At 37.6% G+C, this 72,089-nt stretch overlaps 2 protein-coding genes and 1 pseudogene across 2 annotated transcripts; all 3 read left to right on the plus strand.

Moving 5' to 3' along the window:
* Positions 1 to 1,421: 1,421 nt before the first annotated feature.
* On the plus strand, positions 1,422 to 4,305 carry LOC100665382 (putative gustatory receptor clone PTE03; annotated as a pseudogene).
* A 28,801-nt stretch (positions 4,306 to 33,106) lies between these two features.
* LOC135230501 (putative gustatory receptor clone PTE03) lies at positions 33,107 to 34,610 on the plus strand. The gene has a single exon (XM_064279856.1). The coding sequence runs from the start codon at positions 33,672 to 33,674 to the stop codon at positions 34,608 to 34,610; it is 939 nt and encodes a 312-aa protein (XP_064135926.1). The 5' UTR covers positions 33,107 to 33,671.
* Positions 34,611 to 55,003: 20,393 nt separating this feature from the next.
* Positions 55,004 to 57,398, plus strand: LOC100672410 (putative gustatory receptor clone PTE03). The gene has a single exon (XM_023542571.2). The coding sequence runs from the start codon at positions 56,460 to 56,462 to the stop codon at positions 57,396 to 57,398; it is 939 nt and encodes a 312-aa protein (XP_023398339.1). The 5' UTR covers positions 55,004 to 56,459.
* Positions 57,399 to 72,089: the final 14,691 nt, after the last annotated feature.

Genomic DNA, 72,089 nt, shown 5'->3' on the forward strand with positions numbered 1-72,089 from the left:
CAATGAGTATATACCATTTATGAGAATAATGTTTCCATCTTCAAACATATGGAAGAAAAGAGTCTCATTGACATAATAGGATAACAGCTTGAGATTTCAGGTAGCACATTCTGTCTTGACTTCAGTTCCTGAGTGTGGGTCCTGTCTTGATGCTGTCACTACCTATGTGGTCAGAGTTTAGATAACCCTGAATACCAGGGAAAGCACTTGGGTTTTAATTCAGTTGGAACTTTTCAAAAGGCAAGTGATGGAATCTGTTGACCCTTCAGGATGCCTGGTCATCCCCTACTCAGAGGTTGTATCATGTGGTGGTATGATGTATGCTCCAAGATCTCACAGCCTGAGTTCAAATCCTGTTACTACTGTTTTGCAGAGTGCCATGTACTTTGTATCTGTAAATTCACCACACTTTTCCTTTACCTTCACTTGAGGTCATGGATATAATGTAGGAAAATAGAAGTTCCTAATTCACATCTCTGTTGTGAGAATAAATACAGCAAATCCTGAAAATTTCCTGAAATAGTCAGGACTCAGTAAGTGTTAGCAGTGGTAATGGCAACAGTTTTTGACAATTATGATATTATTACTATACATTCTAATAATACTGCTATTAATTAGAACAATAATAACAAGGATTAAGAACTTAAATGGTGGGACTTTAAATGGAAATACAAAATTGAAAGGTATAATTTTGAGGAACACCAGAAAATGATTGAGTCGAGGGCTTGAACTCCTCCCCAAGTCCCTCTGCAGAGCCTGGTGAGCCAGGTCCCCATCTCCTCATGAAATGCACCACATCTGTTCCTCCCTGCAGATGAGCTGATTGTACATGGGCCATAATGGTTGATGTTCTAGAAGAGTGGACCTCAAAGGGTGGTCCCAGGCCATCAGCAATAGCATTTGAGAATTTGTTAGAAAGAACAAATTTAGAGCCTTAGACTCCAAATTCTGAAGCCAATACTCTGTGGGGGCTCAAAAAGGCCTTCAGATAATTCTGATGAAAATCAGTTTGAGAACCATTGCTGTAAAACGCGGATGTAGAATTTGTTTTTCTGCTAGTTTGAAGCCTTTGGAAAATTCCAAAGGTAAAAACCATGTATTTTTTTTTATTTCCTTCCTATTACTGGGCACAATGTTGATAAACAGTATTTAATAAACACATAGATACTACCTATGTGGTCAGAGACTTGAAGACTTTTAAAGCAAAGAGCCCTGGTAGCATAGTGTTTAAGAGCTTGGCTGCTAACTAAAAGGTCAGCAGTTGAAATCTACCAGCTCCTTCTTGAAAAACCCTAGGGGCCAGTTCTACTCTGTCCTGTAGGGCTGTTATTAGTCTGATATCACTCAAGGCACACAACAAGAACAAAATCAAGGAGACCACTTGGGTCTTTATTCAGATGGAAATGTTTTTGGTGATATGATAACAGATGTGATAGAAAACAGAAGGAGGGAGGAAGGTAGAGAGGATGGAACAGAGACAGATGAAGGGAAAGAGTGGGAGAGGGAAGGAGACAGAAAAAATATTTGTAGTATTCACTTCATTTCACAATACAAATGTGAGAATTTCTCTAAATAAGCAATCTTTATAGATCTCTTTCCTATCACTTCCATCATCAGACTCATCAACAACATGACATCAGAAAACCAAACTGGTATAGCAGCATTCTTCCTCCTGGGGCTCTCAGAGGATTCAGAACTGCAGCCCTTCCTCTTTGGACTATTCCTGACCACGTACCTCGTCACAGTGTTGGGGAACCTGCTCATCATCCTGGCCATCAGCTCAGACTCCCACCTCCACACCCCCATGTACTTTTTCCTCTCCAACCTGTCCTTCACTGACATCTGTTTCAGCACCACCACGGTCCCCAAGATGCTGATGAACATCCAGACACAGAGCAAATCCATCAGTTACACAGGCTGCCTCACCCAGGTGTGTGCTTTGTCATGATATTTGCAGGCATGGAAAATTTTCTCCTTGCAGCAATGGCCTATGACCGCTATGTGGCCATCTGCCAACCACTGAGGTACACAGTCATCATGAACTCTCACCTCTGTGGCCTGCTGATTCTCCTCTCCTTGTTCATTAGTTTGGTGGATGCCCTGCTCCACAGTCTGATGATACTAAGTCTATCCTTCTGCACAGACAGGGAAATCCCTCACTTCTTCTGCGAACTTGCTCAGGTCATCAAACTTGCCTGCTCCAATACTTTTCTCAATAACATCCTGACATATTTACTAACTAGCGTACTGGGTAGTGTTCCTCTCCTTGGGATTATTTTTTCTTACTTTAAAATTGTTTCTTCCATTCTGAGAATACCATCAGCTGGTGGAATGTATAAGGCTTTCTCCACCTGTGGGTCTCACCTGTCAGTGGTTTTCTTATTCTATGGGACAGCTTTTGGGGTGTACATTAGTTCTGCAGTTACTCGTTCTTTCAAGAAGACAGCAGTAGCCTCAGTGATGTACACTGTGGTCCCTCCAATGATGAACCCATTTGTCTACAGCCTGAGGAACAGGGACATGAAGGAAGCCTTGAAGAAACTCCTGTGGAGAACATCTTCTTTTTCATGATTGTATTATCTGCCTTAGCCTTGGGCTTCTAGATGAGTCATAGTGAAATAGTACTGGGGGAATCAGAATGTTACATTCTTGTAGTAACAAGAGTCTTTTTTTTTTTACATTTTGATGATAAAAAGCTTTATATGTTTATCAATTCAAATGCATTTTTACTTATGAGTATATTTATTTACTTACACATGCTTCTGTCTTGTGACAATTTTTACCGTATTAGCAAGGCATGTTAAAGCATTTATTTATTTATGTTTATTTTGGTAACTATGTATGTAATGAAACATTTGTCGTTTCAACATTTTTTACATGTGCCACTTAGTGGCATTAATTACTTTCTTCATGTTGATCAATCATCACCACTATTCATGTTCAAATTTTTCCCTCACTCTTAGCCAATGTCCCTAAGCAATGAGTCTCCCTTTCTTTTTTCTTACTCACTGACCCTGATAAGCAGTAATAAACTTTGGTCTCTATACACTCACTTATTCTAGGTATCTCATTTATGTGGGATCATACAGTATTTGTCCTTTCGTAACTGACATTTCATTCAGCATAATGTTTTCAAGGTTCATCTATGTTGTAGGATGTATCAGGACTATTTCTCTTTATGGCAAGTAGTACTCCATTGCATTATGACACATTGCTTACCCATTCATCTGTTGACGGGCATTTAGCCCGTTTCTGCCTTATGGCTATTGTGAATATGCTGCAATGAACACTGGTGTACGATTATCTGTGTTCTTGCCTTCAATTCTTTTGCTACAATGGCTATATACCATAGTGACTAACAGTAGTGCAAAATAAGTATGGAAACTGACTTTGCTCCTCTCTAGTTTTGTGATATTTGATTGATTGTGTGCTAGGACAGGTTTCCCTCCAGGTTACCAGATGGCTGCATCCATTACAGGCATTGTATAACAGAAAGCTGACTATGCCTTTTTTTCTTTTCTTTTTCTTTAATAAAGAGGTTACTTTTCCAATGACTCTTTCAGAAGACATCCTTTCACAGCTGATGTGCCTGAATTGGGACATACAAAACCCTTCATAAGCCATTCTCTGGTGAAGGGAATGGAATTATTATGAGTGGATTTGACATATCGTCTACAGCAGTTGTTCTCCAACGTTAATGTGTATGAGAACTGGAGAACTTGTTAATTCACAGATTCCTGGGCTCATCTTCAGTGATTTTGGTAGCCCTGGTGGTGCAGTAGTTAAGCATTTGCCTGCTAACCAAAAGGTAGTGAGTTTGAATCCAACAAATGCTCCTTGTAAGCCCTATGGGTGCAGTTCTACCCTGTCCTGTGGAGCTGCTATGAGTCAGAATTGACTCAACAGCAATGGGTTTGGCTTTGGTTATTGTGAAATGGGCCCATGAATGTGCATGTCTGACAAGCTCATATGTGATTTCACTGTGGATAGCCCAGGTATTACATTCGTAGTGACACTGATCAAGAATGAAAATACCGTTGGGAACGCAGTAGGCACCATGTCTGGCAAACAGTAAGTACTCAATGAAATTTAGCTAATATTGTATTCCATATGTAGCCATCTATTCTTGGACCTTGCAATCTTTTTGCTTTCGCACATTTTTTAACATTTGCTTTAGCAGTTAGTTTTCCTCATCTTTATTTAAATATGTATCAGTGTTTTGAGTAAATCTAGTAATATAATCAAAGACACAGTTATGGGTTTTGCAGGCTAAGATGAATTATGTTTCCCTGAAAGTTAATTTGCTTTGATTCCTTCTCAATGATTACCTGCTAGCAATGAGTTTGACTTTTTTCTTTTTACCTCGTGTCACCCTTTCTGTTGTTTGTTATTCATTTCAGATGAAATCCACACATCAAATGTGCTTGAATAAAGCTAATAAGGCCACTGTAGTCTTTGAAGGACTCAACCATATAGGGGAGGTGTTGGATGTGACACTATAGGGAAGCAAGGAGAAAGTTTGCTTTTATTGAAGATCACTTTTAATCTAAGGAGATAATTTGTGGTAAAAATGGATGACTTCCTGGAATACTCAGTAACAGCCTTCTGTTTTCATCCTCACTGACTTCCATTATTTTCACCACCACTTCTGGGGACAGCTCTCGGACCGGCCTCCATGGCATTTGCTAGGGCAGGATTTCACCCAGTGATGGCCTTAGCCACCTGCAGCATCTTGGGTCTTTGTTAAATCTGCAGCTATCTGCCCCTCATTCAAGGACCACTGACTCTGGACCCTGTGGATAGGCCCTTAGAGAAAACATGATTAAAAAGACCCTTGTGAAATAGTGATGAGCTCTATATTCTAGAAACATGTCTTTAATACTAGAATGTATTTAAAATATGATACATGAAAGATTATTTTTTGTGAAATATAGCACACATATATAAAATGTGTGTAATTTAACTATTTTTCTTATAGAATATTCATATAATATAAACATATATGTCCACCACTTAAATAGAAAAATGACATTTACAGTCATCTAGAATCCTCCTGTGAGACTCTCAGTCTAATCATCCTCCCTCTTGCCAAGAAATATCCACTATCCTGAATTTGTATTTATCATTTTCTTAGCTATTCCTTACATTGGGTTGAATCCTATGAAATTCCTAGCATTTCACTCTTTTTGACATATAAAACTTCTGTTTCATGTATTTCAACATAATAGTTTTACTACCTCTACACATATCCCTTTCTTCCACTTCATAAATGGAATCTATGAAAAAACCACAGCTAACATTTTACTTAATGGACTGCATGCTTTCCTTTTGAATCAGGAAAGAAAAAAGGATGTCCACTCATTCTATGTCTATTCAACTTGTGGTAGAGGTTGTAGATAGGGAAATTATGCAAAAAAGGAAGAAGAAGAAGTAAAAGGCACCAACTTGGAAAGGAAGAGATAAGACTCCCTCTATTTGCAGATGACATAGAGAAAATCCTAAAGAATCTGATGAAATTCTATTTGGACTAATATACACTCTCAGCGAGGTTGCAGGATACAAGATCAATGTGCAAAAGCCAATTGAATTTTATATACTTGAAATAAACAATCCAAAAATTGAAACTAAGAGAAATGATTCACTTTACAAAAGCATCAAGAAGAATACAATGAAATACTTAGGGATAAATATAATAAAAGAAGTGTAAGACACATTTTTAAAAGTGCAAAATATTGTAGAAATAAATTTGAGAAGATCTAAATAATTAGAAAAAAATACACCATATTCATGAATTGAAATGCTGCAAAAGGTCTCTTTAAAGCCCTGAAAAGCAAAGATGTCACTTTGAAGACTAAGGTGTGCCTGACCCAGACCATGGTGTTTTCAATTGCCTCATATGCATGGGAAAGCTGGACAATGAACGATGAAGACCAAAGAATTGACACCTTTGAGTTGCGGTGTTGGTGAAGAATATACTGAGGACTGCAAAAAAAATGAACAAATCTGTCTTGGAAGAAGTACAACCAGAATGCTCCTTGGAAGCAAGGATAGTAAGATTATGTCTCATCTACTTTGGACATGTTATCAGGTGGTATCAGTCCATGGAGAAGGATGTCATGCTTGGTAAAGTGGAGGGTCAGCAAAAAAGAGGAAGACCCTCAACAAGATGAAATGACACAGTAGCTGCAACAATGAGTTGAAGGATAACGATTGTGAGGATGGTGGAGGACAGGCAGTATTTAGTTCTGTCATTCATATGGTCACTATGAGTCGGAACTGACTTGATGGCACTTAACAACAACAACATGAAATACAGAGGGCCTCTAGACCAGGGACCAAGGATAGGGACTCCTTTTGTCTAGACTGCCTCCAAATTATAAGATTAAATTTTAATGCTTCCTAAAAGATTCTTTAAAAAGTTTTTTTTAATTAAAAAAGAAAAAAAAACCCTAGTGGCATAGTGGTTAAGTGCTATGGCTGCTAACCAAAAGGTCGGCAGTTTGAATCCACCAGGTGCTCCTTGGAAACTCTACGTGGCAAAGAAATAATAGGTGCCCAAATTGGAAAGAAAAACGTAAAACTATATTTGTAGGTGACTTCAGAGATGATGTAGAGAAAATCTTAATCTGCTAAGACACTATTTGGACTAATAACTGCACTCAGCAAGGTTATAACATACAAGATCAATATGCCAAAATCAATTGTATTTCTATATACTTGCAATGAATAATGCAAACATGAAATTAAGCAAACAATTCCATTTACAAAAGCATCAAAAATTACAGAATAAACTACTTAGGAATAAGTTTTAGAAAAGAAGTGTAAGACATGTATTGAAAAGTAAAAACTATTATTGACATAACTTTAAGATCTAAATAATTAGAAAAAATACATCATGTTCATGAGTTGGAAAAATTAGCATTTTTAAGATGGCAATATTCTCCAAACTGTTGTACTGATTACACAATTCCTATAAGAATTCCCCCCACGTATCTGTCGGTTTGTCGTACTGTGGGGGCTTGTGTGTTGCTGTGGTGCTGTAAGATATGCCACTAGTATTCAGATACCAGCAGGGTCACCCATAGAGGACAGGTTTCAGCTGAGCTTCCACACTAAGAAAGACTAGGAAGAAGAACCCGGCAGTCTACTCCAGAAAAGCATTAGCCAGTGAAAACCTTATGAATAGTAGCAGAACATTGTCTGATATAGTGCTGGAACATGAGCCTCCCAGGTTGGAAGGCACTCAAAAGATAACCGGGGGAGAGCTACCTCCTCAAAGTAGAGTTGACCTTAATGACATGGATTGAGTAAAGCTTTCGGGACCTTCATTTGCTGATGTGGTACGACTCAAAATGAGAAGAAACAGCTGCAAACATCCATTAAAAACCGGAACCTGGAATGTACAAAGTATGAATCTAGGAAAATTGGAAATCATCAAAAATTAAACGGAGAGGAGGCGGGGCCAAGATGGCAGACTAGGTGGATGCTACTGCGGATCCCTCTTGCAACAAAGACTCGGAAAAACAAGTGAATCGATCACATACATAACAATCTACGAACTCTGAACAACAAACACAGATTTAGAGACGGAGAACGAACAAATACGGGGAGACAGCGATTGTTTTCAGAGCCAGGAGCCAGCGTACCAGTCAGCGGATTTTCTGGAAAAACTAGTTTCCCAGTGATGGCTCGGAGACAGCAGTCCATATCAAACCACATAAAGAAGCAGACCATGACAGCTTCTCCAACCCCCAAACAAAAGAATCAAAATCTGTCCCAAATGAAGATACAATCCTGGAATTATCAGATACAGAATATAAAAAACTAATTTACAGAATGCTTAAAGACATCACAAATGAAATTAGGCTAACTGCAGAAAAAGCCAAGGAACACACTGATAAAACTGTTGAAGAACTCAAAAAGATTATTCAAGAACATAGTGGAAAAATTAATAAGTTGCAAGAATCCATAGAGAGACAGCATGTAGAAATCCAGAAGATTAACAGTAAAATTACAGAATTAGATAACGCAATAGGAAGTCAGAGGAGCAGACTCGAGCAATTAGAATGCAGACTGGGACATCTGGAGGACCAGGGAATCAACACCAACATAGCTGAAAAAAAATCAGATAAAAGAATTAAAAAAAATGAAGAAACCCTAAGAATCATGTGGGACTCTATCAAGAAGGATAACTTGCGAGCGATTGGAGTCCCAGAAGAGGGAGGGGGGACAGAAAACACAGAGAAAATAGTTGAAGAACTCCTGACACAAAACTTCCCTGACATCATGAAAGACGAAAGGATATCTATCCAAGATGCTCATCGAACCCCATTTAAGATTGATCCAAAAAGAAAAACACCAAGACATATTATCATCAAACTTGCCCAAACCAAAGATAAACAGAAAATTTTAAAAGCAGCCAGGGAGAAAAGAAAGGTTTCCTTCAAGGGAGAATCAATAAGTTCAGACTACTCAGCAGAAACCATGCAGGCAAGAAGGGAATGGGACAACATATAGAGAGCACTGAAGGAGAAAACCTGCCAACCAAGGATCATATATCCAGCAAAACTCTCTCTGAAATATGAAGGCGAAATTAAGATATTTAGAGATAAACACAAGTTTAGAGAATTTACTAAAACCAAACCAAGGCTACAAGAAATGCTAAAGGAGATTGTTTGCTCAGATGACCAATAATATCAGGTACCAGCACAATACAAGGTCACAAAACAGAACGTCCTGATATCAACGCAACTCAAATAGGGAAAGCATAAAAACAAACAAATTAAGATTAATTCTAAAAAAATAAATTAATTAATTAAATAATACACATAACAGGGAATCATGGAAGTCAATAGGTAAAAGATCACAATAATCAAAAAGAGGGACTAAATACAGGAGGCATTGAACTGCCAGATGGAGAGTGATACAAGGCGATATAGAACGATACAAGTTAGGTTTTTACTTAGAGAAACAGGGGTAAATAATAATGTAACCACAAAAAGGAATATCAACTCCATAACTCAAGAAAAAGCCAAGAAAAACGTAACGACTCAACTAACATAAAGTTAAACATTATGAAAATGAGGATCTCACAATTTACTAAGAAAAACGTCTCAGCACAAAAAAGTATGTGGAAAAATGAAATGGCCAACAACACACATGAAAAGGCACCAAAATGACAGCACTAAAAACTTATTTATCTATAATTACGCTGAATGTAAATGGACTAAATGCACCAATAAAGAGACAGAGAATCACGGACTGGATAAAGAAACACGATCCATCTATATGCTGCCTACAAGAGACACACCTTAGACTTAGAGACACAAACAAACTAAAATTCAAAGGATGGAAAAAATATATCAAGCAAACAATAAGCAAAAAAGAAGAGGAGTAGCAATATTAATTTCTGACAAAATAGACTTTAGACTTAAATCCACCACAAAGGATAAAGAAGGACACTACATAATGATAAAAGGGACAATTGATCAGGAAGACATAACCATATTAAACATTTACGCACCCAATGACAGGGCTGCAAGATACATAAATCAAATTTTAACAGAATTGAAAAGTGAGATAGATACCTCCACATTTATAGTAGGAGACTTCAACACACCACTTTCAGAGAAGGACAGGACATCCAGTAAGAAGCTCAATAGAGACACGGGAGACCTAATTACTACAATCAACCAACTTGACCTCATTGACTTATACAGAACTCTCCACCCAACTGCTGCAAAATATACTTTTTTTCTAGTGCACATGGAACATTCTCTAGAATAGACCACATATTAGGTCATAAAACAAATCTTTGCAGAGTCCAAAAACATCGAAATATTAGAAAGCATCTTCTCAGACCACAAGGCAATGAAACTAGAAATCAAAAACAGTAAAACTAGGGAAAAGAAATCAAATACTTGGAAAATGAACAATACCCTCCTGAAAAAAGACTGGGTTATAGAAGACATCAAGGAGGGAATAAGGAAATTCATAGAAAGCAACGAGAATGAAAATACTTCCTATCAAAACCTCTGGGACACAGCAAAAGCAGTGCTCAGAGACCAATTTATATCGATAAATGCACACATACAGAAAGAAGAAAGAGCCAAAATCAGAGAACTGTCCCGACAACTTGAACAAATAGAAAGTGAGCAACAAAAGAACCCATCAGACACCAGAAGAAAACAAATAATAAAAATTAGAGCTGAACTAAATGAATTAGAGAACAGAAAAACAATTGAAAGAATTAACAAAGCCAAAAGCTGGTTCTTTGAAAAAATTAACAAAATTGATAAACCATTGGCTAGACTGACTAAAGAAATACAGGAAAGGAAACAAATAACCCGAATAAGAAACGAGAAGGACCACATCACAACAGAACCAAATGAAATTAAAAGAATCATTTCAGATTACTACAAAAAATTGTACTCTATCAAATTTGAAAACCTAGAAGAAATGGATAAATTCTTGGAAAAACACTACCTACCTAAACTAACACATTCAGAAGTAGAACAACTAAATAGACCCATAACAAAAAAAGAGATTGAAACGGTAATCAAAAAACTTCCAACAGAAAAAAGTCCTGGCCCGGACGGCTTCACTGCAGAGTTCTACCAAACCTTCAGAGAAGACTTAACACCATTACTACTAAAGGTATTTCAAAGCATAGAAAAAGACGGAATACTACCCAACTCATTCTATGAAGCTACCATCTCCCTGATACCAAAACCAGGTAAAGACATTACAAAAAAAGAAAATTATAGACCTATATCCCTCATGAACATAGATGCAAAAATCCTCAACAAAATTCTAGCCGAGAGAATCCAACAACACATCAAAAAAATAATTCACCCTGATCAAGTGGGATTTATACCAGGTATGCAAGGCTGGTTTAATATCAGAAAAACCATTAATGTAATCCATCACATAAATAAAACAAAAGATAAAAACCACATGATCTTATCAATTGATGCAGAAAAGGCGTTTGACAAAGTTCAACACCAATTTATGATAAAAACTCTTACGAAAATAGGAATTGAAGGAAAATTCCTCAACATAATAAAGGGCATCTATGCAAAGCCAATGACTCGATGGCACTAGTTTTTTTTTTTTTTTTTATGCAAAGCCAACAGCCAATATCACTCTAAATGGAGAGAACCTGAAAGCATTTCCCTTGAGAACGGGAACCAGACAAGGATGCCCTTTATCACCGCTCTTATTCAACATCGTACTTGAAGTCCTAGCCAGGGCAATTAGGCTAGACAAAGAAATAAAGGGTATCCAGATTGGCAAGGAGGAAGTAAAGCTATCACTATTTGCAGATGACATGATCGTATACATGGAAAACCCTAAGGAATCCTCCAGAAAACTACTGAAACTAATAGAAGAGTTTGGAAGAGTCTCAGGTTATAAAATAAACATACAAAAATCACTTGGATTCCTCTACATCAACAAAAAGAACACCGAAGAGGAAATAACCAAATCAATACCATTCACAGTAGCCCCCAAGAAGATAAAATACTTAGGAATAAAACTTACCAAGGATGTAAAAGACCTATACAAAGAAAACTACAAAGCTCTACAACAAGAAATTCAAAAGGACATACTTAAGTAGAAAAACATACCCTGCTCATGGATAGGAAGACTTAATATAGTAAAAATGTCTATTCTACCAAAAGCCATCTATACATTTAACGCACTTCCGATCCAAATTCCAATGTTATATTTTAAGGGGATAGAGAAACAAATCACCAATTTCATATGGAAGGGAAAGAAGCCCCGGATAAGCAAAGCATTACTGAAAAAGAAGAAGAAAGTGGGAGGCCTCACTCTACCTGATTTCAGAAGCTATTATACAGCCACAGTAGTCAAAACAGCCTGGTACTGGTACTACAACAGGCACATAGACCAATGGAACAGAATTGAGAACCCAGATATAAATCCATCCATGTATGAGCAGCTGATATTTGACAAAGGACCAGTGTCAGTTAATTGGGGAAAAGATTGTCTTTTCAACAAATGGTGCTGGCATAACTGGATATCCATTTGCAAAAAAATGAAACAGGACCCATACCTCACACCATGCACAAAAACTAGCTCCAAGTGGATCAAAGACCTAAACATAAAGACTAAAATGATAAAGATCATGGAAGAAAAAATAGGGACAACCCTAGGAGCCCTAATACAAGGCATAAACAGAATACAAAACATTACCAAAAATGATGAAGAGAAACCAGATAACTGGGAGCTTCTAAAAATCAAACACCTATGCTCATGTAAAGACTTCACCAAAAGAGTAAAAAGACCACCTACAGACTGGGAAAGAATTTTCAGCTATGACATCTCCGAGCAGCGCCTGATCTCTAAAATCTACATGATTCTGTCAAAACTCAACCACAAAAAGACAAACAACCCAATCAAGAAGTGGGCAAAGGAGATGAACACACATTTCAGTAAAGAAGATATTCAGGCAGCCAACAGATACATGAGAAAATGCTCTCGATCATTAGCCATTAGAGAAATGCAAATTAAAACTACGTTGAGATTCCATCTCACACCAACTAGACTGGCATTAATCCAAAAAACACAAAATAATAAATGTTGGAGAGGCTGCGGAGAGATTGGAACTCTCATACACTGCTGGTGGGAATGTAAAATGGTACAACCACTTTGGAAATCCATCTGGCGTTATCTTAAACAGTTAGAAATAGAACTACCATACAACCCAGAAATCCCACTCCTCGGAATATACCCTAGAGATACAAGAGCCTTCACACAAACAGATATATGCACACCCATGTTTATTGCAGCTCTGTTTACAATAGCAAAAAGCTGGAAGCAACCAAGGTGTCCGTCAACGGATGAATGGGTAAATAAATTGTGGTATATTCACACAATGGAATACTACGCATCGATAAAGAACAGTGACGAATCTCTGAAACATTTCATAACATGGAGGAACCTGGAAGGCATTATGCTGAGCGAAATTAGTCAGAGGCAAAAGGACAAATATTGTATAAGACCACTATTATAAGATCTTGAGAAATAGAAAAAACTGAGAAGAACACATACTTTTGTGGTTACGAAGGGGGAGGGAGAGAGGGAGGGAGAGGGTTTTTTATTGATCAATCAGTAGATAAGAACTGCTTTGGGTGAAGGGAAAGACAACACTCCATACAAGGAAGGTCAGCCCTATTGGACTGGACTAAAAGCAAAGAAGTTTCCGGGATAAAATGAATGCTTCAAAGGTCAGTGGAGCAGGGGCGGGGGCCTGGGGAACATGGTTTGAGGGGACTTCTAAGTCAATTGGCAAAATAATTCTATTATGAAAACATTCTGCATCCCACTTTGAAATGTGGCGTCTGGGGTCCTAAATGCCAACAAGGGGCCATCTAAGATGCATCAATTGGTCTCAACCCACCTGGAGCAAAGGAAAATGAAGAACACCAAGGTCACACGACAACTAAGAACCCAAGAGACAGAAAGGGCCACATGAACCAGAGACCTACATCATCCTGAGACCAGAAGAACTAGTTGGTGCCTGGCCACAATCGATGTCTGCCCTGTCAGGGAGCACAACAGAGAACTCCTGAGGGAGCAGGAGATCAGTGGGATGCAGACCCCAAATTCTCATAAAAAGACCATACTTAATGGTCTGACTGCGACTAGAGGAATCCCGGCGGCAATGCTCCCCAGACCTTCTGTTGGCACAGGACAGGAACCATCCCCGAAGACAACTCATCAGACATGAAAGGGACTGGTCAGCGGAGGGGAGAGAGATGCTGATGAAGAGTGAGCTAATTAAATCAGGTGAACACTTGAGAGTGTGTTGGCAACTCTTGACTGGAGAGGGGATGGGAAGATAGAGAGAGAGGGAAGATGGCAAAATTGGCACGAAACGAGAGACTGAAAGGGCTGACTCAAGAGGGGGAGAGCAAGTGGGAGAAGGGAGTAAGATGTATGTAAACTTACATGTGACAGACTGAATGGATTTGTAAATGTTCACTTGAAGCTTAATAAAAGTTAATTAAAAAAAATGAAATGGAACACATGAACATCGATATTCTAGTCATTAGTGAGCTGAAATGGACTGGTATTGGCCATTTTCAATCAGACAATCATATAGTCTACTATGCTGGGAATGACAGCTCAAAGAGGCATGGTGTTGCATTCATCGTCAGAAAGAATGTTTCAAGATCTATCCTGAAGTACAATGCTGTCAGTGATAGGATAATATCCATATGCCTACAAGGAAGACCAATTAATAGAACTATCATTCAAATTTATGCACCAACCACTAGGGCCAAAGATGAAGAAATAGAAGAATTTTATCAGCTGCTGCAGTCTGAAATCGATCAAACATGCAATCAAGATTCATTGATAATTACTGGGAATTGGAATGAGAAAGTTGGAAACAAAGAAGAAGGATCAGTAGTTGGAAAATATGCCCTTGGTGATAGAAACAATGCTGGAGATGGAATGATAGAATTTTGCAAGACCAACGACTTCTCCATTGCAAATACCTTCTTTCAGCAACATAAATGGCGACTATACCCATGGACTTTGCCAAATGGAACACGCAGAAATCGAATTGACTACATCTGTGGAACAAGATGATGGAAAAGATCAATATCATCACTCAGAACAAGGCCAGGGGCTGACTGTGGAACAGACCATCAATTGCTCATATGCAAGTTCAAGCCAAAATTGAAGAAAATCAGAGCAAGTCCATGAGAGCCAAAATATGACCTTAAGTGTATCCCACCTGAATTTAGAGACCGTCTCAAGAATACATTTAACACATTGAATACTAGTGACCGAAGACCAGATGAGTTGTGGAATGACATCAAGGACATCATCCATGAAGAAAGCAAGAGGTTACTGAAAAGATAGGAAAGAAAGAAAAGACCAAGGTGGATGTCAGAGGAGACTCTGAAACTTGCTCTTCAGCATCGAGCAGCTAAAGCAAAAGGAAGAATTGATGAAGTAAAAGAACTGAACAGAAGATTTCAAAGGGCCTCTCAAGAAGACAAAATAAAGTATTATAATGACATGTGCAAAGAGCTGGAGGTAGAAAACCAAAAGGGAAGAACATGCTGGGTGTTTCTCAAGCTGAAAGAACTGCAGAAAAAATTCATGCCTCAAGTTGCAATAGTGAAGGATTCCATGGGGAAAATATTAAAAGACACAGGAAGCATCAAAAGAAGATGGAAGGAATACACAGAGTCATTATACCAAAAATAATTAGTCAATATTCAACCATTTCAAGAGGTGGCATATGATCAGACACCGATGGTACTGAAGGAAGAAATCCAGGCTGCTCTGAAGGCATTGGTGAAAAACAAAGCTCCAGGAATTGATGGAATATCAATTGAGATGTTTCAACAAACATGCAGTGCTGGAGGTGCTCAACCGTCTATGCCAAGAAATATGGAAGAGAGCTTCCCGGCCAAATGACTGGAACAGATCCATATTTATGCCTATTCCCAAGAAAGGTGATCCAAAACCGAAGTAGGAAATTATAGAACAATATAATTAATATCACACGCAAGCAAAATTTTGCTGAAGATCATTCAAAAACGGCTGCAGCAATATATCGACAGGAAACTGCCAGAAATTCAGACCAATGTCAGAAGAGGACATGGAACCAGAGATATCATTGCTGATGTCACATGGATCCTGGCTGAAAGCAGAGAATACCAGAAGGATGTTTCCCTTTGTTTTATTGACTATGCAAAGGCATTGGACTGTGCGGATCATAACAAACTATGGATAACGCTGTGAAGAATGGGAGTTCCAGAACACTTAATTATGCTCATGAGGAACTTTTACATAGATCAAGAGGCAGTTGTTTGGATAGAACAAGGGGATACTGATAGGTTTAAAGTCAGGAAAGGTGTGCATCAGGGTTGTATTCTTTCATCATACGTATTTAATCTCTATGCTGAACAAATAATTCGAGAAGCTGGACTATATGAAGAAGAACGTGGCATCAGGATTGGAGGAAGACTCATTAACAACCTGGGTTATGCAGATGACACAACCTTGCTTGCTGAAAGTGAAGAGGACTTGAAGCACTTACTAATGAAGATCAAAGACCACGGCCTTCAGTATGGACTGCACCTCAACATAAAGAAAACAAAAATCCTCACAACTGGACCAATGAGCAACATCATGATAAACGGAGAAAAGATTGAAGTTGTCAAGGATTTCATTTTACTTGGATCCACAATCAACACCCATGAAAGCAGTAGTCAAGAATCAAAAGAGGCATTGTATTGGGCAAATCTGCTGCAAAGGACCTCTTCAAAATGTTGAAGAGCAAAAGATGTCACCTTGAAGACTAAGGTGTGCCTGACCCAAGCCATAGTATTTTCAATCATGTCACACGCATGTGAAAGCTGCACAATGAATAAGGAAGACTGAAGAAGAGTTGACGCCTTTGAATTGTGGTGTTGACGAAGAACATTGAATATACCATGGACTGCCAAAAGAGGGAACAAACCTGTCTTGGAAGAAGTGAGGCCAGGGTGCTCCTTAGAGGGAAGGATGGCAAGACTGCATCTTATATACTTTGGACATGTTGTCAGGAGGGATCAGTGTCTGGAGAAGGACATCATGCTTGGCAGAGTACAGGGTCAGCTGAAAGAAGAAGACCCTCAATATGGTGCATTGACACAGTGGCTGCAACAATGAGCTCAAGCATAACAACGATTGTAAGGGTGGCGCAGGACCGGGCAGTGTTTCGTTCTGTTGTGCATAGGGTCGCTATGAGTCGGAACCGACTCGATGGCACCTAACAACAACAACAACATAAGAATTCCAGATTATTTATTTACACAAATTGGCAAATTGATTCTAAAATTCATGTGGAATTACTAGGGACACAGAATAAGCAAAACTATCTTGAAAAAGGAGAAAGGAGAACTCACACTTCTTGATTTCAAACTTACTACAAAGCAACAGTAATCAAGAGAATGTGGTAAAAAAAAAAACTAGCACAAAAATAGACATATAGATCAATAGATTAGAAATGAAAGTTTAGAAATTAACCCATATGTATATATAATATGTATCTATCTATCTATCTATATACACACACACATATATGTAGAGCTCATCTCAACAAAGGTGCCAAGATCACCCAATGGGGGAAGAATGGTCTTTTTGATAAATGGTGCTAGGACAAATGGATAGCCACATGCAAAAGGATAAAATACGACGATTACCTCAAATGAGATTAAAAAAAAAAACTCAAAGTGGATCAAGGGCCTGAATGTAAGAAGTAAAACTGAAATGCTTAGAAAACATAGGGACAAATCTTGACCTTAGATTTTGCAAAAGATTCTTAAATGTAGACCAAAAGCACATGCAAACAAGGAAAAAAAATAGATAAATTGAATTTGAAAACACATTAAAGAAGTGAAAACGCATAGAATTAGAGAAAGTATTTGCAAATCAAATATATTTCATATAGTTTTATTCCAAAATAAACAGACAAATAACCATTTAAAAAGAGAATAAAAGACTTGAATAGACATTTCCACAAAGAAGAAATGCACAGGAAAAAAGATACTCAACATTATTAGTCATCAGGGAAATGCAAATCAAAACTTCAGTGAGATACCACTTCATTCCCACTAGGATAGCTCCTATTTAAAAAAAAATAAAAAAGCATATGTTGGTGAAAATGTGGAGAAATTAAAAATTTTGTGTATTCCTAATGGGAATGTGAAATTGTTGCCAGCACCTCTTCACATTTAATTGAAGGAGGTTCTTGCCTTTCACAGATCAAGAATGAACAGGTGAGGCATGGGGAATTTTCCATACAAGCAAAGCTTTTTTAAAAGAGGCTTGCAAGAGGAGATGAGGAGGGCCTAGGCAACACTTACTGCCATCACCCTGAACTAAGAGCTTGCATAGGTTTTTAAAGGTGTTTGAGTGGGGAAAGGATTTATGTTTATTCATGGGCATAGGCAGGGTTTTCCAGGAAGTGGCCCATTTGGGTGGGGATATGTTAATTAAGGTGCACATGCAGTGGTTTTCTAAGATAGTTCCAGTCTCCCGGGCTTCTGGGGTTCATTGCAGGACTTATTATGAAGTGCTGCTCCCCCAGTTCGGTTCCCCGGATTCAGCTTTAGCTCTCTGTTGCCCCTGGTGGAAGATCACATAGCGGTCAGAGGTGGATATTCTGCGCATGTCCCTAGGGCTGGTTCCATTTGGTTGCTTTTGAAAAAAGACAGCTTTGAGGAAATCTGTGAGCTCTATCATTAGGCTGCTTCGACTCATTGTTCCAGGATGCGTTTTGTCTGTTGTTGTTCGTTCCTTATCTATTTGCAGCTTCGGTTACTACAAGGTTAGAGCTGACCTCAGGTGCCTCTGGATCCCCTGTCTTAAAATGGTACAGCCATTTTGGAAAATATTCTGGTAGTCCCTCAAATTATTAAACTTAGTTACCATAAAAAAAAAAAGTAATTTCATTCCTAGGTATATATCTAAAAAAAGAAAACATATATCCATGCAAAAATTGTAAACAAATGTTTACAGCAGCATCTCAAATAGCTATGAAGTAACAAATGGATAAAAAAAAAATGTGACATATCTGTACAATGGAATGTTATTTGGCCATAAGAATGAATGAAGTAATGCTACCTGCTACAACATGGGTGAACCCTGTAAATATTATGCTAAGTGAGAAGAGTCAGTCACTAGAGACCATATATTACATGATTCTATTTCAAAGAAATGTCCAGAACTGGGGAATCTATAGAGTTTTCTCAGGGCCGGGAGTGGGAGGGGAATGAGAGGATTGTTGTTGTTGTTAGGTGCCACTGAGTTGATTCCAACTCATAGGACAATATGCACAACAGAACGAAACACTGCCTGGTCCTGCGCCATGCTCACAATGGTTATGCTTTAGCCAATTGTTGCAGCCACTGTGTCAGTCCATCTCATTGAGGGTCTTCCTCTTTTTGTCTGACCCTCTCCTTTACCAAGCATGATGTCCCTCTCCAGGGACTGATCCCTCCTGATAACATGTCCAAAGTGTGTGAGACCTAGTCTCACCATTCTTGCTTCTAAGGAGCATTCTGGTTGTACTTCTCCCAAGACAGATTTGTTTGTTCTTTGGCACTCCGTGGAATATTCAATATTCTTCACCAACATCACAATTCAAAGGCATCTATTCTGCTCTGGCCTTCCTTATTCATCATCCAGCTTTAACATGCATATGAGGCGATTGAAAACACCATGGTTTGGGTCAGGCACACTTTAGTCTTCAAGGTGACATATTTGCTTTTCAACACTTGAAAAGGTCTTTTGCAGCAGATTTTCCCAATGCAATGCATCTTTTGATTTCTTGACTGCTGCCTCTGTGGGTTTTGATTGTGAATCCAAGTAAAATGAAATTCTTGACAACTTCAGTCTTTTCCCCGTTTATCATGATGTGACTTACTAGTCCAGTTGTGAGAATTTTTGTTTTCTTTATGTTGAAGTGTAACCCACACTGAAGGCTGTGGTCTTCGATCTTCATCTGTAAGTGCTTCAAGTCCTCTTCACTTTCAACAAGCAAGGTTGTGTCATCTGCATATTGCAGGTTGTTAATGAGTCTTCCTCCAATCCGGATGCCCCATTCTTCTCCATATAGTCCAGCTTTTCGGATTATTTGCTCCACATACAGATTGAATAGGTATGGTGAAAGTATACAACCCTGACACACACCTTTCCTGACTTAAACCACACAGAATCCCATTGTTCTGTTCTAACGACTGCTTCTTGGACTATATACAGGTTCATCATGAGCAGAATTAAGTGTAAAAAGAGTACAGCGTTTCTTTTTAAAATGATGAAAATGTTCTAAAATTGACTAAGGCGATGGTTACACATATATGTGAATTTACTAAAAACCATTGAATTGTACACTTTAAATGAGTAAATTGTATGGCTTTGGTTTATACCTTAATAAAGTTATTGTCTGAGTTATTTAGTGCTGCTATAAGAGAAATACCACAAGTGGGTGACTTTAAAAAAGAGATATTTATTTCCTCACAGTAAAGTAGGCTCGAAGTCCAAATTCAGGGCATCAGTTCCAGGGGAAGTCTTTCTCTCTCTGTGGGCTCTGGACGAAGGTCCTTCTCACCAGTCTTCCCCTGGACTAGGAGCTTCTCCTCACAGGAACCCCGAGTCCAAAGGACGCACTGTGCTCCAGCCACTGCTTTCTTAGTGGCATGAGGTCCCCCTGTCTCTCTGTTGGCTTCTCTGTTTTATATCCCAAAAGAAACCTGCTCAAGAAACAATCCAGTCTGTAAATTTGAGTTCTGCCTCATCAACGCAACTGCCACCCATCCCGCATCATTAACATCATAGAGGCAGGATTTACAATGCATTAGAAAATCACATCAGATGTCAAAATTGTGGACAATTATATAATACCGGGAATCATGGTCCATCCAAATTGATACACACATTTTTATGGGGACAACATTGAATCCATGATGGCTGTTAAAAAATTAGAATCTATTCAGAGGAGAATTTCTGCTCAGATAGTGGTATTTGATATTACAAATGAAAAGTTTTAAATCCATTTTGTGACCCAGAAATTAGCTATGAATTGTGTATATTACATGCAAACATTGTAATGGGATCCATTTAGGAAATACTATTGGAATCATTATTCCCTTTTCTTGAGCATGCAGAATATGACCCAGCTGGACCTGCAGAATATGACCCAGCTGGACCTGGACACACAAGTACTCACAGGGACACATCAACTGGGCCCTCAGTTAAAAAGACAGTAGTTAAGACAACATTGAAAAATATCTTTTAGGGATCCTTTCACATAAACCAATCAAACAGAACACAAAAGACTTTCCACTCTTCTTTTTTTCTATTAGCATTTAGTGAATAGAAAATTTGTTGGGCCAATGAAGACCATCTCTCTGTCATTACTGAAACTTGTATCAACGATTGTAGGATCACATTTTCTAGCTAATTCCTGAAAAGGTGAAGCTTTTTCAATGGTTTTGCCCATTTGTAATGTTAATATATACTGATGACTCTGTAATGTTCCTTGGACTCTGGCAGACATAGCTCTAGCAGCATGCTCGTCCATTTTCCCATTCTTGCCTATTCTGTAGTATTTCCTTGGACTTGGATAGACATGAGTCTAGCAACATGCTTGTTTGTTTTCCCTTCTTTCCTGTTCTGTAATATTTCCTTGGATCTGGGTAGACATGAGCTCTGGCAGCATGCTTGTCCACTTCCCGCTCTTGCCTTTTTGAATATATGCTGAATAAACCTTTCATTTTGCTTTATTAAACTTTGTGATGTTTTTACCCTACAACAGGTTATATATGGTTTTATTGCAGAAAAAAATTATAAACACTTTTAATTTTATCATGCACCTTTTTTAAAGCACTGTATAGATTCTTAATGTAAACATAGTATCATGTTTCATGTATATTATATCCTGTACAGGCACAGATTTAAAAGTAATATAAATTGTAATATAAATATAATTTAATATATATATATTATCTTGAAATATAAATTTAAATATGAATTGCAAAATGTGCAACAGTTGCAAATATTCAGTTTGCTGTGAGTACCACTGCAATGCCTTTTGGAACATAAAGAGAATACTCAACACTACTGAGAAAAGAAACTTCATAAAAACTAAACATTAATGCTATCTGAGAAGAAGGATTTGCTAAATTAGCTAATCTGTGTTTTTCTGATTAAGTACTTCCTCCATTCAAATTCTACCTGCTTTCTGGAGCTTAATCTCTCACTGATGTCATCAGCATCACAACCCATAGAGCTTCATGGCATTTAGATGTACTCACCTTTGTCTCAATGACTTAGGCCAAAAGTGATGAAATATTCTTGCTGGGGTGCTGCATGATATTGTAAATCTCAAGAGTGGAAGTTCAAGGTTATGAGTCATACAAAATTATAAGTGTTGGAAGTGCTCAAGGCTCATGTATTCTTTAATAAATCTATTTTTTTGAATCTTTATGAAATATACAGAACTTCTAGAGTGGGGCCAGGGTAGGGATTCCTTTTGCCTAAATCTAAGTTTATTGTTGTTGTTGTTGTTGCTAGGTGCCATTGAGTTGATTCCAACTCATAGCGACCCTGTGCACAACAAAACGAAACTCCGCCCAGTTCTGAGCCATCCTTACAATCGTTATGCTTGAGCTCATTGTTGCAGCCACTGTGTCAATCCAAATCATTGAGAGTCTTCTTCATTTCCTCTGACTGTGTACTCTGCCAAGCATGATGTCCTTCTCCAGAGACTGATCCCTCCTGACAACATGTCCAAAGTATGTAAGGCGCAGTCTCGCTATCCTTGCCTCTAAGGAGCATTATGGCTGTTCTTCTTCTAAGACAGATTTATTCATTCTTTTGGCAGTCCATGGTATATTCAATATTCTTCACCAACACCACAATTCAAAGTCATCAATTCTTCAGTCTTCCTTATTCATTGTCCAGCTTTCACATGCATATGATGCGATTGAAAATACTATGGCTTGGGTCAGGCACACCTTAGTCTTCAAGGTGACATCTTTGCTTTTCGACACTTTAAAGAGGTCCTTTTGCAGCAGATTTGCCCAATGCAATGTGTCTTTTGATTTCTTGACTGCTGCTTCCATGGCTGTTGATTGTGGATCCAAGTAAAATGAAATCCTTGACAACTTCAGTCTTTTCTCTACTTATCACGATATTGCTCATTGGTTCAGTTGTGAGGACTTTTGTTTTCTTTATGTTGAGGTGCAGTCCATACTGAAGGCTGTGGTCTTTGATCTTCATCAGTAAGTGCTTCAAGTCCTCTTCACTTTCAGCAAGCAAGGTTGTGTCATCTGCCTAATGCAAGTTGTTAATGACTCTTTCTCCAATCCTGATGCCACGTTCTTCTTCATATAGTCCAGCTTCTCGGATTATTTGCTCAGCATACAGATGGAGTAGGTATGGTGAAAGAATACAACCCTGATTCATACCTTTCCTGACTTAACCAATCAGTATCCCCTTGTTCTGTCCGAACAACTGCCTCTTGATCTATGTAAAGGTTCCTCATGAGCACAATTAAGTGTTCTGGGATTCCCGTTCTTTGCAATGTTATCCATAATATGTTATGATTATTAATGATATTGTTCTATAATTTCCACATTTGGTTGAATCACTTTTCTTGGGAATAGGCATGAACATGGATCTCTTCCAGTCAGTTGGCCAGGGAGCTGTCTTTCATATTTCTTGGCATAGATGAGTGAGCACCTCCAGTGCTGCATCTGTTTGTTGAAACATCTCAATTGATATTCCATCAATTCCTGGAGCCTTGTTTTTCGCCAATGCTTTCAGAGCATCTTGGACTTCTTCCTTCAGTACCATTCCTGATCATATGCCACCTCTTGAAATGGTTGAATATCGACTAATTGTTTTTGGTATAATCACTCTGTGTATCCCTTCCATCTTGTTTTGATGCTTACTGTGTTGTTTAATATTTTCCCAATAGAATTCTTCACTATTGGAACTTGAGGCTTGAATTTGTTCTTCAGTTCTTTCAGCTTGAGAAACCCCAAGCGTGTTCTTCCTTTTTGATTTTCCATCTCCAGGTCTTTGCACATGTCATTATAGTACTTTACTTTTTACCCATCACTAGATTAAGACAAAAACATTACTATCACCGTAGACTACACTCGAACAGTCAGTCATCTAATCACATCACCCTCCCCATTCCCAATCACAACTATTACCAGGAATTATATATATATATATATATTTTTTGATGTTTTTCTATTAGGTTATATTCTATGAAATTTCTATCAGTGGATCATTTTTTTTTTTTTTTTTTGCTTTACAATCTGTCATTTTCAAAGTATTCAATAGAATCTTTATATCACTGCTGTAAGAATCCCTAGATGACTTATTAAAAAAGTGCCTCTTAGGGAACATATTAAAAGTTTAATCTTAATGGATAAATTTGGGGTCTTGATTGTTTTTCTCACCATTGTGCTTTTGAAGTTCAATCCTATTGCTGGGTGTAGCACTAATTCATTTATTTTCAATGCTGTATACTTCTATATTATGCATGGAAAATTAAAGGAAAAAAAGCCTCTTTTCTGATGTCACTGAGCCTGTTTTGAGATAGTTTTTTGCTATTGTGAATGAAGTTGTCTGAGTATTTTTGTACATGTCCCTGGTGCAAATTAGCAAGAGTTTTATATTTGGGGCGATGTTTTTGGGTATTGAGGAGGGTCTGTTCACCTCCCTGCAGTTTCAAAGAGTTTTCCTAAGCGATTGAATCAATTTAAACTCCCATTAGAAGTCTCTGCTGTTTCGCATCTTCACCAAAATATTTTCATTTATTGTGACGATTTAGTGGGTATAAACTACTGTTGCTGTTAGGTGCCGTTAAGTTAGTTCCGACTCATAGTGACCCTATGCACAACAGAACAAAACACTGCCCAGTCCTGCGCCATCCTCAAAATCCTTGTTATGCTCGAGCCCATTGTCGCAGCCACTGTTTCAATCCACCTTGTTGAGGGTCTTCCTCTTTTCCACTGACCCTGTACTTTGCAAAGCATGATGTCCTTCTCCAGAGACTGATCTCTCCTGACAACATGTCCAAAGTATGTAAGATGCAGTCTCGCCATCCTTGCTTCTAAGGAGAATTCTGTTTTTTTTTCTTTCAAGACAGATTTATTTGTTCTTCTGGCAGTCCATGGTATATTCAATATTCTTTGTCAACACGACAATTCAAAGGTATCGATTCTTTTTCAGTCTTCCTTATTCATTGTCCAGCTTTCACATGCATATGATGCGATTGAAAATGCCGTGGCTTTGGTCAGGCCCACCTTAGTCTTCAAGGTGACATCTTTGCTCTTCAACACTTTAAAGAGGTCCTTTGTGGCAGATTTTCCCAATGCAATGCGTCTTTTGACTTCTTGACTGCTACTTCCATGTCTATTGATTGTGGATCCAAGAAGAATGAAAGCCTTGACAACTTCAATCTTTTATCTGTTTATCATGCTGTTACTCATTGGTCCAGTTGGGAGGATTTTTGTTTTCTTTATGTTGAGGTGTAATCCATACTGAAGGCTGTGATCTTTGATCCTCATTAGTAAGTGCTTCAAGTCCTCTTCACTTTCAGCAAGCAAGGTTGTGTCATCTGCATAATGCAGGTTGTTAATGAGTCTTCCTCCAATCCTGAAGCCCCTTTCTGACTGGAGGAGATCTATATTTATTCCTATTCCCAAGAAAGGTGATCCAACCGAATGTGGAAATTGTAGAACAGTATCATTAATATCACACACAAGCAAAATTTTGCTGAAGATCATTCAAAAATGGCTGCAGTAGTATATGCACAGGGAACTGCCAGAAATTCAGGCCAGTTTCAGAAGAGGACGTGGAACCAGGGATATCATTGCTGATGTCAGATGGACCCTGGCTAAAAGCAGAGAATACCAGCAGGATGTTTACTTGTGTTTTATTGACTATGCAAAGGCATTCGACTCCGTGGATCATAACAAATTATGGATAACGTTGCAAAGAATGGGAATCCCAGAACACTTAATAGTGCTCATGAGGAATCTTTGCATAGATCAAAAGGCAGTTGTTTGAACAGAACAAGGGAATACTGATTGGTTTAAAGTCAGGAAAGGTGTTCATCAGGGTTGTATTCTTTCACATTAACTATTCAAAAAACTATTGTTACATAATAATATTTATTACGAGATTGAGAGCTCTTTCAGATGCTAATATTTATTATGAGATTGAGAGCTCTTTTGGGAAGTATATGTTTATGGTATTTCTAGTGAGCTCTTTGTTTTTATTGAATAATGGATCAATTTTCTGTAACACCAGTTCATACATTAGCTCTCCATTTATGTGTTGATCTTTTTGAGGTGGCTCTATTTTCAAACCAAGAGACCTGTTGTATTTATCCCTGCATCAGAATTGCTGGTCTTAATTATGGTAGCATACCACTGAGAAAAAAATAAGTTTGCTGTCTTAAGGAACACACCCCAAACAACTGTTAGTTTACAGCCTCCAAGTTACATTGTATGACAATGACTGGTTATCTTATCATCTGTAATCTACTTCAACATTATCGATAACCAAATGTGCTAATCTCAACCCACCGTGGAAAAGAAACGTATATTGCAGCTACTACTTTGACATTGGGAAAAGTTGGTAGTAAAACTTTAAAAAAGGGAATAAAATATCTGTTACATGTTCAGTCTGTATTGATTCCTGAAAGTATTTTAGAAAAAGCTGAATATGATATGTAGAAACCAGATAAAACTTCAATGAGCAATATATACAGAAATAGTTGTTAGTATTTGCATTTTTAGGATATATTTGTTATATTATCACTTGTATTTCTATTAGGAATTCATATCACTATATAAATACACTATATTTTTTAGCCTAAATGAGGTGTCAGTCTTCCTGATGTTGTAGATAGCACAGCGATTACTTTCAATGTACATAATGGAACAAGACCAGCATTAGTTACAAATGGAGGCGTGTCCATGTGTGTGAGGTACTTGAGATGGATGTGAGAAGGAGGAGGTGAAGGGAACAGGAAGTAATGCATACCAATGCATAGTACTGGCCTCTCAGAATGCAGGAGTCAGCCAAAGTGAAGCTCTTTCTCCTTTTAGACTTGTTCCATAAGGATTTGCAAACAAGTGTGACTAATGAGGAGCTTTGGATATTGAACCCTCAAGGGCCACAGAGACTATAAATAGTCTGCCTGTGACCACCCACTCAACAGCTGGCCCAGGTCAGTAGGCAGCACACCTGGACCTCCTCCCAGGGGCCATCACTTTCCACAGGATCCTACCTGGTCCTTCCCTGTCTTCTGTGCTCCCTCAATACAGAGCTTCCATTTTTATCCTTCAACCTTCAGAGGATAACTGAATGTCATTCCTTAGTGGTGACACCCAGGTAATCTGGCACCCTCTAGTTTATCTTTTGCAAATAGGAGAGGTCGTTGTCTATCAGCCTATTTGGGGAAGCAGTGAGTTAAGTACAGGTAGAAGAGGAGCAGAATGGAATCATCTGTGAGGTCCCTGCCTAATTGTTCATCATCTTCTTGACATAATTCCTTGTACTTTTGCACAAGTACTTCAGCAGCTGTCAGTCTCCTAATCACCTACTCTGACCCTGAAGTTGGAGAGATTTTTTTTTCATCCTCAAAAGAAAACTGTCGTTGCTCAATTTTTATGAATGTTTTAGAATTCTGTAAAATATTCTCTTATTTATTTGGCAGGGGGCTGGGGCATATGGTCACCTTCTCCCTATCTTTCAGTTCCTGGGCCTTGACATACTTTAGTGGGGGAGATCTTTGGTCTTGACCTAATTACTGTGATATGAGGACTCAGAAAGTAGATCGAGAAGCAGGGAGACCCTTCTAGCTACATCCCAAGTGAACCAGTGTTCTCTTAAATATTTTAAATGTAGCACAGCACAGAGTAATAGGTCACGTATCAGTGGGCACGTACAACCCATGTATCAATGTTTCCAGAATTAAAAGATGTTGACATTTTGCCATTAAAGTCCTTTTTTAAAGTAACAAAATAATGTGCATGAGTAAGACACATCCTTTATATTCCCTTTCATTTCTCTTCTTCCCTTCCTAAAAGACAAGCATGATCTTGAATTTTGTTGGTCTCCAGTGCATTTTAAACTGTGTGTGTGTGTGTGTATATATACAATAAAAATGCCCCTCAGCTAGAGAAAGGATAAATTGTGATGTAAACAAAGAATGGAAAATCTTAAGGTAGCTAGAGTTAATGAACCAAAACAAAGTATACCAAGACTGATAAATCATTAAATGTATCATTTTAAGAAGCAATTACTGTATATAAAAGTATGAAAGCAAAACTAAAATATTATTTATGGATAGAATCATAATAGATGTATTGGAAACACAGGAGAGTAACACATACAAATTCTGTGTTAGTTTTCCTGAAAGAGGGAAAAATATTGAGAATGTGAAAAATAAAGGAGTATTAATTTTTTTTTCAAATAAGTACACATTATTTTATTAAGAAAAAAACAATGAAAGTGTGGCAACATATTTTTTTAAATAATATGTTATTGCGTTTTTGGTGAAGATTTACACGGTGGTTTAGGTTCCCCTTCAATAATTTCTACAGAAATTGTACAGTGATGTTGGTTTTAATTTGATGGTGGAGCGTGGTGAAAAACCAGGCTTTTATTGTTTTTCTCTGTACTGCTCAGATCCTTGAAATGTTTCAGAATAAAAAGTGTAAATTTATATCCATGTAATTTTAAAACTTATTTAAATTTTTCCTAACCATAGGTGTCATTTTAGACGAGGTACTTTTCTCTTTTGGGTTTTCGTTATTTGTGTCTATACATCTGGGTGTGCTTAATTCATTTCAATTTCTATGCGTTTTATATCATTAGAAATGAATACTGATATCATTCATATTTACTTGGATTCTTTCTTTCCCATGCTTTTTTTACATGAGGAAGAGTCTCGGGAGAGTTTTAGCATATCTATTCCTCCTTAAAATTTGCAGTTATCTTGCTAGGGATGTTTTTTCTCTCTTTATACTTCTTTTATTTTGGTGCACCAATTACTCACTTCTATAATGAACCATCAGGTTGTGCTCATGCAGAACAAAACACAACAGGAAATACTGAGAGGGTGTCATATGCTGAACATCTTGTTTGAGGGTTTTATCTGTTCATTTTTCATCCTTATAAAATTCCTGTAAGGTTTTGTGATGGTCCCCACTATACAGTGAGGTAATGGAAGATTCTCAAAGAGTTCTAGAAATATTCTTGTTGATAAACCAAGTGCTAGAGACTGGATTAAAGTTAGGTCTGTCTGAGTGCAAATATTACACCAATTAATTGATGCTATTAAGATTGCTTGTTGTCAGGACCTCATGCTTAAGGTCAGACCCTCCTGTCAAGCTGCCTGGATATTTGTGTTGAGGGGACAGAGTTTGTTTGCCTAGTACCATTAAGAGAAAAAAATAAGATTTCTAATGAGTTGTTCACCCTAGCAATAGGCACTTTCACGACTTTTTCTAAGGTGCTGATTCATCAGAAAAATGGGAAAATGCATCGAGGTTGTAGTCAATCAACTCTTACCTGGTTTTAGGGATCCAGGTATTTTCAGGAGGCTCATTTTAACATCAGAAATGGAAGTGTACTAAGAGTTTAACTTGGTACACAACCTCAGGATTCTCATAAGAGCCAGTGCCCATGTTTCCTACCCCAGGTTTGATGTGGCCCAGCCAGAAACAGAAGGAAAGAAGAGCCAAAATTCCATGATTGATTTTCAATATTTCTTTTCCTAACACCTGCTACTTATACTATGGAGACTATGAATCAAAACATAAAAGGAAGAGGGGATGAGTGAAGCTACCGAGCAGTGAGGGATTATTCCAATCCTCTGGCATAAAATGGAAGAGAAGAAGAGAAGGACAGATCACAGTGGGCTATCTGAAAAGAGAGGAAAGGAAGAAGAAAATAAATTTAGAAGTAAAAATCTATTAATAAGAAACTAATTATTCCATTTGAAATTTGAAATTCTGTGGTTTCTTTTTCCATTGATTTACATGTAAAAATGGGAGTGGCAGTTAAACAGAAAAGAGTGTATATGCGTTTATTTCATACATTGCTGCATTTGAGAAGGTAAGGAATTACTAAAAAATAAGTTCCATTATTGTATTCGATTATCATGATAGTCTTAAATAGTACTTCACACTCACCAGATGCCAGGCTCCTTGCTAAGCAGCTTGTACTGATTAAATTTTTTAAGTCCTACAACTATATAAGTATTTAATGTGTCCTCTTATAATTTGCTCAGTGTCTTTCTTCTCCTTTAAGGTGACTTGGCAAACTTTCTTCTTTTTCTACTACCATTGAGACCCCCTGTAAGAAGCCTAGATGGTTGTGCTGATAGAGTATGTCTTTCTTATTCTCAATTCTGATTGTTGTTGTTGTTAGGTACTAGTGGGTCAGCTCTGACTTATAGTGACCCTATGTATAATGGAAAAAAACACTGCCTGGTCCTGCACTATCCTCATGATCCTTGTTATGCTTAAGCCCATTGCTGTAGCCACTGTGTCAATCCATCTTGTTGACAGTCTTCGTAGTTTTTGCTGACCCTCTACATTACCAAGCATCATGTTTTTCTCCAGGAACTGGAGATAACATGTTCAATGGACCTGAGACAATTTCTCACATACCTTGCTTCTAAGGACCATTCTGGCTCTACTCCCTCCAAGACAGATTTGTTCATTCTTCTGTAAGTCCATGATATTGTAAATATTCTTTGCTGACACCATAATTCAAATGCATCAATTCTTCTTTAATATTCCTTATTTTTTGCCCATTTTTCCCATGTGTATGAGACCATTGAAAATACCATAGCTTGAATCAGGTGCATCTTAATCTTCAAAGTGACATCTTTCATTTTTGACTTTAAGCACCAGTGACTGAAGACCAGATGAGTTGTGGATGACATCAAAGACATCATACATTACAAAAGCACAGGGCCATTAAAAAGACTGAAAAGAAATAAAAGATCAAAATGGATGTCAGAAGAGACTCTGAATCTTGCCCTTGAACACAGAGTAGCTAAAGCAAATGGAAGAAATGTTGACGTTAAAGAGCTGAACAGAAGACTTCAAAGGTTAGCTCGAGAAGACAAATTAAAGTATTATAATGAAAAGTGCAAAGACCTGAAAATATAAAACCACAAGGGAAGAACATGCTTGGCATTTTTCAAGCTGAAAGAACTGAAGAAAGAATTCAAATCTTGAGTTGCAGTTCTGAAGAATTCTATGGGCAAAATATTGAATAATACAGGAAGCATCAAAAGAAGATGGAAGGAATACACAGAGTTACTACACCAAAAAAAAAAAAAAGATCTGTGTTCAACCATTTCAGGAGGTATCATATGATGACAACCAGTTGTACTGAAGGAAGAAGTCCAGGCTGCATGGAAGGCATTGGCGAAAAACAAGTCTTCAGAAATTGATGGGATACCAATTGAGATATTTCAACTAACAGATTTAATGCTGAAAGTGGTCGCTCGTCTATGCCAAGAAATTTGGAAGACAGCTACCTGGACAACTGGAAGAGATCCATATTTGTGCCCATCGCGAAGAAAGGTGATTCAACAGAATACAAAAATCGGTGAACAATTTCATTAATATCACAAGTAAGTAAAATTTTGCTGAAGGTAATTCAGAAGAGGATGTGGAACAAAGGAGAGGATGTGATATGAGGGATATCGTTGCAGATGTCAGATGGATATTGGCTAAAAGCAGAGAAACCTGTGTTTTATTTAGTATGCAAAGACATTCAATTGTGTGTATCATAACAAATTATGGATAACACTGAGAAAGACTGAAATTCCAGAACACTCAAGTGTGCTCATGCAGAGCCTGTACACAGGCTGAGAGGCAGTTGTTCAAACAGAACAAGGGGACACAGCATGATTTAAAATCAGGAATAGTGTGTGTCAGGGTTGTATCTTTTCACCATGCTAATTCAACCTGTATGCTGAGGCAATAATCTTAGAGGCAGGATTTTATGAAGAAGAACAGGGTATCAGGACTGGAGGAAGTTTCATTAACAACCTGCAATGTGCAAATGGCACAGGTTTGCTTCCTGAACATTAAAAGAGCTTGAAGCATTTGCAGATGAAGATCAAAGATTACAGCCTTCATCACCATGGATTACACCTAAATATAAAGAAAACGGAAATTTTCACAACTCAGACATTAAGCAACATCACGATAAAGGGAGAAAATATTGAAGTTGTCAAGGATTTCATTTTACCGAGATCTACAATCAACGTGCATGGAAGCAGCAGGCAGGAAATCAGATGACATTGCATTGGGCAAATCTGCTGCCAAAGACCGCTTAAAAGTGTTAAAAAGCAAAGATATCAGGATTCTGCTTAGGACACACTAACAAGTTGTTGCTTTTTTTTTCTCCAGTTTTTGAAGACCATGTATTTTCTTTTTCCCCCCATTCCTCTGTTTTTGGGGAAAAAAGATGTCCTACATATTTCCTTGGTGTCCTTGTGGTGCAGTGATTAAGAGCTCTGTTGCTAACTGAAAGGTTGGCGGTTCCAATCTGCCAGCTTCTCCATCGGGGAATGATGTGGCAGGTTTCAACCTTGGAAACTCTATACAGCAGTGTAACTCTGTTCTGTAGGGATGCTATGAGTTGGAATCGCCTAGATGGCAATGGGTATATATCATTTATGGGAATAATGTTTCCATCTTCAAATAATTGGAAGAAAAGAGTCTCATTGCCATAATCGGATAATAGCATGAAGTTTCACGTAGCACACTCTATCCTGACCTCAGGTCCTGACTGTGGGTCTTGTTTTGATGCTGTCACTACCTGTGTGGTCAGAGTTTAGGTGACTTTGAACACCATGGAAAGCAACTGGGTTTCAATTCAGTTGGAACTTTTCAAGAGGCAAGTGATGGAATCTGTAGCAAATCCTAAAAATGGCTTGGAATAGCCAGAGCTCAGTAAGTGTTAGTAGTGGTAATGGCAGCAGTTTTTGACAACTTTGACCTTTATTATTATCAATTCTGATAATACAACTGTTAATTAGAACAATAGCAACAAGGGATAAGAACCTAAATGATGGGACATTCCAATGGAAAAAGAAAATTGAAAGGACAAATTTTGAGGAAAAAATGAAAATGAAGAAGCTTGATTGAGTCAAGAGTTGAACTCCTCCCCAAGTCCCTCTGCAGAGCCTGGTGAGCCAGGTCCCCATCTCCTCATGAAGTGCACCACATCTTTTCCTCCCTGCAGATGAATTGATTGTACATGAACCACAATGGTTGATTTTCTAGAAGAGTGGACCTCAAAGTATAGTCCCAGGCCATCAGCAATAGCATTTGAGAATTTGTTAGAAAGAACAATTTTAGAGCCTTAGACCCCAAATTCTGAAGCCAATAGTCTGAGTGTGGGGGCTCAACAAGTCCTTCAACTGATTCTGACAAGAAGCAGTTTAAGAACCATTGTTCTAAAACATGGATGTAGAGTTTGTTTTTCTGCTGGTTCGAAGGCTTGGGAAAATTCCCAAGGAAAAAGCCATGTATATTTTCTCTTTTATTCCTATTACTTGGCACAATGTGGATAAAGAATAGATATTCAATAAACACATAAATACTACCTATGTGGTCAGAGAGTTGAAGACTTTTAAAGCAAGGAGCACTAGTGTCATAGTGTCTAAGAGTTTGGCTGCTAACCAAAAGATCAGCAGTTCAAATCTACCAGCTGCTCATTGGAAACCCTAGGGGGCAGTTCTACTTTGTCTTATAGGGTTGCTATGAGTCTGATTTGACTCAAGGCACAGAACAACAAGAAAAAAAAAATCAAGGAGCCTATTTGTGTCTTTATTCAGGTGGAAATTTGGGGGGAGATATGGTAATGGATAAGAGAGAAAACAGAAGGAAGGAGGAAGGGAGGATGGGACAAAGACAGACGAAGGAATAGAAAGAGGAGGAGGGAGAAGGAGACAGAGAGTAGAAAGATTTGTAGTATTCACTTCGTTTCACAATACAGATGCGAGAATTTCTCTGAAATAAGCACCTCTTTTAGATCTCTTTCCTATCACTTCCATCATCAGACTCATCAACAACATGACATCAGAAAACCAAACTGGTGTAGCAGCATTCTCCCTCCTGGGGCTCTCAGAGGATTCAGAACTGCAGCCCTTCCTGTTCGGACTATTCCTGACCATGTACCTCGTCACTGTGTTGGGGAACCTACTCATTATCCTGGCCATCAGCTCAGACTCCCACCTCCACACCCCCATGTACTTTTTCCTCTCCAACCTGTCCTTCACTGACATCTGTTTCAGCACCACCACGGTCCCCAAGATGCTGGTGAACATCCAGACACAGAACAAATCCATCAGTTACACAGGCTGCCTCACCCAGGTTTGCTTCCTCATGATATTTGCAGGCATGGAAAATTTTCTCCTTGCAGCAATGGCCTATGACCGCTATGTGGCCATCTGCCAACCACTGAGGTACACAGTCATCATGAACTCTCACCTCTGTGGTCTGCTGATTCTACTCTCCTTGTTCATTAGTTTGGTGGATGCCCTGCTCCACAGTCTGATGATACTAAGGCTGTCCTTCTGCACAGACAGGGAAATCCCTCACTTCTTCTGTGAGCTTGCTCAGGTCATCAAACTTGCCTGCTCCAATACTCTTCTCAATAACATCCTGACATATTTACTAACTAGCGTACTGGGTAGTGTTCCTCTCCTTGGGATTATTTTTTCTTACTTTAAAATTGTTTCTTCCATTCTGAGAATACCATCAGCTGGTGGAATGTATAAGGCTTTCTCCACCTGTGGGTCTCACCTGTCAGTGGTTTTCTTATTCTATGGGACAGCTTTTGGGGTGTACATTAGTTCTGCAGTTACTCGTTCTTTCAAGAAGACAGCAGTAGCCTCAGTGATGTACACTGTGGTCCCTCCAATGATGAACCCATTTGTCTACAGCCTGAGGAACAGGGACATGAAGGGAGCCTTGAAGAAACTCCTGCAGAGAACATTTTCTTTTTCATGATTTTTTCATCTGCCTTAGGCTTAGACTTCTAGAGTGAGTCATTGTGAAAGAAAACCGGGTGAATCAGAATGTTAGACTCTTTTATTAACAGTTCTTTTTTTTCGTTTCGATGATGAAAAACTTTATATGTTTATCAATTCAAATGCATTTTTACTTATGAGTATATTTATTTACTTACACATGCTTCTGTCTTGTGACAATTTTTACCTTATTAGCAAGGCATGTTAAAGCATTTATTTATTTATGTTTATTTTGGTAACTATATATATACTGACACATTTGTCATTTCAACATTTTTTACATGTGCCATTTAGTGGCGTTAATTACTTTCTTCATGTTGTTCAATCATCACCACTATTCATGTTCAAGTTTTTCCATCACCCTTAGCCAGTGTCCCTAAGCAATGAGCCTCCCTTTCTTTTTTCTTACTTGCTGACCCTGGTAACCACTAATAAACTTTGTTCTCTGTACACTGCCTTATCCTAGGTATTTCATTTATGAGGGATCATATAGTATTTGTCCTTTTTTAACTGACATTTCACTCTGCGTAATATTTTAAAGTTCAGCTATGTTGTTGGATGTATCAGGGCTATTTCTCTTTATGGCAAGTAGTACTCCATTGTATTATGACATTTTGCTGACCCACTGATCTGTTGATGGGCATTTAGCCTGTTTCCACCTTATGGCTATCGTGAATATGCTGCAATGAACATTGGTTTACAAGTATCTGTGTTCTTGTTTTCAATTCTTTTGATACAATGGTTTATACCATAGTGACTAACCCACAGAAAAACTCACTGCCATCGAGTCAATTCTGACTCATAGCGACCCATTAGGACAGAGTAGAACTGCCGGATAGAGTTTCCAAGGAGCACCTGGTGGATTCAAACTGCCAACCTCTTGGTTAGCATCCGTAGCAATTAAACACTACATCACCGGGGTCTCCTAGTGACTAACAGTAGTGCAAAATAGGTATGGAAACTGACTTTGCTCCTCTCTAGCTTTGTGATATTTGACTGATTGTGTTCTAGGACAGGTTTCCCTGAAGGTCACCAGATGGCTGCATCACTTACAGGCATTGTATACCAGACAGCTGACTATGCCTTTTTTTTTTTTTTAAAATAAAGAGGTTACTTTTCCAATGACTCTTTCAGAAAACATCCTTTCACAGCTGATATGCCTGAATTGGGACATACAGAACCCTTCATAAAGCATTCTCTGGTGAGGGGAATGGAATTATTATGAGTGGATTTGACATATCGCCTACAGCAGTTGTTCTCCAATGTTAATGTGTATGAGAACTGGAGAACTTGTTAATTCACAGATTCCTGGACTCATCCTCAGTGATTTTGGTAGCCCTGGTGGTGCAGTAGTTAAGCATTTGCCTGCTAACCAAAAGGTAGTGAGTTTGAATCCAACAAATGCTCATTGTAAACCCTATAGCTGCAGTTCTACTCTGTCCTATAAAGCTGCTGTGAGTCAGAATTGGCTCAATGGCAACGGGTTTGGCTTTGGTTACTGTGAGGTGGGCCCATGAATATGCATGTCTGACAAACTCATAGGTGATTCCACTGTGGATAGTCCAAGTATTACAGTTGGAGTGACATTGATCAAGAATGTAATTACTGTTGGGAACTCAGTAGGCACAATGCCTGGCATACTGTAAGTACTCAATGAAATTTAGCAAATTATAGCCATCTATTCTTGGACCTTACAATCCTTTTGTTTTCACACATTTTTTAGCATTTGCTTTAGCAGTTAGTTTTCCTCATCTTTTTTGAAATATGTATCAGCATTTTGAGTGAATCTAGTAATATATATATATATATTTTTAGTACTATAATCAAAGACACAATTATGGGTTTTATAGGCTGAGGTGAATTATGTTTCCCTGAGAGTTAATTTGCTTTGATTCCTTCTTATTGATTACCTGCTAGCAATGACTTTGACTTTCTTCTTTATACCTTGTGTCACCTTTTCTGTTGTTTCTTATTCATTTCACATGAAATACACGCATCAAATGTGCTTGAATAAAGGCAATATGATCACTGTAGTCTTTGAAGGACTCAACCATATAGGGGAGGTGTTGGATGTGACACTATAGAGAAGCAAGGAGAAAGTTTGGTTTTATTGAGGATCTTTTTTTTAATCTCAGGAGATAATTCACGATGAGAATGGATGACTCCCTGGAAAATTGAATGCCAGAGAGCCTTTTGTTCTCATCCTCACTGACTTCCATTATTGTCAGCACCACTTCTGGGGACAGCTCCTGGACAGGCCTCCATGGCATTTGCTAGGGCAGGATTTCACCCAGTGATGGCCTTAGCCACCTGCAGCATCTTGGGTCTTTGTTAAATCTGCAGCTATCTGCCCCTCATTCAAGGACCACTGACTCTGGACCCTGTGGATAGGTCCTTAGAGAAAACATGATTAAAAAGACCCTTGTGAAATAGTGATGAGCTCTATATTCTGGAACCATATCTTTAACACTAGAATGTATTTAAAATATGAAAGTTTTTAAAATTTTATTTATGAAATATAGCACACATAAAAAGTGTGTGTAATTGAACTATTTTCTTATAGAATAGTCATATAATATAAACATATATGTCCACCACTTAAATGGAAAAATGACATTTACAGTCATCTAGAATCCTTCTGTAAGACTCTCAGTCTAATCATCCTCCCTCTTGCCAAGAAATAACCACTATCCTGAATTTTGTATTTTACATTTTCTTAGCTATTCCTTATATTGGGTTGAATCCTATGAAATTCCCAGCATTTCACTCTTTTTGACATATAAAACTGCTGTTTTCATGCATTGTAACATAATAGTTTTACAACCTCTACATATCTCCCTTTCTTCCACTTCACAAATGAAATCTATGACAAACCCACAGTTAACATGGTACTTAATGGACTGCATACTTCCCTTTTGGATCAGGAAAAAAACAGGATGTCCACTCATTCTATGTCTATTCAACTTATGGTGGAGGTTGTAGATAGGGCAATTATGCAAAAAAGGAAGAATAAGAAGAGGAAGAAGAAATAAAAGGCACCAAGTTGGAAAGGAAGAGATAAGACTCCCTTTATTTGCAGATGACATGAGAGATGACATAGAGAAAATCCTAAATAATCTGCTAAAATTCTATTTGGACTAATATACACTCTCAGCGAGGTTGCAGGATACAAGATCAATGTGCAAAAGCCAATTGAATTTTATATACTTGAAATAAACAATCCAAAAATGGAAATTAAGAGAAACGATTCACTTTACAAAAGCATCAAGAAGAATACAATGAAATACTTAGGAATAAATATAATAAAAGAGTATAAGACACATTTTTAAAAGTGCAAAATATTGTAGAAATGAATTTGAGAAGATCTAAATAATTAGAAAAAAACACACCATATTCATGAATTGGAATGCTGCAAAAGGTCTCTTTAAAGCCCTGAAAAGCAAAGATGTCACTTTGAAGACTAAGGTGTGCCTGACCCAGACCATGGTGTTTTCAATAGCCTCATATGCATGGGAAAGCTGGACAATGAACGATGAAGACCAAAGAATTGACGCCTTTCAGTTGCAGTGTTGGTGAAGAATATACTGTGGACTGCAAAAAAATGAACAAATCTGTCTTGGAAGAAGTACAACCAGAATGCTCCTTGGAAGCAAGGATAGCAAGATTATGCCTCATCCACTTTGGACATGTTATCAGGTGGTATCAGTCCCTGGAGAAGGATGTCATGCTTGGTAAAGAGGAGGGTCAGCAAAAACGAGGAAGACCCTCAACAAGATGAATTGACACAGTGGCTGCAACAATGAGTTCAAGCATAACAACGATTGTGAGGATGGTGCAGGACCAGGCAGGGTTTAGTTCTGTCATTCATATGGTCGCTATGAGTCGGAACTGACTTGATGGCACCTAAGAACAACGATATGAAATACAGAGGACCTCTGTATAGGGACTCCTTTTGTCTAGATCTAAGTGTATTACTGCCTCCAAATTATAAGATTAAATTTTAATGCTACCTAAAAGATTCTTTAAAAAGTTTTTTTTTAATTAAAAAAAAAACCCTAGTGGCATAGTGGTTAAGTGCTATGGCTGCTAACCAAAAGGTCGGCAGTTTGAATCCACCATGTGCTCCTTGGAAACTCTACGTGGTGAAGAAATAATAGGTGCCCAAATTGGAAAGAAAAACGTAAAACTGTATTTGCAGGTGACTTCAGAGATGGTGTAGAGAAAATCTTAATCTGCTAAGACACTATTTGGACTAATAACTGCACTCAGCAAGGTTATAACATACAAGATCAATATGCCAAAATCAATTGTATTTCTATATACTTGCAATGAATAATGCAAAAATGAAATTAAGCAAACAATTCCATTTACAAAAGCATCAAAAATTACAGAATAAACTACTTAAGAATAAGTTTTAGAAAAGAAGTGTAAGACATATACTGAAAAGTGAAAACTATTACTGACATAACTTTAAGATCCAAATAATTAGAAAAAATACATCATGTTCATGAGTTGGAGAAATTAGCATTTTTAAGATGGCAATATTCTCCAAACTGATCTACTGATTAAACACAATCCCCATAAGAATTTCAGATTATTTCTTTTCATAAATTGACAAACTGATTCTAAAATGGAATTACTAGGGACACAGAATAACCAAAACAATCTTGAAAAAGAAGAACAAAGTAGGAGAACTCACACTTGTTGATTTCAAACTTACTACAAAGCAACAATAATCAAGATAATGTGGTACTAGCACAAGAAAATTTTTCTCGTGTTTTTAGCACAAGAATAGACATATAAATCATAGATTAGAATTGAAAGAGTAGAAATTAACCCATATATATATATAAAAAAAACCCACTGCCGTCCGAGTCGATTCCGACTCATAGCAACCCTATAGGACAGAGTAGAGCTGCCCTGTAGAGTTTCCAAGGAGCACCTGGCGGATTTGAACTGCCGACCTCTTGGTTAGCAGCCCTAGCACTTAACCACTACACCACCAGGTTTTCCATATATATACACACACATATATGTAGAACTCATCTCAACAAAGGTGCCAAAATCATCCAGTGGGGGAAGAATAGTCTTTTTGTTAAATGGTGCTAGGACAAATGGATAGCCACATGCAAAAGGATAAAATAGGATGATTAACTCAAACGAGATTAAAAAAAAAAAAAAAACTCAAAATGAATCAAGGGCCTGAATGGAAGAACTAAAACTGTGAAATGCTTAGAAAACATAGGGAAAAATCTTGACCTTGGATTTGGCAAAAGATTCTTAAATGTAGACCAAAAGCACATGCAAACAAGGAAAAAAACAGATAAATTGAATTTGAAAACTTTGTGCTTCAAAGGATCACATTAAAGAAGTGAAAACCCATAAAATTAGAGAAAGTATTTGCAAATCAAATATATTTCATATAGTTTTATTCCAAAATAAACAGACAAATAACCAATTAAAAAGAAAATAAAAGACATGAATAGACATTTCTACAAAGAAGAAATGCACAGGAAAAAAGATACTCAACATTATTAGTCATCAGGGAAATGCAAATCAAAACTTCAGTGTGATACCACTTCATTCCCACTAGGATAGCTTCTATTTAAAAAAAAGAAAAGAAAAAGCATGTGTTGGTGAAAATGTGGAGAAATTAAAAATTTTGTGTGTTCCTAATGGGAATGTGAAATTGTTGCCAGCACCTCTTCACATTTAATTGAAGGAGGTTCTTGCCTTTCATGGATCAAGAATGAACAGGTGAAGCATGGAGAATTTTCCATACAAGCAAAGCTTTATTAAAAGAGGCTTGCAAGCGGAGATGAGGAGGGCCTAGGCAACGCTTACTGCCATCTCCCTGAACTAAGAACTTGCATAGGTTTTTAAAGGTTTTTGAGCGGGAAAGGATTTATGTTTATTCATGGGCATAGGCAGGGTTTTCCAGGAGGTGGCCCATTTGGGTGGGGATATGTTAATTAAGGTGCACACGCAGTGGTTTTCTAAGATGGCTCCAGTCCCCTGGGCTTCTGGGGTTCATAGCAGGACTTATTATGGAGTGCTGCTCCCCCAGTCTGGTTCCCCGGATTCAGCTGTAGCTCTCTGTTGCCCCTAGTGAAAGATCACATAGCGGTCAGAGGTGGATGTTCTGCGCATGTCCCTAGGGCTGGTTCCATCTGGTTGCTTTTGAAAAAAAGACAGCTTTGAGGAAATCTGTGAGCTCTATCATTAGGTTGCTTTGACTCATTGTTCCAGGATGAGTTTTGTCTGTTGTTATCTATTTGCAGCTTCAGTTATGTACAAGGTCAGAGCTGACCTCAGGTGCCTCTGGATCCCCTGTCTTAAAATGGTACAGCCATTTTGGAAAATATTCTGGTAGTCCCTCAAATTATTAAACTTAGTTACCATATGACCCTGTAATTGCATTCCTAGGTATATATCTAAAAAAAGAAAACATATATCCATGCAAAAATTGTAAACAAATGTTTACAGCAGCATCTCAAATAGCTATGAAGTAACAAATGGATAAAAAAAAAATGTGACATATCTGTACAATGGAATGTTATTTGGCCATAAGAATGAATGAAGTAATGCTACCTGCTACAACATGGGTGAACCCTGTAAATATTATGCTAAGTGAGAAGAGTCAGTCACTAGAGACCATATATTACATGATTCTATTTCAAAGAAATGTCCAGAACTGGGGAATCTATAGAGTTTTCTCAGGGCCGGGAGTGGGAGGGGAATGAGAGGATTGTTGTTGTTGTTAGGTGCCACTGAGTTGATTCCAACTCATAGGACAATATGCACAACAGAACGAAACACTGCCTGGTCCTGCGCCATGCTCACAATGGTTATGCTTTAGCCAATTGTTGCAGCCACTGTGTCAGTCCATCTCATTGAGGGTCTTCCTCTTTTTGTCTGACCCTCTCCTTTACCAAGCATGATGTCCCTCTCCAGGGACTGATCCCTCCTGATAACATGTCCAAAGTGTGTGAGACCTAGTCTCACCATTCTTGCTTCTAAGGAGCATTCTGGTTGTACTTCTCCCAAGACAGATTTGTTTGTTCTTTGGCACTCCGTGGAATATTCAATATTCTTCACCAACATCACAATTCAAAGGCATCTATTCTGCTCTGGCCTTCCTTATTCATCATCCAGCTTTAACATGCATATGAGGCGATTGAAAACACCATGGTTTGGGTCAGGCACACTTTAGTCTTCAAGGTGACATATTTGCTTTTCAACACTTGAAAAGGTCTTTTGCAGCAGATTTTCCCAATGCAATGCATCTTTTGATTTCTTGACTGCTGCCTCTGTGGGTTTTGATTGTGAATCCAAGTAAAATGAAATTCTTGACAACTTCAGTCTTTTCCCCGTTTATCATGATGTGACTTACTAGTCCAGTTGTGAGAATTTTTGTTTTCTTTATGTTGAAGTGTAACCCACACTGAAGGCTGTGGTCTTCGATCTTCATCTGTAAGTGCTTCAAGTCCTCTTCACTTTCAACAAGCAAGGTTGTGTCATCTGCATATTGCAGGTTGTTAATGAGTCTTCCTCCAATCCGGATGCCCCATTCTTCTCCATATAGTCCAGCTTTTCGGATTATTTGCTCCACATACAGATTGAATAGGTATGGTGAAAGTATACAACCCTGACACACACCTTTCCTGACTTAAACCACACAGAATCCCATTGTTCTGTTCTAACGACTGCTTCTTGGACTATATACAGGTTCATCATGAGCAGAATTAAGTGTAAAAAGAGTACAGCGTTTCTTTTTAAAATGATGAAAATGTTCTAAAATTGACTAAGGCGATGGTTACACATATATGTGAATTTACTAAAAACCATTGAATTGTACACTTTAAATGAGTAAATTGTATGGCTTTGGTTTATACCTTAATAAAGTTATTGTCTGAGTTATTTAGTGCTGCTATAAGAGAAATACCACAAGTGGGTGACTTTAAAAAAGAGATATTTATTTCCTCACAGTAAAGTAGGCTCGAAGTCCAAATTCAGGGCATCAGTTCCAGGGGAAGTCTTTCTCTCTCTGTGGGCTCTGGACGAAGGTCCTTCTCACCAGTCTTCCCCTGGACTAGGAGCTTCTCCTCACAGGAACCCCGAGTCCAAAGGACGCACTGTGCTCCAGCCACTGCTTTCTTGGTGGCATGAGGTCCCCCTGTCTCTCTGTTGGCTTCTCTGTTTTATATCCCAAAAGAAACCTGCTCAAGAAACAATCCAGTCTGTAAATTTGAGTTCTGCCTCATCAACGCAACTGCCACCCATCCCGCATCATTAACATCATAGAGGCAGGATTTACAATGCATTAGAAAATCACATCAGATGTCAAAATTGTGGACAATTATATAATACCGGGAATCATGGTCCATCCAAATTGATACACACATTTTTATGGGGACAACATTGAATCCATGATGGCTGTTAAAAAATTAGAATCTATTCAGAGGAAAATTTCTGCTCAGATAGTGGTATTTGATATTACAAATGAAAAGTTTTAAATCCATTTTGTGACCCAGAAATTAGCTATGAATTGTGTATATTACATGCAAACATTGTAATGGGATCCATTTAGGAAATACTATTGGAATCATTATTCCCTTTTCTTAAGCATGCAGAATATGACCCAGCTGGACCTGGACACACAAGGACTCACAAGGACACATCAACTGGGCCCTGAGTTATAAAGACAATAGCTAAGACAACCTTGGCAAATATCTTTTAGGGATCCTTTCACATAAACCAGTCAAACAGAATGCATAAGACTTTCCGCTCTTCTTTTTTTCTTTTAGCATTTAGTGAATAGAAAATTTGTTGGCTCAGTGAAGCCCTTCTGACTGTCATTAGTGAAACCTGTACCAATGATTGTAGATCACATTTTCTAGCTAATTTCTGAAAAGATGAAGCTTTTTCAACAGTTTTGCCCATTTGTAATGTTAATATATACTGATGACTCTGTAATGTTCCTTGGACTCTGGCAGACATGGCTCTGGCAGCATGCTTGTCTGTTTTCCCATTCTTGCCTATTCTGTAATATTTCCATGGACTTGGATAGACATGAGTCTAGCAACATCCTTGTTTGTTTTCCCTTCTTTCCTATTCTGTAATATTTCCTTGGATCTGGGTAGACATGAGCTCTGGCAGCATGCTTGTCCACTTCCAGCTCTTGCCTTTTTGAATATATGCTGAATAAAATTTTCATTTTGCTTTATTAAACTTTGTGATGTTTTTACCCTACAACAGGTTATATATGGTAAGTTTTATAGCAGAAAAAAATTATGAACACTTTTAATTTAATCATACACCTTTTTTAAAGCACTGTATAGATTCTTAGCGTAAACATAGTATCATGTTTCATGTATATTACATCCTGTATAGGTACAGATTTAAAGTAATATAAATTGTAATATAAATATAATTTAATAGATATATTTTATATTAAAATATAAATTTAAGTATAAATTGCAAAATGTGCAACAGTTGCAAATATTGAGGTTGCTATGAATACCACTGCAATATCTTTTGGAACATGAAGAGAATACTCAACACTACTGGGAAAAGAAACTTCATAAAAACTGAACAGTAATACTATCTGAGGAGAAGGATTTGATAAATTAACTAATTTGTGTTTTCTCTTATTAAGTACTTCCTCCATTCAAATTCTACCTGCTTTCTGGAGCTTAATCTCTCACTGATGTCATCAGCATCACAACCCATAAAGCTTCATGGCATTTAGACATACTCACCTTTGTCTCAATGACTTAGGCCAAAAATGATGAAATATTCTTTCTGTGGCCTGGCATGGTATTGTAAATCTCAAGAGTGCAAGTTCAAGGTTATGAGTCATACAAGACTATAAGTGTTGGAAGTGCTCAAGGCTTGTGTATTCTTTAAATAAATCTATTTTTTTCAGTGTTTATGAAATATACAGGGTTTCTAGAGTGGGGCCCAGGGTACGGATTGCTTTTGCCTAAATCTAAGTTTATTGTTGTTGTTGGTGTTGCTAGGTGCCATTGAGTTGATTCCAACTCATAGCGACCCTATGCACAACAGAACAAAACACGACCTGGTTCTGAGCCATCTTTGCAATCGTTGTTATGCTTGAGCTCGTTGTTGCAGCCACTGTGTCAATCCACCTTGCTGAGGGTCTTCCTCTTTTCCTCTGGCTTCGTACTCTGCCAAGCATGATGTCCTTCTCCAGGGACTGATCCCTCCTGACAACATGTCCAAAGTCCGTAAGGCTAAGTCTCGCGACCCTTGCCTCTAAGGAGCATTCTGGCTGTATTTCTAAGACAGATTTGTTTGTTCTTTTGGCAGTCCATATTATATTCAATATTCTTCGCCAAGACCAGAATTCAAAGGTGTCAATTCTTCTTCGGTCTTCCTTATTCATTGTTCAGCTTTCACATGCATATGATGTGATTGAAAATACTATGGCTTGGGTCAGGCCCACCTTAGTCTTCAAGGTGACATCTTTGCTCTTCAACACTTTAAAGAGGTCCTTTGCAGCAGATTTACCCAATCAATACATCTTTTGATTTCTTGACTGCTGCTTCCATGGCTGTTGATTGTGGATTCCAGTAAAATGAAATCTTTCACAACTTCAATCTTTTCTCCATTTATCATGATGTTGCTCATTGGTCCAGTTGTGAGGATTTTTGTTTTCTTTATGTTCAGGTTCAATCCATACTGAAGGCTGTGGTCTTTGATCTTCATTAGTAAGTGCTTCAAGTCCTCTTCACTTTCGGCAAGCAACGTTGTGTCATCTGCATAATGCAAGTTGTTAATGAATCTTCCTCCAATCCTGATCCCACTTTCTTCTTCATATAGTCCAGCTTCTAGGATTATTTGCTAAGCATACAGATTGAGTAGGTATGGTGAAAGAATGCAACCCTGATGCACACCTTTCCTGACTTTAAACCAATCAGTATCCCCTTGTTCTCTTCGAGCAACTGCCTCTTGATCTATGTAAAGGTTCCTCATGAGCACAATTAAGTGTTCTGGGATTCCCATTCTTTGCAATGTTATCCATAATTTGTTATGATACACACAGTCGAATGCCTTTGCACAGTCAATAAAATACAGGTAAACATCTTTCTAGTATTCTCTGCTTTCAGTCAGGATCCATCTGTCATCAGCAATTATACCCCTGGCTCCACACTGTCTTTGGAAACCGGCCTGAATTTCTGGCAGTTCCCTGTAAATATACTGCTCAGCTGTTTTTGAATGATCTTCAGCAAAATTTTGCTTGCATGTGATATTAATGATATTGTTCTGTAATTCCCACATTCAGTTGGATCTCCTTTCTTGGGAATAGGCATAAATATGGATCTCTTCCAGTCAGTTGGCCAGGAAGCTACCTTCCATATTTCTTGGCATAGATGAGTAAACACCTCCAGTGCTGCATCTGTTTGTTGAAAGATCTCAATTGATATTCCATCAATTCCTGGAGCCTTGTTTTTCACCAATGCTTTCAGAGCAGCTTGGACTTCTTCCTTCAGTACCATCAGTTCCTGATCATATGCCACCTCTTGAAGTGGTTGAACATCGACTAATTCTTTTGGGTATAATGACTCTGTGTATTCCCTCCATCTTGTTTTGATGCTTACTGTGTCATTTAATGTTTTCCCCATAGAGTCCTTCACTATTGCAACTTGAGGCTTGAATTTTTTCTTCAGTTCTTTCAGCTTGAGAAACCCCAAGCATGTTCTTCCCTTTTGGTTTTCCATCTCCAGCTCTTTGCACATATCAGTATAGTACTTTACTTTTTACCAATCACTAGATTAAGACAAAAACATTACTATCACTGTAGATTCCACTTGAACAGTCATCTAATCACATCACCCTCCCCATTCCCAATCACAACTATTATCAGGAATTCTGTATTTATATATATATATTTTTGATGTTTTTCTATTAGTTTATAATCTATGAAATTTCTAGCAGTTGATCTTTTTTTTTTTTTTTTGCTTTACAATCTGTCATTTTCAAAGTATTCCATAGAATCTTTATATCACTGCTGTTATGAATCCTTAGATGACTTATTAAAAAATGTGCCTCTTAGGGAACTTATTAAGAGTTTAATCTTAATGGATAAATTTGGGGTCTTGATTGTTTTTCTCACCATTGTGCTTTTGAAGTTCAATCCTATTGCTGGGTGTAGCACTAATTCGTTTATTTTCAATGCTGTATACTTTTATATTATGCATGGAAAATTAAAGAAAAAAAAACCTCTTCTCTGATGTCAATGGGACTGTTTTTAGATAGTTTTTTGCTATTGTAAATGAAGTTGTTTGAGTATTTTTGTACATGTTCCTGGTGCAAATTAGCAAGAGTTTTATATTTGGGGTGATGTTTTTGAGTATTGAGGAGGGTCTGTTCACCTCCCTGCAGTTTCAAAGAGTTTTTCTAAGTCAGTGAATCATTTTAAACTCCCATTAGAAGTCTCTGCTGTTTCGCATCTTCACCAGAATATTTTCATTTATTGTGACGATTTAGTGGGTATAAACTATTGTTATTGTTAGGTGCGGTTGAGTCGGTTTCGACTCATAGTGACCTTATGCACAACAGAATGAAACACTGCCCGGTCCTGTGCCATCCTCACAATCTTGTTATACATGAGCTCATTGTTGCAGCCACTGTTTCAATCCACCTCTTTGAGGGTCTTCCTCTTTTCCACTGACCCTGTACTCTGCCAAGCATGACATCCTTCTCCAGGGACTGATCCCTCCTGACAACATGTCCAAAGTATGTAAGATGCAGTCTTGCCATCCTTGCTTCTAAGGAGCATGCTGGTTGTACTTCTTCCAAGACAGATTTATTCGTTCTTCTGGCAGTCCATGGTATATTCAATATTCTTTGTCAACAGCACAATTCAAAAGCATCAATTCTTCTTCGGCCTTCCTTATTCTTTGTCCAGCTTTCACACGCATATGATGGGATTGAAAATACCATGGCTTGGGTCAGGCCCACCTTAGTCTTCAAGGTGACATCTTTGCTCTTCAACACTTTAAAGAGGTCCTTTGCAGCAAATTTACCCAATGCAATACATCTTTTGATTTCTTGACTGTTGCTTCCATAGGTGTTGATTGTGGATCCAGGTAAAATGAAATCCTTGACAACTTCAATCTTTTCTCCGTTTATCACGATGTTACTCATTGGTCCAGTTGTGAAGATTTTTGTTTTCCTTATGTTGAGGTGCAATCCGTACTGAAGGCTGTGGTCTTTGATCTTCATTAGTAAGTGCTTCAAGTCCTCTTCACTTTCAGCAAGCAAGGTTGTGTCATCTGCATAATGCAGGTTGTTAATGAGTCTTCCTCCAATCCTGAAGCCCCTTTCTGACTGGAAGAGATCTATATTTATTCCTATTCCCAAGAAAGGCGATCCAACCGAATGTGGAAATTATAGAACAATATCATTAATATCACATGTGAGCAAAATTTTGCTGAAGATCTTTCAAAAATGGGTGCAGTAGTATATGTACAGGGAACTGGCAGAAATTTAGGCCAGTTTCAGAAGAGGATGTGGAACCAGGGATATAATTGCTGATGTCAGATGGATCCGGGCTGAAAGCAGAGAATACCAGAAGGATGTTTACCTGTGTTTTATTGACTATGCAAAGGCATTCAACTGTGTGGATCATAACAAATTATGGCTAACGTTGCAAAGAATGGGAATTCCAGAACACTTAATTGTGCTCATGAGGAACCTTTACATAGATCAAGAGGCAGTTGTTCAGACAGAACAAGGGGATACTGATTGGTTTAATGTCAGGAAAGGTGTGCACCAGGGTTGTATTCTTTCACCATAACTATTCAAAAAACTATTCTTATGTAATAATATTTATTATGAGATTGAGAGCTCTTTCAGATGCTAATATTTATAAAGAGATTGAGAGCTCTTTTGGGAAGTATATGTTTATGATATTTCTAGTGAGCTTTTGTTTTTATTAAATAATGAATCTTTTTTCTGTAATACCACTTCATACATTAACACTCCATTTATGTGTTGATCTTTTTTGGGGTGCTCTATTTTCAGACCAAGAGATCTGTTGTATCTATCCCTGCATCAGAATTGCTGGTCTTAATTTTGGTAGCATACCAGTCAGGAGAAAATAAGTTTGCTGTCTTAAGGAACACACCCCAAACAACTGTTAGTTTACAACCACCAAGTTACATTGTATGACAGTGACTGGTTATCTGATCATCTATAATCTACTTCAACATTATCGATAACCAAATGTGCTAATCTCAACCCACCGTGGAAAAGAAACGTATATTGCAGCTACTACTTTGACATTGGGAAAAGTTGGTAGTAAAACTTTAAAAAAGGGAGTAAAATATCTGTTACATGTTCAGTCCATATTGATTCCTGAAAGTATTTTAGAAAATGCTGAATATGGTATGTAGAAACCAGATAAAACTTCAATGAGCAATATATACAGAAATAGTTGTTAGTATTTGCATTTTTTAGGATATATTTGTTATATTATCACTTGTATTTCTATTAGGAATTCATATCACTATATAAATACACTATATTTTTTAGCCTAAATGAGGTGTCAGTCTTCCTGATGTTGTAGATAGCACAGCGATTACTTTCAATGTACATAATGGAACAAGACCAGCATCAGTTACAAATGGAGGTGTGTCCATGTGTGTGAGGTACTTGAGATGGATGTGAGAAGAAGGAGGTGGAGGGAAGAGGAAGTGATGCATACCAATGCATAATCCTGGCCTCTCAGAATGCAGGAGTCAGCCAAAGTGAAGCTCTTTCTCCTTTTAGACTTGTTCCATAAGGATTTGCAAACAAGTGTGACTAATGAGGAGCTTTGGATATTGAACCCTCAAGGGCCACAGAGACTATAAATAGTCTGCCTGTGACCACCCACTCAACAGCTGGCCCAGGTCAGTAGGCAGCACACCTGGACCTCCTCCCAGGGGCCATCACTTTCCACAGGATCCTACCTGGTCCTTCCCTGTCTTCTGTGCTCCCTCAATACAGAGCTTCCATTTTTATCCTTCAACCTTCAGGGGAGAACTGAATGCCATTTCTTAGCGGTAACACCCAGGTAATCTGGCACCCTCTAGTTTATCTTTTGCAAATAGGAGAGGTCGTTATCTATCAGCCTATTTGGGGAAGCAGTGAGTTAAGTACAGGTAGAAGAGGAGCAGAATGGAATCATCCGTGAGGTCCCTGCCTAACTGTTCCTCATCTTCTTGACATAATTCCTTGTACTTTTGCACAAGTACTTCAGCAGCTGTCAGTCTCCTAGTCACCTACTCTGACCCTGAAGTTGGAGAGATTTTTTTTTCATCCTCAAAAGAAAACTGTCGTTGCTCAATTTTTATGAATGTTTTAGAATTCTGTAAAATATTCTCTTATTTATTTGGCAGGGGGCTGGGGCATATGGTCACCTTCTCCCTATCTTTCAGTTCCTGGGCCTTGACACACTTTAGTAGGGGAGATCTTTGGTCTTGTCCTGATTACTGTGATATGAGGACTCAGAAAGTAGATGGAGAAGCAGGGAGACCCCACTAGCTACATCCCAAGTGAACCAGTGTTCTTTTGAATATTTTAAATGTAGCACAGCACAGAGTAATAGAGCAAACACCCATGTTTCAATGTTTCCAGAATTAAAAATGTTGACATTTTGCCATTAAAGTTCTTTTTTTAAAGTAACAAAATAATGTGCATGAGTAAGACACATCCTTTATATTCCCTTTCATTTCTCTTCTTCCCTTCCTAAAAGGCAACCATGGTCTTGAATTTCATTGGTCTCCAGTGCATTTTAAACTGTGTGTGTGTGTGTGTGTGTGTGTGTACCACAATAAAAATGCCCATCAGCTAGAGAAAGGATAAATTGTGATGTAAACAAAGAATGGAATATCTTAAGGTAGCTAGAGTTAATGAACCAAAACAAAGTATACCAAGACTGATAAATCATTAAATGTATCATTTTAAGAAGCAATTACTGTATATAAAAGTATGAAAGCAAAACTAAAATATTATTTATGGATAGAATCATAATAGTGGTATTGGAAACACAGGAGATCAGCACATACAAATTCTGTGTTAGTTTTCCTGAAAGAGGGAAAAATATTGAGAATGTGAAAAATAAAGGAGTATTTCAAGTAAGTACACATTATTTCATTAAAAAAAAACAATGAAAGTGTGGCAACATATTTTTTTAAATAATACTTTATTGTGTTTTTGCTGAAGATTTACACGGTGGTTTAGGTTCCCATTCAATAATTTCTACAGAAATTGTACAGTGACGTTGGTTTTAATTTGATGGTGAAGTGTGGTGAAAAACCAGGCTTTTATTGTTCTCTGTACTGCTCAGATTCTTGAAATGTTTCAGAATAAAAAGTGTAAATTTATATCTATGTAATTTTAAAACTTATTTAAATTTTTCCTTACTATAGATGTCATTTTAGACAAGGTACTTTTCTCTTTTGGGATTTGTGTTGATACATCTAAAAAAAAAATACATCTAGGTGTGCTTAATTCATTTTAATTTCTATATGTTTTATATCATTAGAAATGAATACTGATATCATTCATATTCACTTGGATTCTTTCTTTCCCATGTTTTTTTACATGAGGAAGAGTACCGGGAGAGTTTTAGCATATCTATTCCTCCCTAAAATTTGCAGTTATCTTGCTAGGGATGTTTTTTCTGTCTTTATACTTCTTTTATTTTGGTGCACCAATTACTCTTTCTATAATGAACCATCAGGTTGTGCTCATGCAGAACAAAACACAACAGGAAATACTCAGAGGGTGTCATATGCTGAACACCTTTTTTGAGGGTTTTATCTGTTCATTTCTCATCCTTATAAAATTCCTGTAATGTTTTGTGATGGTTCCCACTATACGATGAGGTAATGGAAGATTCTCAAAGAGTTCTAGAAATATTCTTGTTGATAAACCAAGTGCTAGAGACTGGATTAAAGTTAGGTCTGTCTGAGTCCAACTATTACACCAATTAGTTGATGCTATTAAGGTTGCTTGTTGTCAGGACCCCATGCTTAAGGTCGGACCCTCCTGTCAAGCTGCCTGGATATTTGTGTTGAGGGGACAGAGTTTGTTTGCCTAGTACCATTAAGATAAAAAAAATAAGATTCCTAATGAGTTGTTGACCTTAGAAATAGGCACTTTCACGACTTTTTCTAAGGTGCTGATTCATCAGAAAAATGGGAAAATGCATCGAGGTTGTAGTCAATCAACTCTTACCTGGTTTGAGGGATCCAGGTATTTTCAGGAGGCTCATTTTAACTTCAGAAATGGAAGTGTACTAGAGTTTAACTTGGTACACAACCTCAGGATTCTCATAAGAGCCAGTGCCCATGTTTCCTACCCCAGGTTTGATGTGGCCCAGCCAGAAACAGAAGGAAAGAAGAGCCAAAATTCCATGATTGATTTTCAATATTTCTTTTCCTAACACCTGCTACTTATACTATGGAGACTATAAGTCAAAACATAAAAGGAAGAGGGGATGAATGAAGCTACTGAGCAGTGAGGGGTTATTCTAATCCTCTGGCATAAAATGGAAGAGAAGAAGAGAAGGACAGGTCACAGTGGGCTATCTGAAAAGAGAGGAAAGGAAGAAGAAAATAAATTTAGAAGTAAAAATCTATTAATAAGAAACTAATTATTCCATTTGAAATTTGAAATTCTGTGGTTTCTTTTTCCATTGATTTACATGTAAAAATGGGAGTGGCAGTTAAACAGAAAAGAGTGTATATGCGTTTATTTCATACATTGCTGCATTTGAGAAGGTAAGGAATTACTAAAAAATAAGTTCCATTATTGTATTCGATTATCATGATAGTCTTAAATAGTACTTCACACTCACCAGATGCCAGGCTCCTTGCTAAGCAACTTGTACTGATTAAATTTTTTAAGTCCTACAACTATATAAGTATTTAATGTGTCCTCATATACTTTGCTAGTGTCTTTTTTCTCCTTTAAGATGACTTGGCAAACTTTCTTCTTTTTCTACTACCATTGAGACCCTCTGTAAGAAGCCTAGATGGTTGTGCTGATAGAGTATGTCTTTCTTATTCTCAGTTCTGATTGTTGTTGTTGCTGTTATGTACTAGTGAGTCAGCTCTGACTCATAGTGACCCTATGTATAACAGAAAAAAACACTGCCTGGTCCTGCACCATCCTCGTGATCCTTGTTATGCTTAAGCCCATTGTTGTAGCCACTGTGTCAATCCATCTCGTTGACAGTGTTCCTAGTTTTTGCTCACCCTCTACATTACCAAGCGTAATGTTCTTCTCCAGGGACTGGAGATAACATGTTCAATGGACCTGAGACAATTTCTCACATACCTTGCTTCTAACGACCATTCTGGCTCTACTCCCTCCAAAACAGATTTGTTCGTTCTTCTGTAAGTCTATGGTATTTTAAATATTCTTTGCCGACACCATAATTCAAATGCATCAATTCTTTTTTAATCTTCCTTATTTTTTGTCCATATTTCCCATGTGTATGAGACCATTGAAAAACGATAGTTTGAATCAGGTGCATCTTAATCTTCAAAGTGACATCTTTCATTTTTGACTTTAAGCACCAGTGACTGAAGACCAGATGAGTTGTGGATGACATCAAAGACATCATACATTACAAAAGCACAGGGCCGTTAAAAAGACTGAAAAGAAATAAAAGATCAAAATGGATGTCAGAAGAGACTCTGACTCTTGCCCTCGAACACAGAGTAGCTAAAGTAAATGGAAGAAATGTGGAAGTAAAAGAGCTGAACAGAAGATTTCAAAGGTTAACTCCAGAAGACAATTTAAAGTATTATAATGAAATATAATTGGAAATATAAAACCAAAAGGAATGAACATGCTTGGCATTTTTCAAGCTGAAAGAACTGAAGAAAGAATTCAAATCTTGAGTTGCCGTTCTGAAGAATTCTATGGGCAAAATATTGAACAATACAAGAAGTATCAAAAGAAGATGGAAGGAATACACAGAGTTACTACACACACAAAAAAAAATGATCGATGCTCAACCATTTCAGGAGGTAGCATATGATGACAATCGCTTGTATTGAAGGAAGAAGTCCAGGTTGCACGGAAGTCATTGGTGAAAAACAAGTCTTCAGAAATTGATGGGATACCAACTGAGATATTTCAACTAACAGATTTAATGCTGAAAGTGGTCGCTCGTCTATGCCAAGAAATTTGGAAGACAGCTACCTGGACAACTGACTGGAAGAGATCCATATTTGTGCCCGTTGCGAAGAAAGGTGATTCAACAGAATACAGAAAACTTTGAACAATTTCATTAATATCACAAGTAAGTAAAATTTTGCTGAAGGTAATTCAGAAGAGGATGTGGAACAAAGGAGAGGATGTGATATGAGGGATATCGTTGCAGATGTCAGATGGATATTGGCTAAAAGCAGAGAATACCAGAGAGATGTTTACCTGTGTTTTATTTACTATGAAAAGATATTCAATTGTGTGTATCATAACAAATTATGGATAACACTGAGAAAGACTGAAATTCCAGAACACTCAAGTGTGCTTATGCAGAGCCTGTACACAGGCTGAGAGGCAGTTGTTCAAACAGAACAAGGGGACACAGCATGGTTTAAAATCAGGAATAGTGTGTGTCAGGGTTGTATCTTTTCACCATGCTAATTCAACCTGTATGCTGAGGCAATAATCTTAGAGGCAGGACTTTATGAAGAAGAATAGGGCATCAGGACTGGAGGAAGATTCATAAACAACCTGCAATGTGCAGATGACACAGGCTTGCTTCCTGAACATTAAAAGAGCTTGAAGCATTTACAGATGAAGATCAAAGATTACAGCCTTCATCACCATGGATTACATCTAAATATAAAGAAAACGGAAATTCTCACAACTCAGATTAAGCAACATCATGATAAAGGGAGAAAATATTGAAGTTGTCAAGGATTTCATTTTACCGAGATCTACAATCAACGCGCACGGAAGCAGCAGGCAGGAAATCAGATGGCATATTGCATTGGGCAAATCTGCTGCCAAAGACCTCTTAAAAGTGTTAAAAAGCAAAGATATCAGGATTCTGCCTCGGACACACTTACAAATTGTTGCTTTTTTTTTTCCTCCAGTTTTTGTAGACCATGTATTTTCTTTTTCCTCACATTCTTCTGTTTTGGGGAAAAATGATGTCCCACATATCACATTGGTGACCTTGTGGTGCGGGGATTAAGAGCTCTGATGCTAACTAAAAGGTTGGCGGTTCCAATCCGCCAGCTTCTCCATCGGGGAATGATGTGGCAGTCTGTTTTCGCAAAGATTTCAGCCTTGGAAACTCTATACAGCACTGTCACTCTGTTCTGTAGGGATGCTATGAGTTGGAATCGCCTAGATGGCAATGGGTATATATCATTTATGGGAATAATGTTTCCATCTTCAACTAATTGGAAGAAAAGAGTCTCGTTGACATAATAGGATAACAGCATGAAGTTTCACGTAGCACACTCTATCTTGCCATCAGCTCCTGACTGTGGGTCTTGTTTTGATGCTGTCACTACCTGCGTGGTCAGAGTTTAGGTGACTTTGAACACCATGGAAAGCAACTGGGTTTCAATTCAGTTGGAACTTTTCAAGAGGCAAGTGATGGAATCTGTAGCAAATCCTAAAAATGGCTTGGAATAGCCAGAGCTCAGTAAGTGTTAGTAGTGGTAATGACAGCAGCTTTTGAAAACTTTGAACTTTATTATTATCAATTCTGATAATACCTCTATTAATTAGAACAATAACAACAAGGGATAAGAACCTAAATGATGGGACATTCCGATGGAAAAAGAAAATTGAAAGGACAAATTTTGAGGAAAAAATGAAAATGAAGAAGCTTGATTGAGTCAAGAGTTGAACTCCTCCCCAAGTCCCTCTGCAGAGCCTGGTGAGCCAGGTCCCCATCTCCTCATGAAGTGCACCACATCTTTTCCTCCCTGCAGATGAGTTGATTGTACATGAACCACAATGGTCGATGTTCTAGAAGAGTAGACCTCAAAGTATAGTCCCAGGCCATCAGCAATAGCATTTGAGAATTTGTTAGAAAGAACAATTTTAGAGCCATAGACCCCAAATTCTGAAGCCAATAGTCTGAGTGTGGGGGCTCAACAAGTCCTTCAACTGATTCTGACAAGAAGCAGTTTAAGGACCATTGTTCTAAAACATGGATGTAGAGTTTGTTTTTCTGCTAGTTCGAAAAAAAAAAATTCTCAAGGAAAAAGTTATGCATTTTTTCTCTTTTATTCCTATTACTTGGCACAATATGGATAAAGAATAGATATTCAATAAACACATAAATACTACCTATGCGGTCAGAGAGTTGAAGGCTTTTAAAGCAAGGAGCACTAGTGTCATAGTGTCTAAGAGTTTGGCTGCTAACCAAAAGATCAGCAGTTCAAATCTACCAGCTGCTCATTGGAAACCCTAGGGGACAGTTCTACTTTGTTTTATAGGGTTGCTATGAGTCTGATTTGACTCAAGGCACAGAAAGACAACAAGAAAAAAAAAACAAGGAGGCTATTAGGGTCTTTATTCAGGTGGAAATTTGGGGGGAGATATGCTGCAGTGGTATGGTAATGAATAAGAGAGAAAACAGAAGGAGGGAGGAAGGGAGGATGGGACAAAGACAGATGAAGGAATAGAAAGAGGAGGAGGGAGAAGGAGACAGAGAGTAGAAAGATTTGTAGTATTCACTTCGTTTCACAATACAGATGTGAGAATTTCTCTGAAATAAGCACCTCTTTTAGATCTCTTTCCTATCACTTCCATCATCAGACTCATCAACAACATGACATCAGAAAACCAAACTGGTGTAGCAGCATTCTCCCTCCTGGGGCTCTCAGAGGATTCAGAACGGCAGCCCTTCCTGTTCGGACTATTCCTGACCATGTACCTCGTCACTGTGTTGGGGAACCTACTCATTATCCTGGCCATCAGCTCAGACTCCCACCTCCACACCCCCATGTACTTTTTCCTCTCCAACCTGTCCTTCACTGACATCTGTTTCAGCACCACCACGGTCCCCAAGATGCTGGTGAACATCCAGACACAGAACAAATCCATCAGTTACACAGGCTGCCTCACCCAGGTTTGCTTCCTCATGATATTTGCAGGCATGGAAAATTTTCTCCTTGCAGCAATGGCCTATGACCGCTATGTGGCCATCTGCCAACCACTGAGGTATACAGTCATCATGAACTCTCACCTCTGTGGTCTGCTGATTCTACTCTCCTTGTTCATTAGTTTGGTGGATGCCCTGCTCCACAGTCTGATGATACTAAGGCTGTCCTTCTGCACAGACAGGGAAATCCCTCACTTCTTCTGTGAGCTTGCTCAGGTCATCAAACTTGCCTGCTCCAATACTCTTGTCAATAACATCCTGGTATACTTACTAACTAGTATACTGGGTGGTGGTCCACTCCTTGGGATTATTTTCTCTTACATTAAAATTATTTCTTCCATTCTGAGAATACCATCAACTGGTGGAATGTATAAAGCTTTCTCCACCTGTGGGTCTCACCTGTCAGTGGTTTTCTTATTCTATGGGACAGTTTTTGGGGTGTACATTAGTTCTGCAGTTACTCATTCTTCCAAGAAGACAGCAGTAGCCTCAGTGATGTACACTGTGGTCCCTCCAATGATGAACCCATTTGTTTACAGCCTGAGGAACAGGGACATGAAGGGAGCCTTGAAGAAACTCCTATGGAGAACATTTTCCTTTTCATGATTGTGTTATCTGCTTTAGGCTTGGGCTTCTAGAATGAGTCATAGTGAAAGAATACTGGGCAAATCAGAATGTTAGACCCTTCTAGTAACAAGTTTTTTTCCTTAACATTTTGATAATAAAAATCATTTTATCTTTATTATTAATTCATATGCATTTTTACCTATGTATATATTTACTTACACACGCTTCTGTCTTGTGACAATTTTTACCTTGTTAGCAAGACATGCTAAAGCATTTATTTTTTTATGTTTAATTTGGCCAATATGTATGTAACAAAACATTTGTCATGTCAACATTTTTTACATGTACTATTCAGTGACATTAATTACATTCTTCATGTTATTCAACAGTCATTACTACCCATTTTCAAATTTTTGCATCACTCTTAGCTTAGTATCCCCTACACAATGAGTCTTCCTTTCTTTTTCCTCCTCACCACCCCTGATAACCACTAATAGAGTTTGGTCTCTATACACTTGCCTATTCTAGGTATTTCATATAAGTGGGATCATAAGATATTTATTCTTTTGTAACTGACATTTCACTTGGCATAAGGCTTTCAAGGTTCATCTATGCTGTAGCATGTATCAGGGCTTTATTTATCCTTATGGCCAGAAGTATTCCATTGCATAGATGATATTTTGTTTATCCATTCATCTGTTGGTTGGCATTGAGCCTGTTTCCACCTTATGGTTATTGTGAATATTGCCACAAGGAACATTGGTGTACAAGTATCTGTTTGTGTTCCTGCTTTCAATTCTTTTGCTACAATTATTATATACCATAATGACTAACAGCAGTGCAAAATAGGTATGGAAAGTGATTTTGCTCTTCTCTAGCTTTGTGATATTTGATTGATTGCATACTAGGGCAGGTTTTTATGAAGGCCACCAGTTGGCTATATCACTTGCATGCATTATATCCCAGAAAGCTGACTATGACTTCTTCTTTTAATAATGAGGTGACTTTTCCAATGAGTAACTCAGAAGACATCCTTTCACAACTTATAAGCCTGAACTGGGACATACAGACCTCTTCTTTATTCTCTGATGAGGAGAACAGAATTATTATGAGTTGATTTTACATATTGTCTAAAACAGTTGTTTTCCATCCTTAACACATATGAGAACTGGAGAACTTGTTAGTACACAGATTCCTGTGTCCTTCCTCAGTGATTTCAGCACCCTGGTACCATAGTGGATAAACATTTGACAAATCCGGCAGCTGCTCCTTGTAAGCCCTATGGGGGCAGTTCTATTCTGTCCTATAGGGTCGCTATGAGTAGGAATTACATCAACAGCAATGGGTTTGGTTTTGGTTTTGGTTAGTGTGAGGTGGGCCCATGAATGTGCACTTCTAACAAGCTCATATGTGATGCCTGTGTGCATAGTCCAAGTATTACACTTTGTGTGACACCGATCTAAAATGTAATTACTGTTGGAAACTCAATAGGCACAATATCTGGCACACAGTAAGTACTCATTGAAATTTAGCTAGTATCGTTGTATTCCATATCTAATCCCCTATCCTTGGTCCTTTCAATTCTTTTGCTTTCACACATTTTTTAACATTTGCTTTAGCACTTAGCTTTGCTTACCTTAATTTAAATATATATCAGCATTTCAGGTGAACCTAGTAATATAAACAAAGACATAATTATTGGGTTTGCAGGCTAAGGCAAATTATATTTTCCTGACAGTTGATTTGCTTTGATTCCTTCTCATTGATTACTTGCTAGCAACGACTTTCATTTTTTCATTTATTTCTTGTGTTACCATTTTGATTGCTTCTTTTTCATTTCAGATAAAATCCACACATCAAATGTGTTTTAATAAAGCTAATAGAATCACTGCAGTCTTAGAAGGACTCTGCCATGTAGGGAGGTGTTGTGTGTGGTGCTATAGGCAACCAAGTAGAAAGTTTGCTTTTACTGGGGATCACTTTTAAACTAAGGAGATTACTCCTGGTGAGAATGGATGACTCCTTGGAGAACTGAGTGCCCAGAGAGCCTTCTGTTCTGGTCATTACTGAGTTCCATTGTTTTCAGCACCACTTCTGGGAACAGATCCCAGACTAGCACCAAAGGCCTTTGCTAGGGCAGTGGTTCACCCAATGATGGTCTTAAATCTCCTGCAGGATCTTGGGCCTTAGTTAAAGCTGCAGGTTCCTGGACCTCATTCAAGGACCAAAGATTTTGGACCCTGGGGATTGGTCCCTAGGGAAAGTATGGTTAACAAGACCCTTGTGAAATAGTGATGAGCTCTATGTTCTGGAACCATAGTTTTAATACTAGAATTTATTTAGAATCTGGTGTATGAAAGACTTTTTTCAATTTTATTTGTGAAATATGTCATACGTAGAAAGTGTGTGTAATGTACCTGTAGTTCTTGTAGAATCTTCATATAATAAAAGCACATAACCATCACCTAAATTGAAAAGTAGATAATTATGATCATCTTAGAATTCCCTTGTGAGGCCTTCCCTATCTCCCAGAAGTAAGTGCTATCCTGAATTTTGTATTTATCATTTTTTTGCTGTTCCTTATTTTGAGATGAACCCTGTGAAATTGCCAGCATTTCAATTTTTGATCTACAGAACTGCCAATTTCATGCATTTCAACATAATAGTTTTACCACTTCTACATACATCCTTTTCCTCCACCTCATAAATGACATCTATGAAAAACTCACAGCTAACATTGTACTTAATGGACTGGGTGCTTCCCTCTAGGATCAGGAAAAAAAAAAAAAAAAAGAATGTCCATTCTTTCTACTTCTACCTGTGGTGGTGGTTCTAGCTAGGGGAATTATGCAAAAAAAAATTAAAAAGAAAACAAATAAATAATAGGTACACAAATTAAAAAGGTAAAAGTAAAGCTATCTGTATTTGCAGATGATATGAGAGATGATGCAGAGAAAATCCTAAAGAATCAACTAAATTACTATTTGGACTAATAAACACACTCAGCACAGTTGCAGGATATAAGATCAATATGCAAAAATCAATTGTATTTCTACACACTTGCAATTAATAATCCAAAAATATAACTAAGAAAAGAATTCCATTTACAAAAGCATCAAAAAGAATACAATACTTAGGAATAAATGTAAGCAAAGAAGTATAAGACATATATTGAAAAGTACAAAGCATTGTTTAAATAAACTTAACAAGAGCTAAATAATTAGAAAAAATACACCATGTACATGAATTGTTAAGATGGCAATATTTTCCAAACTGATCTACAGATTAAACACAGTCCCCATCAGAATTCCAGATTTTTTCTTTACACAAATTGACAAACTGATTCTAAAATTCATATGGAATTGCAAGGACACAGAATAACCAAAACAGTCTTGAAAAGGAAGAACAAAGTAGGAAAACTCACACTTCTTGATTTCAAACTTACCACAAAGCAACAGTAATCAAGATGGTACTGGTGCAAGGATAGACATATAAATCGATTAGAACTGAAGAGTCTTGAAATATATATTTATAAAACTCATCTCAGCAAAGGTGCCAAGATCATCCAATGGGGCAAGACTAGTCTTTCTGACAAATGGTACTAGGGCAAATGGATAGCCACAAGCAAAAGTATAAAGTAGAACTCTTACCTCAAATAAGATTAAAAAAAAAAAAAAAAAAACTTGAAGTGAATCAAAGACCTAAATGAAAGCACTAAAAGTGGTGTAAAATGTTTAGAAAACATAGGGACAAATCTTGACCTTGGGTTTGGCAAAGGATTCTTAGATATGGCACCGAAAGCACATGCAAAAAATAAAAAATGGATAAATTAAATTTGAAAACATTGTGCTTCAAAGGATACCATGAAAGAAATAAAAAGACAATCCATAGAACTAGTGAAAATATTTGCAAACCACATATATTACATTTTTAATCAAACGTGAAAAGACAACCAATTTTAAAAAAAAAGGACTTGAGCAGATGTTTCTTCAAAGAAGAAATGCATAAGAAAAAATACTCAACATCACTAATCTTCAGGAAAATGCAAAGCAGAACTTTAGTGAGATACCACCTCACATCCACTAGGATAAAAAAAATAGCACCTATTAAATTTTTTTTTAAATAAAAGAAAAAAAACACAAACTTTGGCAAAGATGTGGAGAAATTGGAACTTTTATACATTGTTGAAGGGAATGTGAACTGGTACAGCCATTTTGGAAAATATTCTTGTAGTTCCTCAAATTATTAAACATAGTTACCATATGACCCAGTAATCTCATCCTGGGAATATATCAAAAAAAAAAAAAAAAAGGAAACATAAGTCCGCTCAAAAAATTGTACACAAATGTTTATTGCAGCATCTCAAATGATCGTCAAGTAATGGATGGATAAACAAAATGTGATATGTATGTACATTGGAATATTATTTGGTCATAAAAATCTATGAAGTAGTGTTACATGCTACAACATGGATGAAGTCTGAAACATTATACTAAGTGAAAGGAGCCAGTCACAAAAGACCACATATTACATACTCCTATTTAAATAAATTACCCAGAACAGGGAAATCTATAGAGAAAGAGAATAGTTTAGAGTTAGTGGTGGGAGTGGAATGAGAGGATAGGGAGTGATAACTACAGGGTACACAGATTCTTTTCGAAGTGATGAAAATGTTCTAAAATTGACTGCAGTGATGGTTGCATATATCTGTGAATAGACTAAAAACCATTGAATTGTGCACTTTGAATTAGTAAACTGTATGGCATTTGATTTATATCTCAATAAAGTTATTAAAAAATTAAAATCAATTTGGAGGAACTTCACTCAGATGGCAGTAATTGAAACTATCAATGAGAAGTTTTAAATCCATATTGTGACCCAGAAATTAGGCATGAATTTATACATCAAGTGTGCACATTGTAATGGATTATAAATGGTAAGTTATTACTGCAGAAAAAAATTCTAAATGTTTTTAATTTTATCATATACCTTTTTAAAAGCATTATCTAGACTATTACAGTAAACAAATAGTACCAAGTTTCATGTATATTACATCCTGTATATGTACAGATTTAGAAGTAAAATAGTATTGCAGAATGTGCAATGGTTGCAAATGTTAAGTTTGGTGTGAGTACCCCTGCAACATCTATTGAAACATGAAGAGGATACTCAGCACTACTGGGAAAAGAAACTTTACAAAAACTAAACATTAATGCCATTTGAGAGGAAGGATTTGACAAACTAATTCGTGTTTGTTTTTACTTAACTATTTCCACCATTCAAATTCTCCCTGGTTTCTGGAACATAATCTCTCACTGCTGTCATCAGCATCACAGCCCATAGAGCAGTGTGGCATTTAGGCACAGTCACTTTTGTCTCAATGACAGGCCAAAATTGATGAAAAATTCTTGTGAGGGGCCTGAGTGTTATTATAAATCTCAAGAGTGGAACTGTAAGATTATGAGTCATACAAGATTACGAATGTTCAAAGTGCTCGAGGCTCCCATATTTTTTAATAAATTTATTTTTTTGAATGTTTATGAAATCCAGAGGGCCTCTAGAGCTGGGGCCCAGCATAAGGACTCCTTTTGCCTAGATCTAAATGTATTACCGCCTCCACATTATAAGCTTAAAATTTAATACTACCTATTAAAATCCTACTTTACAACATAATTGGATTGTATTAATAACATCAAGAATTTCTTAACATTATGCTCATAATAAGTTATCAATTTAATGTGAGTGTTGTGAAGACGAGAGTTCACAGAGAGAGGGTACTTGGGCTCAATGATAAGCTGTTCTTTGATGTTAGATGTCATCGAGTCCATTCCAACTCATAGTAAGCTTATGCACAACAGAATGAAACACTGTCCAGTTCTGTGACATTCTCACAATCCTTTCTATGTATGAACCCATTGTTGCAGCCACTGTGTCAATCCATCTTGCCTAGGGTCTTCCTCTTTTATGCTGACCCTCTGTCATACCAATCATGATATCCTTCTCCGGGGACTGGTCCCTCCTGATAGCATGTCCAAAGTATGTGAGATGAAGTCTTGGCATGCTGGCTTTGAAGGAACACTCTGTACTTCTTCCGGGACAGACTTGTTCCTTCTTATGGTAGTCCATGGTATATTCAATATTCTTTGCCCAAACCATAATTCAAATGTGTCAATTCTTTTTTGGTCTTCCTTATTCATTGTCCAGGTTTTGCTTTCATACGAGACAATTGAAAATATGATGGGTTGCTTCAGGTGCACCTTAATGTTCAAAGTAACATCTTTGCTTTCCAATGCTTGAAAGAGGTCTTTGCAGCAGATTTGCCCAATGCAATGTCATTTGATTTCTTGACTGTCGCTTCCAAGGGTATTGATTGTGGATTCAAGTAAAATGAACTCCATGACAACTTCAGTGTTTTTTTCGTTTATTGGGATGTTACTTTTAGCCTGGTTGTGAGGATTTTTTTGTTTTGTTTATGTTGAGGTGTAGTCCATATTGAAGGCTGTAGCCTATGAACTTCATTAGTAAGTGCTTTAAGTCCTCTTCACTTTCAAGCAAACAAGGTTGTGTCATCTGCATGTAGCAGGATGTTAAATCAGTCTTCCTTCCATCCTGATGCTGTGTTCTTCGTATAGTCCAATTCTCAGATTATTTGCTCAACATACAGATTGAATAATAATTGTGAAAGGATATAACCCTGACACACACTTTTCCTTATTTTCAACCATGCAGTATCCCCTTGTTCTGTTCTTATGAGTGCTTCTTGGTCTAAGTACAGGTTCCGCATGAGACGATTATTTGCTCTGTAATTCCCATTCTTCAAAATGTTATTTGTATTATTTTATGATCCACACAGTAGAATGCCTTTGCATTGTCAATGAAACAAAGGTATTTCTGGAATTCTCTGCTTTCATCCAAGATCCATCTGATACCAGGTTCCACTTTCTCTTCTGAATCCAGCTTGAAAAATTTTTGATATCTTAACAAAATTTTACTTATGTGTGATAACAAAGATATTGTTCAGTAATTTCCACATTCTGTTCAGTCACCTTTCTTTGAAATGGGCACATGTAAGAATCTCTTCCACTCTGTTGGCCTAGTAGCTGTCTTCCAGATTTCTTGGCATAGACAAGTGAGCACCTCCAGCACTGCATCCATTTGTTGAAGCATCACAATTGGTATTCTGTCAATTCCTGGAGCCTTGTCTTCATCAATACCTTCAGTGCAGGTTGAACTTCTTCCTTCAATACCATCAGTTCTTGGTCATATGCTACCTGGTGAAGCCATCGAACATGGACAATTCTTTTTGGTACAATGAATCTGTGTATTTCTTCCATCTTCTTATAATGCTTCCTACGTCTTTCAATATTTTGCCCGTAGAATACTTCAAAACTGAAACTCAAGTCGTGAATCTTTTCTCCAGTCCTTTCAGCTTGATAAATGCCAATCCTGTTCTTCTATTTTGGTTTTCTAACTCCAGGTCTTTGCCTATTTCTTTATAATACTTTGTCTTCTCAGGCTGCCCTTTGAAATCTTTTGTTCAATCCTTTTATGTGATTATTTCTCCCCTTTGCTTTAGCTACTCTATGTTCAAGAGCTAGTTTCAGAGCCTCTTCTAACATCCATTTTGGTCTTTTCTGTATTTTTGATGACTTTTTTGCTTTCTTCATGAATGATGTTTTTGATGTCATCCTGCAACTCGTCTGATCTTGGGTCTTTAGTGTTCAATGTGTCAAATGTATTCTTGAAATAGTTTCCAAATCCAGGTGTGAGATACTTAGGGTTGTTCTTTGGCTCCCACTGACTTGTTTTAATTTTCTTCAGCTTCATCTTGAACTCCATATGAGCAATGGATGGTCTGTTCTGCAGTAGTCTTCTGGTCTTGTTCTGGCAGATGATATTGAGCTTTCTATTGTCTCTTCCCACAGATGTACTCAATTTTATTCTTGTGTGTTCCATGTTGTGATGTTCACATGTATAATCACCATTTATGTTGTTGAAAAAAGATATTTTCAACGAATAAATCATTGGTCTTGCATAAATCTATCATGCAAGCTCCAGTATAGTTTCTATCATCAAGGCCATGTTTCCAATTATGGATCCATCTTCTTTGTTTCTAAATTTCACATTCCATTCAGCTCTAATTATCAATGCATCTTGATTGCATGTTTGATTAATTTCAGACTGCAGAAGTTGGTAAAAAATCTTCAATTTCCTCATCTTTGCATTAGTGGTTGGTGCATAAATTTGAATAATAGTCATATGAACTAATCTTCCTTATAGGTCTATGGATATTATGCTCTCACTGACAGCGCTGTACTTCAGAATAGGTCTTGGAATGTTATATTTGATGATGAATGTGATGCCATTCCCCTTCAATTTGTCATTCCCGGCATAGAAGACCATGTGATTGTTGAATTCAAAATGGCCAATACTAGTCCGTTTCAGCTCACTAATGCACAGGATATCAACCCTCATGCTTTCCTTTTCATTTTTGATGACTCCAATTTTCCTTGATTAACACTTTGTACATTCCATTGTCTGATTATTAATGGATGTTTGCAACTGTTTCTTCTCATTTTGAGTAGTGGCACACCAGCAAATGAAGGTCTCGAAAGCTTGACTCCATTCAAGTCATTAAGGTCAACTCTACTTTGAGGAGGCAGCTCTTCCCCAGTTGTATTTTGAGTGTCTTCTAACCTGAGGGGCTCATCTGCCAGCACTATATCAGACAAGGTTCCACTGCTTTTCATGAGGTTTCACTGGCTATTTGTTTTTTAGAAGTAGATCACCAGTTCCTTCTTCCTAATCCGTATTAGTCTGGAAGCTCTGCTGAAAGCTGTCAATCATGGGTGACCCTGCTGATATTTGAAATATTGGTTGCATAGCTTCAAGCATCACAACAACACACAAGCCACCACAGCACAACAAACTGACTGATGTGTGGTGGGCGTCATCTACAGAATTGGCTAATTAGGTGATCTCGATTGGCTTGAGATGATTTTGAGGTATTTGAGCTTCCTGTACGTGGAAGTCGTCAATTCTAGTAAAACAAAAACTATGCCAAACCTGTTGCTGTCAAGTCAATTCCGACTCATGTCAACCCTATAGGACAGACTAGAACTGCCCCATAAGGATGCCAAGGAGTGGCTGGTGGATTTGAACTGCTGACCTTTCCTTTAGCAGCCAAGCTCTTGACCACTGCCCCACCAGATCCAATAAGGATATATAAATCCTGACTCTAATGTGCTCGAACAATACAAAGAGTTAATTTTCATGAAAAGGAAAAGACTTCACAGATAGAGAATGCACAAGAACAGGACACAAGCACTGTATTTAGTCTCCCATGAAGTGGTTCCATCCTAGAACTTGTTCCCCTCGTCATCTGATTGCTGCAGCAGATGCAGGTGTTATACCCACACATGTTGCCCAGAGAGAAAACTTACTGTCCTTTACTGGGTGTATTGTAATAGACCTTCCCATGGAATCATCTAGAGATATTCCTTCCCATCTCATGACTGAGAGTAGGATCATATGCCCCTTCTCAGTCTAATACCCGGTGTGGGGAAAAATGATTAGTATGAAAATCTTAGACTGACCATCTGAAGTACAATTCCTGTTGGGACATTAACCCCCATAACCATAAGGAGTACTTACAAAAAATGTCTGGCACAGTAGTAAATATTCAATAAAACTTAAATAGTATTATTGTGTTCCAGGTATGGCCTATATTCATAAGTCTTCTAATAATTTGGGTCTCACATATTTTTAACACTTGCTTCAGTGGTTATATTTGTTTATCCTCATTGTAATAATTATCAGTAGTTTTTAATCAAGCTAGAGGACAGCTCCCCACAACGCACTCAAGGTATTTTCTAGTGCAGACCTTCATACACTGATGTCCACAGAACACCTGAAGACCCTAGTCACCTGAGACACTTGTCCATACTGCAGGGTCCTGGACCTTATCCAAAAATTACTGACTTTGAATCTCTGGGGAGACACCTGAAGGAAGAGACTCCTGAAGCACTTTTTGAAAATTCTCATGTACCATGAAATCTGAGAATCAGGCGTTAATATTGGAAGAACATGGGAGAATATATTTATAATCTGGAATATAAAAGGCCTTTCCTCAACTTGTTAAAATGTCTATATAACCTATACATCAATGTTTGTTGAGCACTTCTCACAATAGCCAAAGGGTGGAAATGTCCATCAACAGATAAATAGATAAACAAAATGTGGTATATGCATAAAATGGAATATGACTCAGCCATAAAGAGAAATGAAGTCCTGATGCATGCTGCTATACGGATGAACCTTGAAAACATAATATTGAGTGAAATGGGTCAGTGACAAAAGGAAAAATACTGTATGATCTCACTTACATGAAATAAGCAAATAAATAGAAAGGAAAGATTATTAGTTGTTACCAGGGGAAGGGGAAGTTTTTGCTTAGGGGGCATTGAGTTTATGTTAAAAGTGGTGGAATGTATTGGAAAATGGTCATGATAATGGTTGTATAACTTGAAAAAAGTAATCAGTGTCACTGAACTGTACACATAGAAATAGTTGAGATGGTGAATTTTATGTTTATTTTCACCACAATAAAAAAATATCATACCCAAAGTAATGTATAAAATGTATCTGTAGTTCTTACAGAATAGAAGTATAATGAAAACACATATACCCATCACTGAATTAAGAAAAAAAACATTACTACCCCCAAGATTCCACTTGCAGTCATCTAATCACATCACCCTCCCAATTTCCAATGGTAACTATTATCGTGAATTCTGTTTTTATCTTTTTTTTTGCAATTTTTTCTATTAGGTTGTATTTTATGAAATTTCCAGTATTTAATCATTTTTTGCTTTACAATCTCGCATTTTCAAAGTATTCAATAGCATCTTTATATCACTGCTGTATGAATCTGTAGATGATTTATTAAATAAATGTGCCTCTTATAAAACTTATTAAAAATTTAATCATAATAGATAAATATGGGGTCTTGATAGTGTCTCTCACCATTGTGCTTCTGAAGTTCAACCCTATTGTCGGGTGTAGCACTAATTCATTTATTTCCAATACTGTATATTTTTACATCATGCATGGTGATTTCAAAAAAAATAGCCTCCTTCTGATGTCAATGGAACTGCTGGTAGCTAGTTTTTTGCTATTATGAATGAAGTTGTTTGAATATTTTCGTACATGTCCTTCTGCAAATGAGCAAGAGTTTTATACTTGGGGTAATGTTGTTGGGTATAGTGAAGGTCTGTTTGCCTCCATGTAGTTCCAAAGGGTTTTCCTAAGTGATCGAATCAATTTAAACTCCCTTTAGAAGTCCCAGAAACCCTGGTGGCGTAGTGGTTAGGTGCTACGGCTGCTAACCAAAGGGTCGACAGTTTGAATCCGCCAGGCGCTCCTTGGAAACTCTATGGGGCAGTTCAACTCTGTCCTATAGTGTCGCTATGAGTCAGAATCGACTCCACTGCACTGGGTTTGGGTTTTTTTTTTTGTTTGTTTTAGAAGTCCCTGGTGTTTGACTTCTTCAACAATACATTTTCATTTATTGCGACGATTTAGTGGGTATAAAATATTATTACATAATATTAAATAATAATATTTATTATGAGGTTGAGACTCTTTCACATGCTATAGCCCATTATTTTTCTTCTTTTGGGAAGTATATATTTATGATATTTCTGGAGAGCCCTTTGTTTTTATTAAAGAATGGAGCCATTCTGTGCAATACCATTTTAGTCATAAACTGCCCATTTACGTGTTGGTCTTTTTTGAGGGGCTCTCTTTTCAGATCAAGAGCTCTGTTGTATCTACCCCTGCATCAGAATTACAGGTCTTAATTATGGTAATGTATCAGTCAGCAAAAAACAAGTTTACTGTCTTAAGGAACACACCCCAAACAACAGTTAGTTACAATCACCAAGGTACATTGTGTGTCATGTTGACTGGGTATCTGATCATTCATAATCTACTTCAACATTGTTGATAACAAAGAGCAATAGTCTCAACCCATAGTGGAAAAGAAATGTATATTGAAGTTACTAATTTGAAATTGAAAAAAGTGGTAGTAAAACTTTCAAAAGGTAATAAAATGTCTGTTATGTGTTCAGCTGATTTGGATTACAGAAAATAGAAAGTGCTGAAATAATATGTAGAAATTGGATAAACCTCCAATGAGTAATATACATAGAAATAGTTGTTGGTGCTTTCATTTTTTAGGATACATTCACTATATTATCACTTGTATGTATATCAGGAATTCATATCACTTTATAAATACACTTTTTTTTTTTTTTTTAGCCTAAATGAGGTGTTAGTCTTCCTGACATTGTAGTTAGGGTAGCGGTTTCTTGCAAGATATATTGTGGAAGAAGACTAGCATCAATTACAGAATATAGGTGTGCCCATGTTTGTAAGTTATTTGAAGTGGATATGAGAAGAAGGAGGTGGAGGGAAGAGAAAGTAATGCATACCAATGCATATTCCTGACCTCTCAGAATGAGGAAGTCAGCCAACATGAAGCTCTTCCCTCTCTGAGACTTGCTCCATAAGGATTTGCAAGAGTTTGACTAATGAGATGCTTTGACTATTGAACCCTCAAGGGCCACAGAGACTATAAATAGTCTACCTGTGACCACCCACTCTACAGCCCTGCCCTGGTAAGTAGCAGCACACCTGAGTCTTGTCCCAAGGACCAACACTTTCCACAGGAGCCTGCCTGGCCCTTCTCTTTGCCTCTTGTGCTTCCTCAATACAGAGCTTCCATTTTTATCCTTCAACCTCCAGAGGCGAACTGAATGTCTTTCTTTAGTTCTGGCACCAAGGTAATCTAACATCCCCGAGTTTATCTTTTGTAAATAGGGAGAAGACTTTTTCTATCAGCCTATTTTGGACAGCAGTGAGTTGAGTACAGATAGAAGAGGAGCAGAATGGAATCATCTGTGAGGTCCCTGCCTAATTGTTCATCATATTCTTGACATGCTTCCTTGTACCTTTGCTCCAGTACTTGATCAGATCTCATTCTGCTAACGATCTACTCTGACCCTGAAGTTCCACGGATTTTTTTCTTCCTCAAGAGAAACCTGTCCTTGCTCAGTTTTTATGAATGCTTTAGAATTCTCTAAAATTTTCTTTCAGTTCTTTGGTAGGGGGCAAGGGCATGTGGTCAGCTTCTCCTTATGTTTCAGTATCTGAGTCTTAACACACTTTAGTAGGGAAGATCTTTGGTCTTGACCCAATTCCTGAGCTATGAGGACTCAGGTAGGATGTGGAGAATGAGAGTGACCCCACAAGCTATATTGCAAGTCTACTAGTGTTCTACTAATTATTTTAAAGATAACACAGCACAGAATGATAGGACAAATACCCATGTATCAATGTTTCCAGAATTAATAAATGTTGACTTTTGCTATTAGAGGTTTTTTTTTGAAGTAACTAAGTAGAATGCACAAAGACGCCCTTTATATTACCCTCCATTTCCCTTCTTCCATTCCTAACAGGCAACCACATTCTTGAATTTGGTTGGTCTCTGGTATATTTTAACTGTACATGTGCATGTATACCACAGTGACAGTGCCCATCAGCCGGAAAAAGGTTAAGTTGTGATGTAATCAAAGAGTGGAGTATCTGAAGGTAGCTGGGGTTAATGAACCAAAGCAATACTGACACATCATCACATGTATTATTTTAAAGAAACAATCATATTGTAAAAAGTTATCAAAGGTGAAACAAAAACATTCTTTATGGATAGAATCATAATATATGTACTGAAAACACCGGCGACTAATGCATCCCAAGTTCTTTGTAGCAGTTTCCCTGGGGGAGGTAAAAATATTGAGAATGTGTAAAAATAAAAGAGGATTTCAAATAAGTACGCATTATTTTATTAAAAAAAATTCTCAATGGAAGCATGGCAGCATTTTTTTAAAAATAATATTTTATTGTATTTTTGGTAAAGATTTAAATAGCAATTTAGGTTTCCTGTCAACAATTTCTCCGTGAATTGTTCGGCGAAGTTGGCTTTAATTAGATGGTGCAAACTGGTGCGAAAATGGGCTTTTATTATTTTTCTCTGTGCTTCTTGGTATGCTTGAAATGTTTCATAATTAAAAGTGTAAATTTATGTGTATGTAATTTTAAAACTTGTTTAAATTTTCCATTCCTATAGATGTCATTTTATATGAGGTGCTTTTCTCCTCTGAGTTTTTATTATTTGGGTTGGTGTATCTGTGCCTAATTTATTCATTTTAATTGCTATATATTTTATAATATGTCCGTTACAAATGAACATTGATATCATTCATATTCATTTGGGCCCTTTCTTTCCCCTGCTTTTTCACACGAGGAGGAGACCAGTGAAGTTTTAGCATGTCTGTTCCTCCCTAAAATTTGCAGTTATCTTGGTAGGGATGTTCTTTCTCTCTCTACTCTTCCCCGATTTTGATGCACCAATTACTCCCTTCTGTAATGAACCATCATGCTGTGCCCATGCAGAACAAATCACAATGGGAAATACTGAGTGGTTGTTATATTTTGAACACTGTGCTTGATGCTTTCGTCTATTCCTTTTTCATCCTTGCCAATTACTATACGGTTTTATAATGGTTTCCATTATACAATGAGGTGATGGAAGATTCTCAGAGTTCTAAAAAATCCTTTTTGATAAAAAAAAAAAAACGAGATAAAAAAAGATACTGGATTGAAATTAGT

Source organism: Loxodonta africana, chromosome 3 (assembly GCF_030014295.1).
Source record: "Loxodonta africana isolate mLoxAfr1 chromosome 3, mLoxAfr1.hap2, whole genome shotgun sequence".
NCBI classification, from domain to species: domain Eukaryota; kingdom Metazoa; phylum Chordata; class Mammalia; order Proboscidea; family Elephantidae; genus Loxodonta; species Loxodonta africana.

What these genes read in the sequence shown, in the direction of transcription:
- LOC100672410 (XM_023542571.2), top strand. Translation starts at nt 56,460, where the DNA reads ATGACATCAGAAAACCAAACTGGTGTAGCAGCATTCTCCCTCCTGGGG.
- LOC135230501 (XM_064279856.1), top strand. Translation starts at nt 33,672, where the DNA reads ATGACATCAGAAAACCAAACTGGTGTAGCAGCATTCTCCCTCCTGGGG.